Below are 63,278 nucleotides of genomic sequence, written 5' to 3' on the forward strand. Positions count from 1 at the left end.
GTCCAGGTCCTCTGGCAGAAAAACAGCCCCACAACATTAAAGATCCAGCACCACATTTAACCGTGGGCATTGGGTACTTCTTAATTTCTGTGTGCGCCAAACCCATCTCTGGTGTTTGTTGCCAAAAAGCTCTCTTTTTGTTTCATCTGACCATAGAACCCGGTCCCATTTGAAGTTCCAGTAGTGTCTGGCAAACTGAAGACGCTTGAGTTTGTTGTTGGTTGAGAGCAGAGGCTTTTTTCTTGAAACCCTCCCAAACAACTTGTGGTGATGTAGTATGTGTCTGATATTTTTTTTTTTTTTTAGACTTTTTGACCCAAAGACCCAACTAATTATATATAATAATTATCTAAGCAATTCTCCAGCTGTGATCCTTGGAGTTTCTTTGGCCACTTGAACCATCCTCCTCACTGTGCGTGAAGACAATATAGACGCACATCCTCTTCCAGGCCGATTCTTAACATCTTCTGTTGATTGGAACTTCTTATTTATTGCCCTGATGGTGGAAATGGGTATTTTCAATGCTGTAGCTATTTTCTTATAGCCACTTTCCATTTTGTGAAGCTCAACAACCTTTTGCTGCACATCAGAACTATATTCTTTAGTTTAACCCACTGTGATTGATGATTAAGGGAATTTGTCCTGTGTTACCTCATACTTATACCGCTGTGAAACAGGAAGTCATGGCTGAACAATTTCATGTTCCTAGTCTCCCAGGTGTACTAAAAAATGTAAAATATGAATGGGAATGTACTTCAGATACATTTTACTCATATTTGGAATTTGGGAGAAATGTTGTCAGTAGTTTATAGAATAAAACAAAAATGCTCATTTTACTCAAACACATACCTATAAATAGTAAATCCAGAGAAACTGATAATTTTGCAGTGGTCTCTTAATTCTTTCACTGGCGGCCAAAATTTTGGAATAATGTACAGATTTTGCTGTTTCGGAAGGAAAATGGTACTTTAATTCACCAAAGTGGCATTCAGCTGATATAAGTATATTACTGATGTAAAAAAAAAGCACCATCACTGTTTGAAAAAAGTCATTTTCTATCAAATCTAGACAGGCCCCATTTCCAGCAGCCATCACCTCCAACACCTTATCCTTGAGTAATCACGCTAAATTGCTAATTTGGTACTAGAAAATCACTTTCCATTATATCAAACTCAGTTGAAAGCTATTTGGTTTCATGAAGCTTAACATTGTCTTTGTGTTTGTTTTTGAGTTGCCACAGTATGCAATAGACTGGCATGTCTTAAGGTCAATTATTAGGTCAAAAATGGAAAAAAGAAACAGCTTTCTCTAGAAACTCGTCAGTCAGTCATTGTTTTGAGGAATTAAGCCTATATACACTGCTTGAAATTGCCAAAAAACTGAAGATTTCATACAAAGGTGTACACTACAGTCTTCAAAGTCAATGGACAACTGGCTCTAACAAGGACAGAAAGAGATGTGGAAGGCCCAGATGTACAACTAAACAAGAGGATAAATACATCAGAGTCTCTAGTTTGAGAAATAGACGCCTCACATGTCCTCAGCTTACAGCTTCATTGAATTCTACCCGCTCAACACCAGTTTCATGTACAACAGTAAAGAGAAGACTCAGGGGTGCAGGCCTTATGGGAAGAATTGCAAAGAAAAAGCCACTTTTGAAACCGAAAAACAAAAAGAAAAGGTTAGATTGGGCAAAGAAACACAGACATTGGACAACAGATAATTGGAAAAGAGTGTTATGGATCTTAACCCCATTGAGCATTTGTGGGATCAGCTAGACTGTAAGGTGCATGAGAAGTGCCCGACAAGACGTGTGGGGTGAAATGTCACCTGAGTATCTGGACAAACTGACAGCTAGAATGCCAGGGATCTGCAAAGCTGTCATTGCTGCACGTGGAGGATTTTTTGATGAGAACTCTTTGAAGTAGTTTAAGTTTTTTGTTTTTTTTTCCAAATTGTAATAGTAATTTTTCACGTTATTAATGTCCTGACTATACATTGTGATCAGTTGAATGCCACTTTGGTGAATAAAAGTACCAATTTCTTTCCATAAGAGCAAAATCTGTACATTATTCCAAACTTTTGGCCGCCAGTGTATATATACAGTTGAGGTGGTTCGGGAATCTGGTAAGGATGCCCCCTGGGCACCTCCTATTGGATGTGTTCCAGGCACGGCCAACTGGGACGAGACCCCGAGGTCGGCCCACGACCTGCTGGAGAAATTATTTCTCTGGCCTGGGAGCGGCTGGGGATCCCCTGGGTTGAGCTGGAGGAAGTTGCAGGGGACAGGGATGTCTGGGCCTCTCTGCTCTCCCTATTGCCACCACGACCCTAATAGACTAAGCAGTAAAGAAAATGGATGGATATATATACTGTATATATATATATATGTAAAAAAAAACTTAAAACTTTTTTAAAAGATTTTTGTAATCATGTTCTTATATGAAAACCAATGAATTTCCCAGTAAGCATCCAGTTAAATGTTAAGTCCACACACAAACTCAGGTAAATAGACAGTGTCGCTATTGGCCACTGGAAGTCAACACCTGTTCTCACTGCATGGCCGGTTGACGTGGCGACCACACTGGTGACTGCAGAAAGAGAAGCCAGGCAGTACAGTGACACATGCACCATCCGATCCCGTCCACCTCTCCTGTTCCCCAGACGCTAAATTATTCACCCACTATGTGGCTGGCATCCATTACCTCTCTGGCATTTTTTCATTCATTACGGAGATTAACAGAGCATACCTTTTTAAGACTTGGCAAAAATGTAAGTAGTCATGTTGGGCCAACTATGTCATAATATTACCTAGCTTGTTTATAATACCTTTTATGATAAAGTCATATCCCCATCCTTTGAAAGATAAAGTTTCAGCTCATGAATATTTGAAAAGCATAACCTAAAAATGCCCCATTCATTGCTCATCGCTCCATTATAATTTACATGGACACTTACTTTTCCAAACTGTGAGTGTAATCTTGAGTTGTGCTCTGAAATAAAGTGTACATTTTGTTTTTAATCTGTTGTGAGGCCCAATTTTTTTAAATTATTTATTTATTTTTTCAAATTCTGAACTTGAAGATACTATTTTAACCATATTGCTATTTAGGAGAATTTCTGTTTTTCAGTGGTGGAATAATGTGTAGATTTTTTGTTGTTGTTAACTTAAAACAACACGAAGTGTTAACAATGTTTTTTTTTTATTTATTTTTTTTAAGAAGATATATTTATACAATCTCACACAAGTAATCGTGCTGAATAAAAAAAAAAAATTTAAAAAAATTACGACTGTGATTTTGCTTTTATACAAACTTCAACCAAAAAGTAAATAGAATTTAATAACCTGCTTCAGACAAAAAATTGGCCAGCGAAAATTATTCCAAAAGAAGCCATAGCATAAACACAAGACACTTTCTGCACATTTCTCATTCTCTGGGTTTGAACTAGAAGTGTTTCTTTCTTGAATCTTTTTTTTAAAATTATTATAATAATAATTTTTTTTTTTTCACAATCACTTTCCTTCACTTCCATTGTTTCGGTGCAGGAACATTTGATTAGAAAATATCAGAGGCTTAAGGTCTTGGTATGGCCAAAGTCTTTCTAGCAAGTCAATCCACTGGCAACCATCTTTGGAATGCACACAGGAAGCTATCTATTTGAATGGGGGAGATTACCATCAAAGCACATATTTCAAATGGCAGTAAAATCTGACAACACTGGAATCATAAATTGTGCTTCTTTACCTCAGATTACGCTAAAAACGCAATTTTCCAGGCTTGTATGGCTAATGGGCATGTGGTGTTCTCGAGTTGATTGACAGGTTATTTCTGAATCTAAAAGTTGAATGTCTCTTTGGGTGTTCCAATTTCTTCCATCCATTGTAATAGAAGTGGCCCATCTCTGCTAAAAAGTCTCTGGTATGACCATTTAATGTAATCAAACATTAAAAATAATCATGTTATTGTTTTACTGATTCAGACCATGTGGGAGGCGTCCAAATGCTTCTGAGTGAAAAGCAAACTTAGTCAGACCATTTGGAGTCTGAGTCAAACCATTTGAGCAATTCATTGAAAAGAATCGCCTCAAACAAGTGATTCATTTGCGAATCGGCCATCGCTAGTTCTGCTTCTAAACAGGTGACAGAACATATTTTTTTAAAGATTCTAACTAGTCAACAATCCATTTTTGTGAAATAACGACTTACTGAGTAACGATAACAACCATTTAGGTATATTCAATAGCTCCCGCTTCAGTTCTAATCAAAAAAGTTACGAACAAAAAACATTCGGGGCTAGACTAAAATCATTCGTGCAAATATTTTGCCTATAGTGATGCCCCTGTTTCAGTGGTGAACGACTGTGATTTTTAATGGATCAGGTGAGTCAATGATTAAATGACCACTCATAACATTAAAGACACTCTTTTGTCGACACCTACTGGCATTAATCTCCAGAAATGGTCACTGAACAAATCAGGGAAAGAATATAAAATGAACAGTGAATCAAAAATCCTCACCACTATTTGGAAAGCTATGAAAATGGAGAAGTGGAGTAATACAAATTTAGAAGCATTCCAGTGCTGTTGGACTGTATTTCAGCACTCTTAGAATGCCACTCATCCAATCAGATTCTAGGACCAGAACTAACTGTTGTATAAAAACATGATAAGCACTGAGACAGAAAGAGAAATGGGCCAATAATGGGCTACTTATGTTTTCTGGATCTAAAATGTCTGGTTTGGTTATACACTGGATATATATATATACACTGGTGGCCAAAAGTTTGGATTAATGTACAGATTTTGCTGTTTCGGAAGGAAATTGGGTACTTTAATTCACCAAAGTGGCATTCAACTGATCACAAAGTATAATCAGGACATTACTGATGTAAAAAACAGCACCATCACTATTTGAAAAAAGTTTTTATTTTTTTATTTTCTCCCAATTTGGAATGCTTAATTCCCACTACTTAGTAGGTCCTCGTGGTGGTGCGGTTACTGACCTCAATCCGGGTGGCGGAGGACAAAACTCAGTTGTCTCTGCTTCTGAGACAGTCAATCCGCGCATCTGATCACATGGCTCACTGTGCATGACACAGCGGAGACTCACAGCATGTGGAGGCTCATGCTACTCTCCGCAATCCACGCACAATTACCACACGCCCCATTGAGAGCAAGAACCCCTAATCATGACCATGAGGAGGTTACCCCATGTGACTCTACCCTCCCTAGCAACCAGGCCAATTTGGTTGCTTAGGAGACCTGTCTGGAGTCACTCAGCACGCCCTGGATTCGAACTCACGACTCCAGGGGTGGTAGTCAGTGTAAATATTCGCTGAGCTACCCAGTCCCCCTTGAAAAAAGTCATTTTTGATCAAATCTAGACAGGCCCCATTTCCAGCAGCCATCACTCCAACACCTTATCCTGGAGTAATCATGCTAAATTGCTAAGCTTAACATTGTCTTTGTGTTTGTTTTTGAGTTGCCACAGTATGCAATAGACTGGCATGTCTTAAGGTCAATATTAGGTAGAAATTGGCAAAAAAGCAACAGCTTTCTCTAGAAACTCATCAGTCAATTATTGTTTTTGAGAAATGAAGGCTATACAATGCTTGAAATTGCCAAAAAACTGAAGATTTCATACAAAGATGTACACTACTGTTTTCAAAGGCAAAGGACAACTGGCTCTAACAAGGACAGAAAGAGATGTGGAAGGCCAGATGTACAACTAAACAAGAGGATAAGTACATCAGAGTTTCCAGTTTGAGAAATAGATGCCTCACATTTCCTCAGCAGACAGTTTCATTGAATTCTACCCCCTCAACACCAGTAACACCATGTAAAAGTTTGGGCACCCTAAGAGATTTGAGCTCTCAGATAACTTTTACCAAGGTCTCAGACCTTAATTAGCTTGTTAGGGCTATGGCTTGTTCACAATCATTGTTTGGAAAGGCCAGGTGATGCAAATTTCAAAGCTTTATACATACTCTGACTCCTCAAATCTTGTCCCAACAATGAGCAGCCATGGGCTCCTCTAAGCAGCTGCCTAGCACTCTGAAAATTAAAATAACTGATGCCCACAAAGCAGGAGAAGGCTATGAGAAGATAGCAAAGCGTTTTCAGGTAGCCGTTTCCTCAGTTCGTAATGCAATTAAGAAATGGCAGTTAACCGGAACGGTGGAGTTCAAGTTGAGGTCTGGAAGACCAAGAAAACTTTCAGAGAGAACTCCTCGTAGTATTGTTAGGCAAATAAAAACCCCTGTTTGACTGCAAAAGACCTTAAGGAAGATTTAGCAGACTCTGGAGTAGTGTTGCACTGTTCTACTGTGTAGCGACACCTGCACAAAAATGACCTTCATGGAAGAGTAATGAGAAGAAAACCTCTATTGCATCCTCACCACAAATTTCAGCGTCAAAAGTTTGCAAATGAACATCTAAACAAGCCTGATGCATTTTGGAAACAAGTCCTGCAGACTGATGAAGTTAAAATATAACTTTTCGGCCGCAATGAGCAAAGGTATGTTTGGAGAAAAAAGGGTGCAGAATTTCATGAAAAGAACATCTCTCCAACTGTTAAGCATGGAGGTGGATCGATCATGCTTTGGGCTTGTGTTGATGCCAGTGCACATGCCAGTGCACAGGGGAACATTTCACTGGTAGAGGAAAGAATGGATTAAATTAAATACTAGCAAATTCTGGAAGCAAACATCACACCACCTGTAAAAAAGCTGAAGATGAAAAGAGGATTGCTTCTACAATAGAATAATGATCCTAAACACACCTCAAAATCCACAATGGACTACCTCAAGAGGCGCAAGTTGAAGGTTTTGCCATGGCCCTCACAGTCAGCCGACCTAAACACCATCGAAAATCTGTGGATAGACCTCAAAAGAGCAGTGCATGCAAGATGGCCCAAGAATCTCACAGAACTAGAAGCCTTTTGCAAGGAAGAATGGGCGAAAATCCCCCAAACAAAAATTGAAAGCCACTTAGCTGGCTACAAAAAGCTTTTACAAGCTGTGATACTTGCCAGGGGGTGTTACTTACCATGCAGGGTGCCCAAACCTTTGCTTCGGGCCCTTTTCCTTTTTTGTTATTTTGAAACTGTAAAAGATGAATATAAAAAAGTAAAATTGCTTAAATATTAAAGAAATGTGTCATCTTTAAGCCTTTTGGAAATCAGGCCATCTTTTGCTCGCTTAGCTATTCACAGCAACAGAAATTTTGATCAGGGGTGCCCAAACTTTTGCATGCCACTGTATATATATATATATATATATATATATATATATATATATATATATATATATATGTGTGTGAAGTAGCTTATGCATAACTGAAGAAAAAAAAACAAACGTTTGTATGTGTGGAAGTCAGTGTGATATAACACGCAGGAAGCCACTTTGTTGTCATGTGACAAGAAAACCTTAATTCAGGAAATTACATCACAGAGAGGACCCTTGTAGTCCTTCATGACTGTGTCAAGGTCAGTAAGTTTTACTGTATCAGATCATTTGAACTTTTATGACATTTATAGCAGGCTAATGCTGCCTTCACATGCTATCAGAATAATTTAAATAAGAGTTTCATACTTGGAAGTTGCACATGAACACCCTCTCAAGTTGTAATTCAACTGAGATAAGTTTTGATACCTGAGTTTCAGAGTTGGGAGGAGACATAAACTTTCAACATGGCAGAGGAGAGGACATATTTTGTATAATGAATGATTTATTCAATTTTCTAAATGCAGCTACCTTTGTATCACTTGCCGCTTCGATTGTTAAACATTTACGTGTATCAGTAACCATTTGAAGCATAGGCTATTGTACATTTTTTACAGAGAAGATATAATGTATACGGCCAAAATTCCATTATCGTCAGCAAGGTAATTTGACTAACATATACTGCATGCCAGAATAGGGGTTCTCCAAGAAATATGCAAGAATGAAACTGGTGTTCTCCATGTTTCCTTTTCTTTCTAATAACAAAGGGTGTGAATATGACACTCTCATAATAAAGACTTGAGAAGTGGGAAGTACGATAATTCCGATGGGATGTGAAGCAGCATTAGTTTAGGTTGTCAAATGGTATAACCCCAAAACATTATATTCATGAAAAAAAAAAAAAAAACATTTTGGAAAATTGATGGTTACACTTCGACACAGGTTGTCATTGAATCAAAACTTTTAAAAACTCATAAAACCATAATGAATACAAAGATGTTTAAGAAGTTGCCAAATGTGTTTTAATGTAGATTTTTATTTATTTATTCAAAATATGTGCTATTGAAATAACATGAAAATCAAAGTCATGATGAGAGCCAAACCTCACAAACAAACAAACACACATTCAGATGAGAGAAAATGGTGACTAAATGGTGACTATGTGTCATTGGGCCTTGACAGATGGTTCTGTACATCAGGTCTCACACTGCCTGCACGGAAAAATCAACCTCACCGTGACTTCACAAGTCTCTTGCTCTGATAGTTGGGCATCTGTTCACATCATCTCAAAAACATTGCACTATTTAAGGGTTGTGATGGTATTTGCATTTCGCAACAACATGGCACTGATTTCACTTGACATGTTTTAATGATATGGTTTTGGTGAGATGCGACAGGACTGTACTCTTCTCCAGGCATTACAGCTTTGATACAGTGTTCTTGCTCCATCCATTTCCATTTGTATCCAAGCTTCGAGCAAGCTCTGAGTGCTTGTCGCTCCTTCGACAAGGGATGAGAGAATGACGAGTCGGTAAAGCTGGTGGTTGACGTGCTCTCCCATGGGGCAATCAACACTGCTTGCATGAAATCAAATAGACTCTGAGTGTTTTTCACTTGGCTTCCCAAAGTAAGGGATGGCTGTGCATTATTCATGCACATTTGAATATGTCAAAGCCACTGAAGCCAAATTTAAGTTTTACACTGTGTTTTAAGTTTGGATCAGAGGGATGAAACAAAAGCAACACAAATGACTCACTAGATGTCACAAGGTTATGAGTGGCAGCTTCATTTGTTTTTTAATAGTTTCTCAAATATTTTTCATTTTTTGATTGTTTTTTTGTTTGTCTACACTGCAAACAAGTGACGTGACAAACAGTAAGTTGGGAAAATCAGATCAAATGTTATGACTGATTTACACAGAAATCCATTGCAATTCCAAAGGTTCACATACTTTTTCCTGCAAATGCACATGTTCCTGGATCAACATCCTTATTTGTCCTGGAACTGCATTACTATCAACAAATCAGATGTCAGGCTTAGTTTTATGGTTGGGGACAGGGTTAGGACCTGCAGTTAAACACCATTCTCATCAACCAATCATTACCCTCTGATTTTAGGGGAGGTTAATAGTTAGGTCTGGAATAGAGATAGAGTTAAGACTATGTTTGTAGGATAGGAATGTTGTTTCAGGACCAACTAAAGGATTTGGATCACAAGAACACATCCTACTTTGAAAAATCTCTGCCACCATAATGAACAAAGTAGAAAGATCAAGACAAAAGTTTAAGCTTTCTTTTCTCATTCATTGTAATTCCCAGAGAACTTAATACCTAAGATAATTCAGCACCATTCCTCAATCAAAATATTAAGATTTGTAACCAAGAATCTAGTCCTATACTAGATAATAGTGTATTAAAATAGCTCCTGCTTAAAAATATTTAAATAAATGATATAATCATTCTACTGTCTCAATAATTCCAACTTTATGAAAAGTCCAAAACGATAGAAGCCACATTGCCTCATATCTCATTACAATAATACTTTTTCATTGCACTTATTAGAAATTTTATACAATTGATGCATTTATTTCTTTTAGCAAAACATTATGACCATGTTGTTTCTTGATAATTTTTGTTTCATAATTGTTTAGTTGATTCTGAATAATAAAGCATTCTTCTCAAATTAGTGTTTATAAACAGCAGGCTTTCATTGTGACTAACCCCATCTAGTTTGACAGATTAATTTAATTTATTAAATTATTAAAATGAACTAAAGCAACACAATTCCAGAACATTTTGTCTCAACTTGATTTAAATTTGTAAAATGGAAGTTTACCTAATCCATTTGAGTTGGGACTACATGAATACTTTTTGTGGTGTTAACTCTCCTATGGTATTCGTTCATTTTTGACCGAGATACATTTTCCTCATTTAATAAAAATGGTTTCCTTTATCTGAGCAGTACAAGACTTGGTGACTGTTACTCCATTTGCCATCTGAACATATATATATATAACAAATTGGGCTTGATTCAATAAGTCTAAGTGGTCATAGAAAAAAGCAACACCTTTGGTATTTGCGGTCAAAATTGACCAACCACTGAAAATAACTGGGGAAGACCAAAATACAGAGCAATTATTCTTTTTTTATCTGTCAAATACATTCAATAAATCTGCGCAATTTAATTACAGGGTGAGACTCTAAAACTCCTCTGTGCAAAACACACACACACACACACACACACACATAGAACCAGAGAATCAATTGGTGGAACTCTCCAGCCATCTTTTGGTCATTGTTTTTATTACAAATCATCTGTGGTTTTCCAGCTGATGACAGCAATCTGAAGCACTCACTCTCTCACACACACATTAACTCACACATACATGTTTGCAAAATACATTTTTACAATAGAAAGTTTGAAATTGCAAAATGTTTACTCTGATTCTTCTGTTTTATACTCTAATTGAATTTTCAGAATTTTACAGTTCATTTCTGTTTCTTGATGTTCATTTTCTTGACATTATTATGCATTTACTTTGAGTTATTACATTTTTATGTTTGAAATAAATTATTGGTAGAAAATGCTTATTCTGTTTCTTCTCTTTGTAACACCATGGTCAGGTTTGATTGTAAGCATAATGACATTAACTGCAAAAACTGACACTTCAAATCAATTTTAAAATGTTAAACTTTGACAAATAATAGTTTGATAATGTCTAATATATATATCCAAATGCATATCTTTGTGAAAAAATATAAAATTAAGTTACAAAAAGCCATCAGACTACACAGTAGGTAGCTACAGCCATCTACTGGCTGTTACTTGCATAACATGGTTTATAAGTCATGTTATTTATATTTTGTTCATCAGATGGCAGCAATTTGCCTCCAATTTATGTCACATTCTCATTTTTCTTCATGTTTCAACTTATAGAAGTGTAGGTTCTAAATGTTTTAAAAAGAATTCTCCAAAAATGTGCTTATTTTTATATGCAAATTAATGGTAACATTTAGAAATGTATATGTAAATAAGCATCAAAATAGCAATAAATCCCAAAAGAAATGCGTAATTTTATTGTTCTTACTTCAGGGAAGAAGAAATGGTATCATTATCATCACCAAAAAAAGGGTTTCACATTTGATCCTTCCAGTCAAAAATGACCACAAATACCAAAGGGAGGTGCCATTCTTCAGTACCATAGGAGGGTTAGTGTAGTATTGATGAAGCTGAGCAGGGGATTTTCATTTCCCAGCATGCTTTGCATGGGACTCAATAGAGAGAGAAAGTTTTTTAATTAAGTGTTATTTTATGTTTTTGTGCAAGATGAATATGTGTATAATATTTTTTTATGTTGATATTTATAAGAGTTTTTGTTATGTTGGAGTTTTTGGGGTTCCCATTATGGTGAAGAATGGAACTTGAGCTAACGATGAGGACAGGTAGATATCGCACATTAAATTGGTTGCTTACTTCATTAAGCAAATGCTGTACTAATCATAGCATAGTTACTAAACTACACTCTATAATGCTTCCAACTAGCATGTATTTAGCATGCTAAAATTCACTTTAATTAGAGATTTATTTGACTTGCACTGACATATCAAATTTTGTTAGGTTTACTCAATCCAACTAGGTTCTTTCTACACAAAGTTTGTGTTGAGATAACATAGTATTTTTAAGTTGAGAAAGCTAATTTCCAACACATGTAACCACTGTCAGTGATTAAATCAAATTCAGCCAATTAGCCATTTTCTGAGTGTATTCACGACATTATAGTATGTGCCAATACAGAAATTAACTTTCAAAAATAAATCTACTCTGAGAAATATTCACTGGAGTAACAAATGTGACAATTGGCCTTAGTCTCCCCATGTATCATGTTTTGACTTAAACTAATAGTGTCTCTTATACTCTTTAAACCTTATGTGCCACTTCATTAATAAACATATATGGTTACTATTCCTAGTGTATCATTATATTCAGCTAATCACTGTATTAAAAAATGGCAGTGGCTAAATCATTTATCCAGTAAACTACAACAGCATTTTAGTGCCACATTAAAATAATAAAACATTTAGATTTTAAGAACAATGTCATTGGAGATTATAGTAATTTTTTACTCCTATAATCTATATACTATATCTATATATAACTACTACAATAATTTATTATAATGTAATAATAGGCATTTTAAAAGAATAAAGTCATAAAATTACAAGAAAATAACACCGCAAGATTAAAGTAGTAATATTTTAAGAATAAAATTGTAGCATTTTGAGATTAAAGTCATAATATTAGAGGAATAAATTTGTAACATTACGAGATTAAAGTAGCAATGTTTTGAGAATAATCATTTTACACAAATAAATTCGTAATATTGTGAGATTATAGTAATATTTTGAGAATAAAGTAAAATTATGATATTAAAGTCGTAATATTATGAGAACAGTCATATCATTATAAAATTATAGTAGTATTTTTTTTAGATTAATCTTATAATAGGTATTTTATGAGAATAGAGTCCTAACGTTTCAGGAATAAAGTAACATCGTGAGATTATAGTGATATTATGAGAACAGTCATAGCATTATGAAATTAAAGAACTAATGTTTTGAGAATAATCACATAATAGGCATTTTATGAGAATAAAGTTAAAGTTTTAAGAATAAAGTAACATGTCGAGATTAAAGTAGCAGTATTTAAATTTAAGTAGTAAGGTTTTGAGAATAATATAATTATCGGCATTTTACGAGAATAAAGTCAACATTTTGAGAAATTCGTAACATTCCGAGATTAAAGTAGCAATTTTATGAGAACAGTCGTAGCATTATTCTTAAAACATAACTATAATTTCATAATCTCATAATGCTACTTTATTCTAAAAATTTTACTATAATCTTGCAATGTTATGTCTTTATTCTTAAAACTTTCTGACTTTATTCTCATAAAATGCCTATTATTTTATTCTCGAAACATTATTACTTTAATCTCATTATGTGATTATGAAATTACTACTACTACTAGTAAAACGTTACTATAATCTTGCAGTTACATCATTATTCTTATATATTCTTATATATCATTAGTAATGTTTTGAGAATATTATAAAAGGCATTTTACAAGAATAAAGTTTCAAGAATAAAGATGTAACATTGCGAGATTAAAGTAGTAAAATTGTGAGAATAAAGTAGCATTATGAGATTAAAGACATAATATTAAGAGAATAGTCATAACATTTTGAGATGAAAGTAGTAATCTTTTGAGAATAATATAAAAGGCATTATATGAGAATAAAGTGAGGAAGTTTCAAGAATAAAGATGCAACATTGCAAGATTATGGTAATATTTTGAGAATATAGCAGAATTATATATCAGTTTCTGTGAGGATATGTGCATTCCTACTAGGACTTATTTAACGTTCAACAAGACAAACCATGGTTTACAGCAGAGCTCGGGCAGCTTCGTCAGGCCAAAGAGGATGCTTACAGAGTTGGGGATAAAGTCTTGTACAATAAGGCCAGGAACACACTGAATAAGGAAATCAGAGTGGCTAAAAGAAGATACTCTGAGAAGCTGAAAAACAATTTTCAGATAACGACCCTGCATCAGTGTGGAGTGGCATGAAACAACTTACGAATTACAGGACACCTGCCCCCAACCCTGTGGTGGACCAACAACTGGCTGATGACCTGAATGTGTTCTATTGCAGATTTGAATGGCCCAATCTCACACCCCACACCCACTCTAACCTTCAATTCATACAAACACCAACACCTCCTGCAACCCCCTCCTCCCCCCTCCTGCTACTCAACCTGCACTTAAGATCTGTGAAGAGGAGGTGTGTCATGTCTTCCGGAAACAAACGACAAGGAAAGCACAGGGCCCAGATGGTGTTTCACCCACATGTCTTAGATCTTGTGCTAACCAGCTGGCCTCCATCTTCACAATGATTTTCAATAGATCACTGGAGCAGTGTGAAGTCCCATGCTGCTTCAAACGCTCAATCATCATTCCTGTCCCAAAGAAGCCAAAAATCACAGGACTTAATGACTACAGACCTGTTGCCCTGATGTCTGTGGTCATGAAATCCTTTGAGAGACTGGTGTTGGCCCACCTGAAGTACAAAACTGGACCCTTTCTAGATCCCCTTCAATTTGCTTATCGAGCAAACAGGTCTGTGGAGGATGCAGTCAACATGGGATTGCATCATATCCTGTAACATCTGGACAGACCAGGGACATATGCAAGGATCCTTTTTGTGGACTTCAGTTCGGCTTTCAACGCCATCATCCCAGCTATACTCCAGACTAAATTACACCAACTCTCTGTTCCCATGTCTATCTGTCAGTGGATTACCAGCTTTCTGATGGACAGGCTGCAGCTTGTGAGACAGAGGAAATTCACTTTCAGCACCTGTACAGTCAGCACTGGTGCCCCCCAGGGATGTGTACTCTCCCCACTACTCTTCTCCCTCTACACCAGTGACTGCATCACCAAGGGCCCCTCTGTCAAGCTCCTGAAGTTTGCAGACGACACCACTGTCATCAGCCTCATCCGAGATGACAATGACTCTGCATACAGAAGGGAGGTTGAACAGCTGGCTGTCTGGTGCAGTCAAAACAACCTTGAGCTGAACACGCTCAAAACAGTGGAGATCATTGTGAACTTTAGGAGGAACACCCCAACACTGTCCCCCCTCACCATTCTAAACAGCACTGTGGCAGCAGTGGATTTATTCAGGTTCCTGGGCACTACCATCTCACAGGACCTGAAGTGGGAGACACACACTGACTCCATTGTGAAAAAGGCCCATCAGAGGTTGTTCTTCCTTCACCAGTTGAGGGAGTTCAACCTACCACAGGTGCTGCTGATACAGTTCTACTCAGCAGTCATTGAGTCTGTCCTCTGCACTTCAATAACTGTCTGGTTTGGTTCAGCTACAAAATCGGATATCAGAAGACTACAAAGGACATTTCGGACTGCTGAGAGAATTATTGGTTGTCCCCTGTCCTCCCTTCAAGAACTGTACACTTCCAGAATGAAGAAAAAGGCTGGGAAAATCACTCTGGACACCACTCACCCTGCCCACTACATTTTTGAACTGTTGCCTTCTGGCCGATGCTTCAGAGCTCTGAGCACCAGAACTGTCAGGCACAGGAACAGTTTTTTCCCTCAGGCTATCCATCTCATGAACAGTTAAAACTGCCCCTTTGAGCAATAATTATATGCAATACACAGTTTAGTCTTTTTTATATTTATCCAACACATCCAACCTCTTCTGCCATTACATTCCCTTGCACTGTATATAACCGATTTCTATTTAGATTTACACTATGTATGTGTATGTCTGTGTGTATATGTGTATATATGTATGTATGTGTGTATATATATATATATATATTGTCTAATTGTGTATTCTGTAAATACTTAAATTTTTTTTATTTTTTTTTATAGAAAATAGTCATTTTTTAAATTATTTTTTATTATTATCTATGTCTTGTTGCTGTTCTGTATTGTTGTGTACTGGAAGCTCCTGTCACCCAAGACAAAGTCCTTGTATGTGTAAGCATACTTGGCAATAGAGCTGATTCTGAGATTAAAGACTATATTCAGAGAATAGTCGTAATATGAGATTAAAATAATAATGTTTCAAGAATAATAATAATAGGCATTTTACATAAAGTCAGAGAGGTTAAGAAATAAAGACATAACATCGCAAGATTATAGTAACATTTTTAGAATATAGTAGCATTACGAGATAAAAGACATAATATTAAGAGAATAGTTGTAACATTATGAGATGAAAGTAGTAATGTTTTGAGAGTATAAAAGGCATTTTACGAGAATAAAGTTTCAAGAATATAGGCATAACATTGCAAGACTATAGTACAATTCTGAGAATATAGTAGCACTGTGAGATTAAAGACATTAAGAGAAAATTCACATTATGAGATTAATGTAATAATGTTTCAAGGATAATATAATAGGCATTTTACGAGAATAAAGTCAGAAAATTTCAAGAATAAAGACGTAACATTGTGAGATTATAGTAAAATTTTGAGAATATAGTAACATGATGAGATTGAAGGCATAATATTAAGAGAATAGTCATAACATTATGAGATTTAATTAGTAATGTTTTTTGAGAATAATATAATAGGCATTTTACAAGAATAAATTTAGTACGTTTCAAGAATAAAGGTGTAACATTGCAAGATTAAAGTAAAAAAATTTTGAGAATAGCATAATGATATTTAAGATATAATATTAAGAGAATAGTTGGAATATTATGAGATTAAAGTAATAATGTTTTGAGAATAATATAATAGGCATTTTATGAGAATAAAGTCAGAAAGTTTCAAGAATAAAGATGCAACAGCACAAGATTCAAGTAATAAAATTTGGAAAAAATAGTACCATTATGAGAATAAAGTCACAACATTGAGAACAGCCGTAGCACTATATGATTAAAGACATAATATTAGGAAAATAGTTGTAACATTACCAGATTAGTGTTTCGAGAAAAATCTCATAATAGGCATTTTACTAGAATGAAGTTAGATTCAAGAACAAATTCATACATCATGAGATTATAGTAGTAATATTTTGAAAATAAAGTAGCTTTGTGAAATTAAAGTAGTAATGTTTCACGAATAAACACACATACACACTCACACAGAAAAACACAATGACAACCGTTTCTAGAGGGAATAATTCTTGGAATGGATCATGGAAATGTCTTTTTTTTTTCCTCTCAGCTGAGATTTTCTTTTCTTTTCTGCTTGAAGTTTTTCTTTACTTCAGGCCAATTGAGCTTTAATCTTTTTTTCTCATTATTCCTTTTGCTCACCCCCATTCCATTATCTTTATTGATTAGCAAACATGCGACTGTTAGAAATCCATTTTACAGAGAACTAAAAAAAATACATCCATAAATTTTTTTAATTTATAAACGGTAACAAAGTCAAAATCTATTTACGCTAAACGTATGACATTATACTAATGCGTTGTAAAAGGATTGTACAAATGAATGAAATCCATTCTTCAAATACACACAGTCCTGAGTCTTTCTACGAGACTCTTTCATGTACATAACCAACATTAAGACCTGTCACATCTAATGATTTGAGAAACAGAAATTGAACTATCTTGGGAGAGTCTGAAGAACCCATTATCCTTTGGGAAGAGTGGGGTGTATGTCACTGAATGTTTGGATTCAAACAGCATAGTAACATGCTATTAAATGTCACATTGACATTACATATGGGAAGGTTTCTACATTTTACACTGGTCCTTCATTAAAGGAACTATAAACATATATTTTAATTATTTTGAGCAAAGTATGCAAATATGAGAATTTAAGAACATATATGCAAACCTACTTAATATATTTTCTTTTTTTTTTTCCTCGAGTGAACATTCATTCAGGTGCCAGCATGCCATAGGTAATATATGTTATAGAAACGGATACATTTTTCGACCCATTTCTGCGGGACCAGGTGTTTGGAGTGGCAAAAAATAGATGAGGCAATAAAACATTACAGTAAGGAATCAAAATATAAACAGAAGTACAATTCTTCAAAAAAATGGTGTAATTATGTTAGCTTGCAAGTCAACAAAAAAACATGACGTTGGGTTTTAGTCATAAAGTCACTCAGATAAGCCTCATGTAACAATGGATTCAATCATTCTAATGGCTAAAATAATAAAGTGAACAGTTGTTACTACTGCAACCATTTACAAAATTTACACACACACACACACACACACACACACACACACACACACACACACACACAAAAAAGTTACGAATCTCTTAAAAAGTCAGCTGTACACGACAATGTAAGGCGTAAATGAAGTGTAAATCCATTTCGAATACATTCAAAACACCTCCATTCATATTTTACCTCAATTAACAATAAGATCATTTTCTCTATCCCTCATCCAAAGCTTTTTGGTTCTGGAACATCCTCTAAATGTGAGAAATAAATATGAACAGTCCGACACACTGACCAAAGTGAAGCGTGCCACATTTATATTCTCTAGAGTTCATATTTACAGACAGTGGCACATTAATCTTGATAAGAAGAAAAATAATAATCCACTCAGGGATTGCCTAAAGTTTAGAGGGCAGATACAAAAAGTGTTTTGAAAGGGTTTGACTTGTGTTTTGAATGGAAACGATGTCAAACATGCGTGTCCATTGAGAAACTGAGAAATGAGGGTGTAGGCCAAAGTGGCACAAAGTGCAGATGAATTTTCACATTAAACCATATGTTGGACATCTAACACACTGGGTGAGGGAAAAAAACATAAGGTATTTCAAAAACAAAATTCACAGTAGTCACAAATGTTGCGAGTTACTGATATCTGGTCATGCACAGTGAAAAACAAAATGTTTCCTAGTTGAAACATTTTGATTTCGATCTCAGCAAAAGTGAGAGTTTGAGATATATATATATATGTCTCACATTCTCATATTTTTCCTTAAAAGGAAAATGCTGTTGCTCAGACCGTAAGCCTTTGAAATACTGAAAACAGTCTTGAAAAACAAAGGCCTATTTGTACTAAAATTAGCCTTTTCAAAAACTAAAAATGAGAGTCCCTTCTCAAAAGAACAGAAGAGTGACGTTGTTTCCCCTTCCTCATCGCCTCCAAGAGCGACTCTCATATTCATCCTCTTCGTCATCATCTTCTTCCTCTTCCTCTGGAAGCAGGAAGGGGCTGACTGGCTCCTGGAAATGTAGGAACAAAGATCCATGTGACTTCTAGTGGAATTAGGAACTGTGCATCTCAGAACTGCTGATTTTGTCAAAAATAAAAATCACAGCAAAGCTCGCCAAAAGAGCTCTGCAGCACATTTCCATGATGCACTGTGAATGACTCAATCGAGTTGGTCTCCTTTCACTCTCAAACTACTTGGTATATATTTGAATATTTTGCAATAAACTTAAAATATATTGTTTTTATACTTAAAAACAACAACTTTAAACCATAATTCTTAATTCGATTCCGTCATTCCCAATGCTTCATGGGATTGTAGTCCATGCCCTTGTGAAAGATGTTAAGTACACACTGTCTTTTTGTCTAATTTTCAAATACTTTTTTACTTCAAAGCAAAGTTTGTAATGTTTTGATTCAACTCAGAGCTAAAGGATTTTATGATATCTCTATGGATAAAATGAATGGGAAAATACTTCTGGAAACAAAACAGCTGGAAAAGTGGGCGGGCACTGTTGTGCACTTTAGTAATACCGATTTTTGCTTTAGCATACTACATAACTGTGTAATGGTGCTGTGTAATTACTGCCATTACATGTAATCCTGCAGCGTTGACCTCTTCCTTTGACTCCTCTACTGGTTCAGTGGATACGGATGGAGTTTTAGGATTGTACCATGAGATCTGTAGAGTTCGACCTTTGAACTTCGCTCCTTGGTTTGCGGCCTGAAAAAGGAGATATTTCATTTTTTTGGTAAAGTTTATTAACCTCTCTACAAAAACCATTAGCTCAAGTTGAAAATGAATGTAACAAACAAAACAAAGAACTAAGAAGTCACAGTACGTTCTCAGCTTCACCGCGGGTTTTGAAGGTCATCACGACACTGGTTGCATCATGGTCACGAAGCTCCTCAATCTCGCCAAATTTCTATAAATCAAAAGAATGTGTGTTGTGGACTGATCATAAACTAGGTGAAATATACTAAGGTATAAGACTGCACTAATTAAATTACTAATTTTACCATGAAATGTGGCATGAGCTCTTCCTTCTCTTCTTGTGTAAAGCCAATAATGGTGAGGGCTCGTGTCCGGTGGTCCACCACCATGTGATTGGCTCCTCCACGCCCTCTGAGGCTACGCCCTCGGCCCCTCCCTCTGCCTCGGGTTGGGGCTGTCGGCGGCTTGCCACGCCCAGCTGATATGAGTCCCAGCCGTGTTGCCTAGTAAAAATTTTTTTACAAATGTGATGAGTCGTTTTTCAACTTCAGGCAATTTTTGTTCTTTGAACTTCTAGAAAGTAGTTTTGTTTAAACATTTTTCACTCTCACTGGTTGAATACATTTTTCTGCTAACAATGTCTAAGAGTGTCTGTATATGCATCACATGATATTTGACATTTTTGTTGTTTTTTTCTGAAAGTCATGAAAATTTCCAAAACAGTGTCATTTCCAGCACATTTCAAATTCTGTATTGTGTTTAAAAGAATTTAGTGGTGGAAATGATGCTGATGGAAATGGCATTGTTTTGAGATAAAATGGCAGGCTCAGTCTTGCAAAGGCTAATTTCATAGCTAACATTTTGTATATCATAAATACACAATTAAATAATATGTTCACACTATTTGCTTCATTCGGCCAAATTACAGCTTGACTGGAAATGCCGCTCAAAATATTTTGCTCTCAAATGATATTTAACTTGATTTTTCAGTTTTCTTCAAACATTACTTGTCTCGTATTTCATCACAAGCATGATCTTCACTGACACTTTTGTTGACTTGATAAACAAATATACTACCTTTTGATAAAACTTTATTAGTGGCAAAATTGCTTAATGTGGTGGAAATGATGGCACAACTGTAGGACAATCATAATTTTTGAAAAATGTAAAGAAATAATTTTCACACTTAAAATATTTAAATGGTTAATCTCACTCAAACATATTTGTATGATGGCTTTTCATAGTTTAATATTGAAAGTCTGGGTCTGGGATAAGGCTAAAACAATGATATTAATATATGAGGCATTTGAAAAGTAAAAAAAATAAAAATAAAAATGAGGGTCTTGTAATGTGACATTCACATAGCAAAAAAATAAGTTATTTAAAAGTAATAATGTCAGTCGATAATTTTTTTTTAATTGCATAATTTAGTTTATTGCGATTAATTGCAGATTTTGAAATTAGTGAAATTTGACTATATATACAAAACTATATATAAGAAAACAAAATATGTAACAATAATATGCAATATAATGCTTTAACATTTTCCAAACAAAGCCTTCTGCAGTATAGAGATAGAAATGCACTAAAATAGCACCAAATCATGTAACATTAAACGTTTCCCAAAGTCTAAGTGGGAGTTTGACTAATTAGAATCTTTCCCCCATAGGTTGCATATTCATTGCAATGGGCATTAAATTTCTTAAGCTCTCATCCTCCACAGACTGTGGCTATCCGCTTTGCTACAGCAATCGTGAAGCCACGTTCATAATTCTCGCCAGGGCCACACGGCGCTTTGAACTCCACATGAAAAGTGCTAGGACAAAATTTTTGTGAGAGAGAGTACTTGACATACATCTTTGGTTATTAAACTGCACATAACAGCGGCTGTAAAGTTTGATTTCTGACACTCCCCAGTCCCAACTGGGCTTGTTTTGTACAACAAATAGTGTTAAGAGCTCCTTTTTCCATCACTTGATCATTGACAAGGAATCTCTGTTGTGTGTATGTTGTGATGTATGCGTAAGTGTAATTATTCCGGGCAAACACATCAACACAGTCAGGGCTTGACATTAAGGATTGTCATGTGCTTGTCCTTCAGACAATTAAACTGGTCATCCACCTGTCCAAGTAAAACAGATACTTGTCCAGAGAGAAAAAAATAAAAAATTTTCAACTGTGGTGTAAATTTAATTTTTTCAGAAGCAATATTCTCGTCAATATTCTTATTCAGCCACTTGTTTCCCAGCAAGACGTGACACTATCATGTACCAGCTTACATTTACATTGTTGTTCTTGGCAAATCAAATACTTAAACAGGTATTTAAAAGGATAGTTCACCCAGAAATTAAAATTCTGTCATGATTACTTGACATATTGTTCCAATCCCACAGAAGAAAGAAATTTAAAAGAAATATAAAAGGTAGAATGTTAGTCTCAGTCACCATTTCATTTCATTCATATTTTCTTCCATACAAAGTGAATGGTGACTGAGACTAACATTCTGCCTAACACATTTTGTGGTCCATGGATGAAAGAATGAATATCATATGGGTTTGCAATACATTAGGTAAGTTATGACAGTATTTTAATTTGTGGGTCAACTATCCCTTTAAGAGTTCAAGTCAATGCTCACCAGACTAAATGACAAAATGCACAGAAAATTAACAGAGGAAATCCTGAAAGAGTGGGCCTTGCTGCTAAACCAGTTATGTTTACGGAAATTTATATATATATATATATATATATATATATATACATATACAGGTGCATCTCAATAAATTAGAATGTCGTGGAAAAGTTAATTTATTTCAGTAATTCAACTCAAATTGTGAAACTTGTGTATTAAATAAATTCAATGCACACAGACTGAAGTAGTTTAAGTCTTTGGTTCTTTTAATTGTGATGATTTTAGCTCACATTTAACAAAAACCCACCAATTCACTATCTCAACAAATTAGAATATGGTGACATGCCAATCAGCTAATCAACTCAAAACACCTGCAAAGGTTTCCTGAGCCTTCAAAATGGTCTCTCAGTTTGGTTCACAAGGCTACACAATCATGGGGAAGACTGCTGATCTGACAGTTGTCCAGAAGACAATCATTGACACCCTTCACAAGGAGGGTAAGCCACAAACATTCATTGCCAAAGAAGCTGGCTGTTCACAGAGTGCTGTATCCAAGCATGTTAACAGAAAGTTGAGTGGAAGGAAGAAGTGTGGAAGAAAAAAGATGCACAACCAACCGAGAAAACCGCAGCCTTATGATTGTCAAGCAAAATCGATTCAAGAATTTGGGTGAACTTCACAAGGAATGGACTGAGGCTGGGGTCAAGGCATCAAGAGCCACCACACACAGACGTGTCAAGGAATTTGGCTACAGTTGTCGTATTCCTCTTGTTAAGCCACTCCTGAACCACAGACAACGTCAGAGGCGTCTTACCTGGGCTAAGGAGAAGAAGAACTGGACTGTTGCCCAGTGGTCCAAAGTCCTCTTTTCAGATGAGAGCAAGTTTTGTATTTCATTTGGAAACCAAGGTCCTAGAGTCTGGAGGAAGGGTGGAGAAGCTCATAGCCCAAGTTGCTTGAAGTCCAGTGTTAAGTTTCCACAGTCTGTGATGATTTGGTGTGCAATGTCATCTGCTGGTGTTGGTCCATTGTGTTTTTTGAAAACCAAAGTCACTGCACCCATTTACCAAGAAATTTTGGAGCACTTCATGCTTCCTTCTGCTGACCAGCTTTTTAAAGAGGCTGATTTCATTTTCCAGCAGGATTTGGCACCTGCCCACACTGCCAAAAGCACCAAAAGTTGGTTAAATGACCATGGTGTTGGTGTGCTTGACTGGCCAGCAAACTCACCAGACCTGAACCCCATAGAGAATCTATGGGGTATTGTCAAGAGGAAAATGAGAAACAAGAGACCAAAAAATGCAGATGAGCTGAAGGCCACTGTCAAAGAAACCTGGGCTTCCATACCACCTCAGCAGTGCCACAAACTGATCACCTCCATGCCACGCCGAATTGAGGCAGTAATTAAAGCAAAAGGAGCCCCTACCAAGTATTGAGTACATATACAGTAAATGAACATACTTTCCAGAAGGCCAACAATTCACTAAAAATGTTTTTTTTATTGGTCTTATGATATATTCTAATTTGTTGAGATAGTGAATTGGTGGGTTTTTGTTAAACGTGAGCCAAAATCATCACAATTAAAAGAACCAAAGACTTAAACTACTTCAGTCTGTGTGCATTGAATTTATTTAATACACGAGTTTCACAATTTGAGTTGAATTACTGAAATAAATGAACTTTTCCACGACATTCTAATTTATTGAGATGCACCTGTATATATATATACACACACACACACACACACACACACACACACACACACACACAGGTGTAGAATTAGAGACGACAGGGGGCACACATTTTTTAACCACTCCACAGATTTAATATTAGCAAACTATAGTTTTGGCAAGTAATTTAGGACATCTACTTTGTGCATGACATAAGTAATTATTTACAGACAGATTGTTTCACTTTTAATTGACTGTATCACAATTCCAGTAGGTCAGAAATGTACATACACTAAGTTAACTGTGCATTTAAGCAGCTTGGAAAATTCCAGAAAATGATGTCATGCCTTTAGGCATTTAGATAATTATCGTCTGATAGGTTAATTGGAGTCAATTGGAGGTGTACCTGTGGATGTATTTTAAGGCCTATCTTCAAACTCAGTGCCTCTTTGCTTGACATAATGGGAAAATCAAAAGAAATCAGCCAAAACCTCAGAGAAAGAATTGTGGACCTCCACAAGTCATGTTCATTCTTGGGAGCATTTTCCAAATGCCTGAAGGTACCACGTTCATCTGTACAAACAATAGTATGCAAGTATAAACACCATGGGACCACGCAGCCATCATACAGCTCAGAAAGGAGACGCATTCGGTCTCCTAGAGATGAATGTAGTTTGGTGCGAAAAGTGCAAATCAATCCCAGAACAACAGCAAAGGACATTGTGAAGATGCTGGAGGAAACAGGTAGACAAGGATCTATATCCACAGTAAAATGAGTCCTATATTGACATACACTTTATTGCCAAAAGTATTCGCTCACCCATCCAAATAATTGAATTCAGGTGTTCCAATCACTTCCATGGCCACAGGTGTATAAAATGAAGCACCTAGGCATGCAGACTGCTTCTACAAACATTTGTGAAAGAATGGGCCGCTCTCAGGAGCTCAGTGAATTCCAGCGTGGTACTGTGATAGGATGCCACCTGTGCAACAAGTCCAGTCGTGAAATTTCCTCACTATTAAATATTCCACAGTCAACTGTCAGTGGTATTATAACAAAGTGGAAGTGATTGGGAATGACAGCAACTCAGCCACGAAGTGGTAGGCCACGTAAAATGACAGAGCGGGGTCAGCGGATGCTGAGGCGCATAGTGCGCAGAGGTCGCCAACTTTCTGCAGAGTCAATCGCTACAGACCTCCAAAGTTCATGTGGCCTTCAGATCAGCTCAAGAACAGTGCGTAGAGAGCTTCATGGAATGGGTTTCCATGGCCGAGCAGCTGCATCCAAGCCATACATCACCAAGTGCAATGCAAAGCGTCGGATGCAGTGGTGTAAAGCACGCCGCCACTGGACTCTAGAGCAGTGGAGACGCGTTCTCTGGAGTGACGAATCACGCTTCTCCATCTGGCAATCTGATGGACGAGTCTGGGTTTGGCGGTTGTCAGGAGAACGGTACTTGTCTGACTGCATTGTGCCAACTGTGAAGTTTGGTGGAGGGGGATTATGGTGTGGGGTTGTTTTTCAGGAGCTGGGCTTGGCCCCTTAGTTCCAGTAAAAGGAACTCTGAATGCTTCAGCATACCAAGAGATTTTGGACAATTCCATGCTCCCAACTTTGTGGGAACAGTTTGGGGATGGCCCCTTCCTGTTCCAACATGACTGCGCACCAGTGCACAAAGCAAGGTCCATAAAGACATGGATGAGCGAGTTTGGTGTGGAAGAACTTGACTGGCCTGCACAGAGTCCTGACCTCAACCCGATAGAGCACCTTTGGAATGAATTAGAGCGACGACTGCGAGCCAGGCCTTCTCGTCCAACATACGAATACTTTTGGCAATATAGTGTACCTGAAAGGCTGCTCAGCAAGGAAGAAGCCACTGCTCCAAAACCACCACAAAAAAGCCAGACTCCAGTTTGCAAGTGCACATGGGGACAAAGGTCTTACTTTTTGGAGAAATGTCCTCTGGTCTGTTTAAACAAAAATTGAACTTTTTGGCCATAATGACCATCGTTATGTTTGAAGGAAAAAGGGTGAGGCTTGCAAGCCGAAGAACAACATCCCAACCGTGAAGCATGGGGGTGGCAGCATCATGTTGTGGGGGTGCTTTGCTGCAGGAGGGACTGGTGCACTTCACAAAACAGATGGCATCATGAGGAAGGAAAATTATGTGGATATATTGAAGCAACGTCTCAAGACATCCAGGAAGTTAAAGCTCGGTTGCAAATGGGTCTTCCAAATGGACAATGACTCCATGCATACCTCCAAATTTGTGGCAAAATGGCTTAAGGACAACAAAGTCAGAGTGGCCATCACAAAGCCCTGACCTCAATCTGAAAAAAGCATGTGTGAAAAAGGAGGCCTACAAACCTAACTCAGTTACACCAGTTCTGTCTGGAGGAATGGGCCAAAATTCCAGCAACTTATTTTGAGAAGCTTGTGAAAGGCTACCCAAAACGTTCATTTACGTTTGACCCATGTTAAACAATTTAAAGGCAATGCTACCAAATACTAACAAAGTGTATGTAATCTTCTGACCCACTGGGAATGTGATGAAAGGTATAAAAGCTGAAATAAATCATTCTCTCTACTGTTATTCTGATGTTTCACATACTTAAAATAAAATAGTGATCGTAACTGACCTAAGACAGGGAATGTTTTCTACAATTAAATGTCAGGAATTGTGAGTTTAAATGTATTTGGCTAAGGTGTATGCAAACTTCTGACTTCAACTGTATATATATATATATACACACACACACACACACACACACACACACACTCTCTACTGGTCAAAAGTTTTGAAACACTTACTCATTCTTTATTATAATTTTTTTTTCTTCACATTTTAGAATAATAGTAAAGTCACCAAAACTATGGAATAACATAAATGGAACTATGGGAATTATGTTGTGACTAAACAAAATCCATAATAAATCAAAACTGTGTTATATTTTAGCATCTTCAAATTAGTCACCCTTTGCCTAGAATTTGCAGAAATGACATTTTCTCAACCAACTTCTTGATGTTTCACCCTGGGATGCTTTTTAAACAGTACTGAAGGAGTTCCCATCTATGTTGGGCTGGGCACATATTGGCTTCTTTTCTTTATTATTTGGTCTAAGTCATCAATTTCAAAAATGTTTTTTTTTTTATTAAATTTTAGTTAATTATAATTTCAAACATTTAAGCATACGCCTTCAGATCAAAAGTTTTTTAAGATCATGTCAGTCACATTTCAGTCAAGTGTTTCAAAACTTTTGACCGGTAGTGTATATATTAAAGATAGATAATAGGATGATGTTTTAAAGATGTATGTATATTATAAATATATTATATTATGTAAATCTGTACATAGGCCTACTTATATTATTCAAAAGGAAGAAAAAAAAACCTGTATATGTAAGATGGTGCTCTAGAGAGACGGAGATGAGAGATGTAACAGGTGTTTAAGGATGAAGTTGTCTGTTTTCAGTGTTTATCTTCACCCAGCAACTGAGTAGTTCAGTGGTTCAAAAAGCATTTTTAAATGATTTCTGCCTCTAGTGAAAGGTGCTGTAATATAAGCAGCATGATGTGATGAGGCAAAATCAGATCACTCCAATATCACGCATAGCACTATAGTCTGCTCAGTTGTTCAAAAACAGGAGCGAAAGCTTAATCGCATCGCTTGTTTGCAGAGATTGCTCTTTTTACATAGGTGTAACGACATTACAAATGAACAGGTTGAAGTTCAGCAAAAATGCTCACTGCGTGCTCACTAAACTACACGTGTCCATTGAGCCGTGGAATGCTGCGAGAGAAGCTGTAGCACTGATCAGTCGCACCGATTCTAATTATATAACGATAGAAATCAGGAAAAAAATTATCCGCAATCCCCTGCCAAATTTATGCTAATTTTGTATTAAATGACACAGGCCTTTGCTATATCACAAATATAGCCAGCTATTTTTTACATTATTGACGTTTTAATCAGGCTGCTTGTCCGTTTGGACAAGGAAAATTCTCTTTCACTTGCCCCTTTAAAAATCCACTTGTCCCGGACAAGCGTTAATGTCGAGCCCTCACATCACTAAGGTTCCACCCTGGTCCGACCAGTGTTTATGCTTTAACGGTAAATGCGTTTATCGTGCTTAATCACATGCTTTAACGCATTAATTTTGACAGCTCTAGTTAAATGAAATCTGTTAGTTTGAATAAAAATCAACCCACTAGGACTAGAAACCAAGTAAACGACAAAATATCCTTTCACTTATCACAGCTGGTTAGGACAAAAACTGGTGAACATGAAAGATATTACTTTTCTTGCTTGTTGTGTCTGGTCAGAATAAATGCTAAAGGACGCTTCGGTTTGCAGCGTGCCAATATGTGTCGCGCACAGTGCGCATGGTGTTAATTTTGTTATCAGTGCAGTCTGTCGGCATTCAGCCAGTTTCTGTAACCTTGTGCACCTGAACACATTGTCTGTGCAAAAAGCAACCGGAAAAATTAAATCTACTCCTGTATTAAAGGTCCCCTTGTGGGATTAGCTTCTGAACTTCCAAGCATTACTATACTTTGAAATCTGCCTGACCTAAAACCTGACTACAGATTAAAAAATGATGAATCACAGGATGAAAAAAAAAAGCCATACCAAAGACTGGTCATTTCTCTTTCATGTCCTAACTGAACATGGTCTTTCATTCAGTTAACTTTCTTCCTTTCACTCTCTTCCATTAATTGTCTTCCCTCAATCTCCCTCTCTCCTTTCTTACATGGAAGCTGATCAGACTTTAATGCAGTGAAATGCATGAGTGTGAGGAGAGGGGTGTGTCCTTTGGGTTCTGTAAGTGCTTACAGTTTAATGTGCAGGAGATGGTAATGAAATGCATATTTCACACCGGCTAATTTAATTTAAGCCCAGCTCCAGCTGTGATGTTGGTGTTGTTGCTCTTGATTTAGGGACACTTATGTTGGGACTGAATGTTAGATAGTGTGTCTCTTTGTGTGAGATGGATTATTCAAGAACTTCAGGGAGGGCTTTTTCTTGCCTTTTTAAAAATGGCATGCTGGCGACTAACAATTCTATGACATTTAAAGCTGCTTTAAACGATTCATGAGAAATAATGACCAACATGTATACAAACAAGATTGTCCCACCCCAAACTCATGCCATTGGCAATGAGTCGCCTCAAATTGTTCTGATTTGCTAAAATGCATGGCCCGCGATCAGATACTGATAAAACAACAACATCTAACTATAATAATACTTAAAGAGTCTTTATATTCCTTATGCAACATATCTTATTTTTCTAAAATATTTATTGTTTTATGTCTTGATTTTGGGGTGAAATATGAACTCGACAAGTTTTTGACAGGCCTTGTGAGATTCACCCACGCACACAGTAGCCACGTTTCCACTATCGAGCCAAATGAGGGCGTGCCAGTGTGTGACAGGGCCAATTGCGTTCCCACTGTCTCTTCTGGGGCTTCATCATGCCTCCTCTGGGCTTTCTCAGGGTCAACGCCATGCCAGGTGCTCCCGCATTCATTTTCCTCCCCATCCGCCACGGACGGTAAAGAAAAACAGGGATCCCCATTAATCACTGCCGCAACCTGCACCCTCCTCTCCAAAATGCATAACATGAATCGAGAGCAGTGCGGGCAACACACAGGATTAGCGAGTGCGACTTGCACGTTTCTGACCCCCAGACAGGTGGTGCACAGCGGGTGAAAATCCTGTTAAGAAAAAATCTATCCACATGGGCGGGAGGGATCCTTCCCCTTCGCTCCACTGCTTGAAGAGCTCGCAGTAGCCATAACAGAGACTTGAACACGTCAGGTATTACAGAAGTCAGTTCATTCTAGATCTTCAGATTAAGTTTCATCACATGCTTTCTGCAGCACTTCCCAAAGATTTAACTGGCGTATCATGGATTTTCAAACCAAGCTTTTCTAACAACAGCTCAACACCTCAAAATTTGTTTCATCCAGCAATAACACTCATTTCTAATCATTGATCACTCAATCTTTTAAGTTCTTTTGCACATTCTACCCTTTACTTAATATTTGTACATTGCAGAAGCCCTTTCTTTGAAAGTCTGTCTAAAATGCCCACATCCTAGAGTCTTCTCTTCACTGTTGCAGATGAAACTGGTTTGACATGTACTGGTCATTGAAACTGCCAGTTTAGGATCTGTGGGGAGTCTGAATGCCAAACTAGAGCCTTCCTCTCTCAAAAGAACAATAGACTGATGAATTTCTAGAGAGATTTGTTTCTTTTTGCTCATTTTTTAATTGACTTGTAAGGGTTAAGTGACTTGAAATGCAAGTGTACTCAATACATCAGAAACTGAAAAATGCCATTGTATTGCGATGTCCATACTTCATTAAGTAGCATAACCTCTTTTTTTTTTTTTTAAACTGTTCTAATAGTAAGAAAAAGTTTCTTGAGTAACAAATTAGCACATTAGAATAATTTCTTATAACGTGACACATTTTCTTAGTAGGCTGGAGTAATGGCTGCTGAATATGTGGCTTTGACATCAAGTGTATAAATTTAATTTTAGAATAAAAATATAAAACCGCTATTTCAAACAGTAACAATATTTTTCAGTATTACTAATGTTTAAGGTAGTCTTTTAGATCAATGCATTTGAAGTGAAGTTGATTTTTTTTCAAGAACAAAAATGTTTTGGTGTTTCCAAACTTTTGAAGGGTAGTGTATATTCACTGTAGAAATCTTTTGATATTTGATTAATTTCAATGACTTTTCCAAGCCTAGCAAAAAAAAAAAAGAAAACCTTTATAAAATTCTCTGATATTTCAAGGTTTCCAATGACCGTGGTAAACCTGCTCTGAAACAAAATCCATATCGGTCAAGCAGTGGTTGAAATACTAGTCAAATGTCAAAATGTGTGTGATTACCTCCATCTGCAGCTGACCCAGCCTCCTTTTCAGGTCTGTGGGGTCCTCTCCTGACGTGAGCTTCTTGTGAAAGTCCAACTCTGCATCCAGCAACTCTTTCTGTGCCTACATTTGAAATAAAGACAGCAAAAAATTCATTTCATTAAGAACTTACAAACCATGGTGGCAATCTAAGTGAGACAACTTACACCAGCTCTCGATGAGTCATTACAAATAAAATCCCAATACAAAATCTTATAGAAAACACATTTCACACCAAGATGTCTTACAGGTCGCCCGCCACGGTGGCGGGCAGATGACCAAAATGACCCGCCACCGCACAAAAAGTTTTCAGGTAAAATTTCATACCCTGCTTACATCTGTTTTGGATTTTGTTTGTGTTGTGTTGACAGGAGCTTGTGAAGCTGGGCTCATCTCATTCTTCAGTTGAGAGATCCGTTCAGTCAGTTCTTTCAAAGTCTTCATGATGTTTGCTCTCTCTTCTGGTTTCATCCCTCTGTTCTTCTCCAGTCGGTTTATCAGTGCCTACAAACAGCTCAGATTTAGTGACCAACAAAAAAAAGATTTAAAAAGTAAAAAAGTTCTAGTGCTGGTTTATGTTAAACTCCTGTTTCTACAGTCTTATATCTTCAAGCATCCTTTCATTTCATCGTACCTTCTGACATTCGATCTGTTTTTCCAGCATTTCTTGTTTCTTTTTCCTCATGTCCTGCTGCAGTTTCAATGCCTCCTGAAGGCCAGAGGTCATGTTAGCTCACTCATAAGTACATTCTAGACAGTGCAACTGAAGCAGGATGAACTGCTGCTATCAGCTTACAGAGGTGAGAATAAGAAAGGAAATACTCACATGCTTCTTTTTCAGCACCTCCTGGGCTTCCAGCGCTTTGGCAGTCTTTCCCAATGACTTTGATGCGGTTTTCAACACCGTGCGTGAGAATGGACCCTTCTGTAGATTTGAAGGTGGCATCAAGCCCTGGTTTAATAGATAAATTGAAACTAATAAACTAATTGATCACTGTTGATTATGTACATATATTTCGAGTGTGCTGAAAAGAGCAGGGTTTCTCAACTGTTTCTCAAAAAGTCAGTTGAAAAGTGATCATACCCCTGGATTTAATACTTTGTAGAGCTACCTTCTGACCTAATGACAGCCATCAGTCTGTTTGGATAGATCTCTTCTAGCTTCACGCACTTAGATTGGGGAATATTTGCCCATTCCTCCTTGCAGAATTGTTCGAGTTCAGACAAATTGCAAATTGAGTGGCGATGGACTGCTCTTTTAAAGTCCATCTAGAGGTTTTCAATTAGACTTAGGTCAGGGCTCTGACTTGGCCACTCAAGTTCTTTGACCTTTCTATCCTTAAGCCACTGCATTGATTTTTGGCGGTATGTTTAGGGTCATTGTTGGGTTGAAAGGTGAACCACCTGCCCATTTTTAGTCGTCAAGCAGAAGGCCACAGATTTTCCTCAAGAATGTGGGTGTACATGGCAGCATCCACTTTCCCTTCAATCCTGACAAACTGTCCAGAGAAACACCCCACAACATAATGTTGCCACCACCATGCTTCACAGCAGATATGGTGTGTTCTGGGTGGTGTGTGGTTTTCTCCAAATACAGCACTTGGAGTTCAGACCAAAAAGTTCAATTTTTGTCTCATCTGACCATAGAACCTTTTGCCACAGGGCATCAGAATCCTCCAAGTCCTCCAAGTGTTTTTTTGCAAAGTGCAAACAAAACTTAGTGTGGCATTTTTTCAGAAGAGGCTTCTTCCTTGCCACCCTGCCATACAGGCCAGCTTTGTGTAAAGCTTAAGAGATTGTTGTCAAATGCACAGACCGATCAGCCATAAGGGCTTGTAAATCCTTCAAAGTTGCCTTTGGCCTCCTGATCAATATCCTCCTGGCAAGGGACGGCCCGATCTAGGTAAGGTTTTGGTGGTTCCATGCGCATTCCACTTCTTAATAATGCCCTGAATGGTACTCAGAGGGACAGTTAAAGCCTTTGAAATCTTTTTGTACCCTTCTCCTAACCTGTGCCTTTCCAAAATTTGATCCCGGAGCCCTTTTTGAAAGCCCCTTTCCAAACATGGTGAATTCTTGAATTCATTACTATGCAGCACTTCTAGTAATGGAATCCTCATGGAACAGCCCGTTTTATTCTAAAGTAATCAAAACCACTACAACTGATGTCAGGTGTGGGGCCAATTAGCCAGGCATGCGATCTGAAAGGTGACTGGTTGCACCTGAGCAAGTTTGTAATGGTTACTCTTAGGGGGCTGATCACTTATCCAAACCAGGTATTTTAAGGTTATATATAATGTGTAAATACAGCTGGAAAAGGTTAGATCGAATTTATTAAAATTTCCAAGATGTAATGTGACAAATGATTAGGATTTTGACAAGGTATGACTTTCTATATGCACTGTAGTTAAGATAGCAAAATAAACAGGCTTATCAACTTTTAAAAGGGGGAACAAAACGCTTCCCATTTCTTTTGTTGTTGACCTTAAAGGCCATGCAACCAATTCAACTCTAGAGTATTTTGCCGCAAATTCATCTGTCTCTTTGTAGAAGCTACACAATTTAGGCAGGTGGCAACATCCTCGAAAACCATATACAAAACTAAGCTAGGTAAAAGAAAATATTACCCAGACTACATTAAATATATAAACATGGTTTGTGCCAACCATAATGTGTTTTGTGAGGTGAATTATTGGCGGCTGAGAGCATGAAACCATCCAAATTCAAGTGATATTTAGCAACCAAACATTCAAACTAGTCTAAAGGTTTTTCTATTCAGCCTATGTTATGTTCATAATTTGGCATATTTTGGGGGATTTGCAGTTCATGTTAATATGAATAAATTTCAATGTCTGCTTTTTGTTGTGTCATATGATGCCCTAAAACAAAACCAGCTGAAAAGCACCACTTTACATCACTAGATTGGGCTCTTGTTACAGTATATCTCTTTGGTGTGTGCAGACATGTTTTCTTTACCACTGAGGGCTCTTGGCTGGGGCTGACAGGTTCAGCACTGGCCACAGTTCCTGTGGTTGTCTGGTGTTTAGTAAAGGTTTTGTTTAGCACGTAAGATCCAGCACTGTGCTGCTGCTTATTAATAACCTGCAGACAAAACAGAATATGATTACCATATGTAGAAAGTAGGGTTGTCAAGATATCAAAATTGAAGTAGTTGATACCAATACTAGAGAACTTTCAATACTAATTTAAATCCCAAATTCAAAAGCTAAAATGTTATTGAAAACTCTCCTTTAAATAAAAAAATAAATAAACAGGTTTATCCAATTAATTCATAGTAAACAGTCATTAATAAAATGAAAATTAAATAACTAAATACATAAATCAGGCACAGTGAATGATTTTCTCTTTTTATTAATACTGTTCACAATATTGCATCAGCAACACAGACATCTTACCTTGTGTGTAGTAGGGTGTTGTTGGACAGGGTTTGTGGTCTGACTGGGTCCCTGCTCCCGTGTGTTGGTTGTGGCCTCTCTGTGCCAGTACACTCTGATAAAGCGGTTGTTCAGAACGGCTTCGGTGCTGGAGATGGCCCTCCGTGCCTCCTCATTGGCTGTATACTGGATCAATGCTGCCTCTGGGTCGCCCCCAAACACCACCTGTAAAAATTCAGAGAGAAAAAGTTTCACATTACACCCAAATCACAAGAAAATGATTAAAAAAAACACACACACACAAAAAAAAAAAAACACATTCCGACTCACTCTGAGGTACCAAATGTATTGCAATTTATTACTACAACTACATAGGTTTCCTGCATAACAAGTCGCATGATCAAAATTACATGATTAAACAGCCTTTAAACTGTTCAAAATGTTTTCAAAATGGCAGATCCTTTATCTCAACTACGCATTTTATATCCGTTTCTGTAGAAGTGTAGATATCTCTGCTGAAGTTAATATTATGAGAGTGAATTGATGCAAATGAAACTTTGAACACAGAAAAATCTCACATTAAAAGATCTTTGGAGAAAGTGTACCTGAATGTTGACTATTGTTCCAAACTTGCTGAAGTGCTCATTGAGTTTGGTGATGTTGTTGAGCTCTCTGGGGATTTTTCGGACCTCTAGTTTGGTGTTTACATAATAGTTCTTCTTCGGGAAGATGGGTTTATGCTGGTTATTGAAATTTTGCCTGTGAAACAGAGTCAAGTCATTTTTATTTGTATAGCACTTTTCACAACACGCATTGTTTCAAAGCAGCTTTACAGAAAATCATGCATTAACAGAAAATGAAGCTGTAATATCTGTAATGTCAGAGTCATCATTCTTCAATCTGAATTGAAAACTTGATTAAAAACTGTCTTAAGGAAAAAAAAAGACTATCAGAGAAGACTACCAGATCACAACATCAGGAATCTCAGAATGTCGCTGTATAGGCTTACAGCAATAAGCCAAGTGCAAATTATTCAAAATAAAAAACGACTACTGAAAACTTAAATGATAGAAATGAACAAAAACTTTTCAAGTTTTAAACATCAAGAAATGTATTTTGCAATAGAGGAATATTCCAGGTTCAATACAAATTGACAATTGACAGCATTTGTGGCATAATGTTGATGACCACAAAAATGTATTTTGACTCGTCCCTCATTTTCTTTAAGAAAAGCATTCATCTGGGTTACAGTGAAGAACTTACAATGGAAGTGAATGGGGCCAACTGACCTGATTGAAATACAGATATAATACTATTTTGTCGTGGAACGTGGAGTTTTGGCTATTCAGGGCAAGACAGTCATACTTTGAGTCAGGGGACAAAGCAGGGAAGCTTTTGGCTAGATATATAAAACAGAGAGAGTCTTTTGCTACCATTCCCGCAGTGAAATTTGCTGGTGGTGAAATATTTATCTCGGCCATTGATATTAATAATGCTTTTAAAGAATTCTATCTTGATCTCTATAGTTCCACATCTACGTCTACTGAAGATATTAAAAACTTTGGTGGAACCATTAGAACTTCCTAAACTGACAACTGAGCAAAAAAATTATCTTGATTCTGAGATAACCTTGGAGGAGCTTGGCGAGGTAATTAAGGCCTTGCCTACAGGCAAGTCACCGAGGCCAGATGGCTTTGCCGCTGACTTTTTTAGATCTTATGCTACAGAACTGGCTCCACTTTTGCTAGAAGTTTATACGGAATCATTAAAGAATGGAAAGCTTCCGCCAACCACGACACAAGCCCAGATCAGTCTGATTCTTAAAAAGGACAAAGATCCAAGCGAGTGTAAGAGTTAAAGTCCAATTTCCCTGATCCAGCTAGACCTTAAAATAATAAAACATTTTGGCTAACTGATTAAGTTATGACATCTCTTATACATATAGATCAGGTGAGGTTTATTCGGGGCCGTAGCTCTTCTGATAACATTAGGCGTTTCATCAATATCATGTGGTCAGTGGCGAATGATCAGACTCTGGCCGCTTCCATCTCACTTGACGCTGACAAGGCGTTTGATATGGTAGAATGGGATTGTGGTGAGCAGGGCGGAGCCGAGCGGCATCTGGGCAGAGCGAGGCCGGGAAGATAAGTGGATAAGTCTTATTGCAGATTGCTGAAAAGTCTTCGACAATAAAAGTCTGTGTACTTTGTCAACCCAGTCCCAGCTTCCTCCTTAATTGTTACACTGGTGCCAAAACCCGGGAAGGAGGAAGAACGCACCGTCCAAGCAGTCCTCATCACTGACTGGGGGTCACGACGCCGAGGGAGTGTTCGATCTGGTGGCGCTGGAGCCCCGCGTCAACCGGCAAATGGAAGGAACAGCTAAGGGGTCCAGTGCAGTCACCCTGCGTCGTGGACGGAAGCAGGACAGTGGACCGAGGACCACTCGACAGCATATCTGGGGACGGCGAGCTCCTCTCTCTCCTCTCTCTCCCTCTCTCTGCTTTCTCTCTCCCTTTTGTTATTCCCCCCCTCCTCCCTTCCCTTTCTCCTCTCTTTCGTACAAACAAATGGATTAATTTCTGATTATTTTACTCTGGATAGGGGCACCCGGCAGGGTTGCCCTCTTTCCCCATTATTGTTCTGTCTTGCCCTGGAACCATTAGCAGCCGCGATAAGAAAGGAGGATGATTTTCCAGGGGTGATGGCGGGAGGAATGGCGCATAAGCTTTTGCTTTACGCAGATTATATTTTTTTTATTCGTCTCCGACCCTACAAGATCTATACCTTGCCTCCACAGAATTATTAATTCCTTTTCTAAGTTCTCAGGATACAGAGTCAATTGGTCTAAATCCGAAGCTTTGGCTCTGACAGCGTACTGCCCAGTAATGGCTTTTCAGCCAGGAACCTTCCAGTGGCCTAAACAGGGCATTAAGTATTTGGGCATTTTTTTCCCAGCAAATTTGTGTGATTTAGTTAGAGTTAATGTTGGCCCTTTATTAAAAAGGCTTTCGAGCGATGTCGGCAGGTGGGCTTCATTACATTTATCTATGATTGGGAAGGTGAATGTTATTAAAATGAATTGTATTCCAAAATTCAACTACCTGCTACAATCTCTCCCTGTAGATGTCCCCCTCTCTTATTTCAAGCAATTTGATAGCATAGCGAAGCCCTTCATTTGGAATGGTAAACGTCCCAGATTACATTTCAGTAAGTTGCATAGGCCAATTGACAAAGGTGGGCTAGGCCTACCCAAGATTTTGTTTTATTATTATGCATTCGGTCTCAGACATTTGGCTCATTGGTCGCTTCCACCTGAGAGAGCCCCTCTCTGGTTTTGTATTGAACAGGAAGTTCTTGCCCCTATTTCACCATTGCAAAGCCTTTCTATCAAACTAACCGGAGAAGTTACACCCCGTTATCTCGCATTTGCACGCAGTATGGACAAAAGTGTCCAGAGTGTTTAATTCGGACATTTATTTATATGTTGCTTTGAGCATATGGCTGAACCCAAAGTTATGTATTAATAAGTCCCATTTCTGTTGGACAGAGTGGATTGTGATGGACGTTAATATGCTTGGTGACCTATATGAGAGTGGAGTGTTGAGATCCTTTGAAAAAATGGTTCAATATTTTGGGATTCCCAGGTCTCAATTCTTTAGGTATTTACAGCTGCGCCACCTGCTTTGTACTATTTTTGGGAGTTGCATACACCCCCCCCTAAAGTGGCAGATTCTCTGGGAGTGGTTATTACTGCTTTTGGAAAAGGTCGTGAGGCATTACTCCCTGTTAATTCAGAGTCTGGGGGACGGAGCTTCAACTTCTCTCAAGAGATTATGGGAGAAAGATTTAAACCTGGTATTGGAAGAGGTGGTGTGGGCTAGGATTCTAAAAAACATCAAGTCTACATCTAGAGATGCAAGGGTGCACGTTATGCAATTTAAGATTTTACATCGATTCTATTGGACACCCTCTAGATTGTATAGGCTTGGTCTTAAAGACACACTCACCAGCTGGCGATGCCAATCGGAATATGGGGACACAACCCATGTTTTTTGGTGGTGTATTAAGATCAAAGAATTTTGGTTGAGGGTTCAGAGTTTTATGTGTGACGTATTGGGCACTCAAATTTCATTTTGCCCCAGACTCTGTATTTTAGGCGATGGAGCGGTCATTAATATAGGAGATAAACACATAAAAAATTAGGTCCTAGTCAGTGTTATGATTGGCAGACAGGTCATCCTTAGGGGATAGAAGTTGGCTGGTGCACCCCAATTTCAGGAGTGGTGCACAGAGATGGGCAGGGTGGCGGCATTCGAGAAGGTGTCGCATAGAATGCTAGGCAACCGGGAGTTGTTTGAAAAAAAGTGAGGCAGTTACTTGGTATTTTTGGAGGGCTCTTGGGGAGGGGCTGTGGAGAGGGACTTATAGTTTTAAATATGTGTATTTATTATTATTTTGTTTTTATTATTTTTCTATATACATGTAATTATTTGTTTAATTTAATTTTTTTTTAATCTGCATGTGTACTCGGGCTTGGCTACAGGGATGTTTGTTGGGGATTGGGGATTGGGAGGCGGAAGGGAAATAATGGGGTTTAAGGGGGATAAAGGTTGACTCTGTACATTAATGTTTTGTGTTATGTGTCATGCTGAAGGAGCAACCAATAAAATGTTTAATCTGAAAACAATTAAATGCAGAGTGTTCAAAGATTTTAACCAAAGATTAAAAAAAATGTATACAATAAATTAGTTATAAATATTCACATATCAAAACATACTTAAATTATAAATTTAGAATATCTTTAATTTATTTTATTAAAAATAGCATATTTATTAAAAATTTATTGAAGTGTGTTAAAATCTTGGAACGTTCTGCATTTATATGCTCATTTTTAATTAAGAATATTAATTTCTTGATGTTGAAAACTTTAAACTTCATTATTAAAAATAAATAAATCATTTTTATTTTTAATGTAATAAATTGATTGTCACGATTAATAATTAATAGATTGATTTCATACCTACAAATTAAATAAATCAATTATGAATCATTAAAAATACATTTATAAAAATACATTTTAAACTAATCTAAATTACAACCAATAATATATTATATTCACAATTACATAAACACCTTTTTGAAATCAAAAAGTTCAACTGATAGGGAAAAATGAGCATGTTTCTAATATGGTATGTCACTTAAAGTCTTTTGTCTCCAGACACTGATCTCAGATCAGTTGATTCCAGCACTCACTTGTCCATCCAGGGTTTTTTGGCCTGTGGTCCGGCATCTGGAATCGGCAGACTTCTCTTCCTGTTCTCCTGCTCAGAGTTGTATCTCACCTCACTGCTCAAAACACTCGTGATGGCAGGCTCTGTCTGGATCACGATATTAGCTGCTAAAAAATACAAATAAACCAGAGTTCAACTAGATATAGCCCTTATGGAGGACTGTCAGTTTGAAACTCTATTTCCAAACTTGTATATTAACCAGAATGCAAAACAGCGTGGATCTGATTATTTTACACATCTGATACCTCGGGATGTCTGTCCATCACCAGAGGTGAGGCCGATGAGGTTGGGTCTCTGTGTCTGGATGCGAGGGATAAAATGGCGGTACTGAGCTCTGCCTGGCCCGGTCAGCCCTGGAGATTCTGGGTTATACGCCTCAGGGTCATAGCTGTCTGTATAAGCAAAATGAAAATAATTTTTTTTTAAACCATATGAACAAAAATAAACATTACAAGCACTCAGCATGTGTATTCTTTCTGTTCACATCTGACAAAAGAGAGCACATTCTCAAAAGTGACTGAAAAGTAGATACAACTGTCACTTCTACAATTAAAAATATAGCAACAGCGCTACTCCATGGTCAGAGTCTGTCATTGCAGCCTTCACTAAAGTGAATAAATTCACTGATTTACACACAAGCTCATGAGTTTATTAATCACTTTCTTTAAAGGGGTCATATTCTACAATTGTGTAGTCTTTTTTTCATTGTAAATGTTAAAGAATATCTACAGAGTATATTAAACATTTGTTTTCAAAAGAGTAATGATCAGAGGGTCTGATCAGAAGGTCGGGGTTCAAGCCCCAGCACCGCCAAGATGCCACTGTTGGGCCCTTGAGCAAGGCCCTTGACCCTATCTGCTCCAGGGGTGCTGTATCATGGCTGTCCCTGCACTCTGACCCCAGCTTAGCTGGGATATGTGAAAAAAAGAATTTCACTGTATATGTGCAAATGTATAATGTGTGATAAATAAATATAATTATTAATTACTATTATTAATGAAATTCCTTTTTTAATGATATGACCCCTTTAAAACACAGTCAGTTGTAGAGAAAACACTGCTCATGACAAACATGAAAGCACAGTGGCAGTCTTACATTCAGAGAGAGTGTACTGAGGGTGAAGAGAGGCAGAAGAGGAAGAAGAGGAAGGAGGTGGTGGTGGTGGAGGAGGAGGAGGAGGAGGAGGAGGGGGTCCCGCTCCAGGCAGGGCCAAAGGAGAGGAGGTGCTGGTTCTGGAGTGAGGAGTGTCTATCCCAGTGGCTGGGATCAGAGGAGGTCCTAAAACAAGACACAACAGCAAACTGAAGCACGCTAGACGCTACAGTACTCATATGCTGTTTATTTTAGCACTGGAGGACAGACGTTCTCTCATCAAAGTTAAACATTATTAATGGTTTAATAGCAAATATTACCTACTAATAAAATACTTAGACAGTAACGAATAATAAAACACTTAACATACAGTCTTGAACTGCATAACGTGTCTGGTTATTACATGTAGCGAAAAACTCAAACGCGTGTTTTGAGACTAATTTTATACAAATAATGTGGCCACAACACTTCCAGCCGTATTCATGTAATGGAAAATATCGATGAGTTAAAATATTATTCTGCTCCCAAGAAGAATAATTCTGTTCACTTTTTCTTTTGTTTTTATTGCCAGGAGAATATAACATAATATGACACAATGGTATACACATAAATTAATTAATTCACATTTGATAATCCTGTTTAAAAATTGAAAATACAGGCTAGCCTATCAGCACATTAAAAGAAAGCACAGGTTAAGAGTCTTGTCAGTTTTTGGAAGTTACAGTTGTCCGATTATGCTGCCTGATGATGCTCGCTCATAACGTCAGTGAACATGTTGGTTGTAGCGCCCCTTAGTGGTTAAGAGCTGCTGATGACTCATTCACACAGTGGTTGCAGCAGTAGAAAGCCTAATCTGGTTGAATACCAAGTGTATATAAATAAAAACTTATTTGTATTGTCAATTACCATTTTTGTGGCCAATGGCGGAACTTGCAACCTAAAGGGCCTCGCACACCAGACGCGTCTGGCGGACGACACGGCGCTAGCAAAACAATTGTTTTCTATGAATGTTCGCACAAAGAAAGAAACCGCGTAATAAACGGCTCCATTTTTAACCGTTAAGTTTGCGCAGTCGTACCGGTTTCATACACCAACCTGCAAACTCATCAACGTCACTTTGTTCATTTTTGCAGAAGTGCAAATACCTTCTTAAATTTTGTCTGTACGGTGTCGAGATTCAAAATTTTGGATTGCAAAAACACATCCTGTGTGTGATACCCGTGTCTTGTCCTACCCGCAATGCTTCTCGTCTGGTGTGCGACCGGCTTCATATTGCAAACCTATTTTATTTTTTAAAAAATGCACTTCTTAAAGTTGTAAAAATGTTATTGCTATATACTGTAGCATAATAGCATTTCCCTTCTGTTGTGTATTTGCTGCAAATATTTTCTCTGGAAGGAGTGAATAATTTAGCAAAAACAAGTTCTTTTTTCAGGATAAACCTGGTCTTAGATTAACATGCTGAAAATTAAAACCCCACTCACCTGGCATGGGGTAGATGCCCGGAGGTGGAGGCTGCCCGTGAGGGGGCGGGGGCATGCGCATGCGCGGAGGAGGTTCAGTCATGGGCGGCATGGGCATCCGTGGCAAGCTGGGTGGGGGTGGAAATGGTATCATAGTAGGAAGGGTGACGTCATCCACGATCAGAGGGTCATTACCGTGGTCGAAGGGACACAGGTCACCTCGAATACAAAATCCTTTCTCTGCTCAGACAGTGCACAACAAAAAAAGACAACATTTTTCAAAGTTACATTAAAGCTAACACAAAGTCATTCAGGTCATTCTCTTTGATTGCATCTTTTTTTTTTTTTCATCTAGTAAAAGTGAATGGTGACTGAGGTGGTCATTCTGCCTGAAAAACATCTGCACAGAAGAAAGGGGTGAGTAAATGATGGCAGAATTTACATTTTGGGGGAACTATTCCTTTAATATACAGTAAGTATTGTATTTACATATTACATTATTCAATTGGCATAGTTAATTATGTATCAGTCTTACATACTGCTGAGTAACTCAACGTGACATATCAAAGCTTCTTTAGTGCGATCATTACACAATCAAGCTAATCATCCATCGTCCCTGTGGATGTTTCCTCAAACTCCCACTAGTGTGAAAAATACCCCTGCTCCACAGAGACGGGGTGGAAAATATAAACACTGCCACTTTAATATAGCTCCCAGGAGGCCAAGCGGAGACACTTCTATGCCAAAGTCATTAGTGAAAATGACTTGACTTATTTAACCATTTAATTATTTATTTTTATACACAATGATCACTCGATGACTTTATAGATGTTACAGCTTCATTTTCTGTTAATGCATGATTTCCTGTAAAGCTGCTTTGAAATGATGTGTGTTGTGAAAAGCGCTCTACAAATAAAAACGACTTGACTAGTGATGCGCTAGAAACAGACAACATGATGGGTAAAATGTGACACTTCAGTGTTACGAGGTGTGGATGTTCAAGGAATCTGCTTCCAAGAGGCTTTGACTTGTATGAAGTTTTTCGTTTGTCACTTAATATACATTAGTTTTCGACTGTTGTGCCAATGATATGTTCAGACAGGGTCATAGACAGCAGGAAAAACAAAACTAAACTCAAATAATAAATTAGAACTAACCAAATAATCGTGCATATTAAGGATAGTAAAATAAATAGGCTTAGCAACATTAAAAAGGGATAAAAAATGCAGATTTCTTTTGTTGTTGATGTCAATATCAGACAATTCATGCTCCAAAAAGTATTTGGACATGTAAGCGTCACTTCATTTATGAATGTCATTGCATTATTAGTAGATAGACAAAATATCAAACCAAATGGCATTTATTTTAAAGAAAGAGCACAAGTACACTTTTCAATAAAAAAAATAAAAAAAACATTCCAAAACGAAGAATCTTCGGTTTGAAAGAATAAAACAACAAGTTACACTTTTAGGTAGTCAAACGTTAGTGAAACATGTCCATAGTTAATGTGATGAACTACACCTGAGCGGAGTCAGAAATTAAATTGGGCAAAAGTGACAAAAATGCCAGAGATTTCAAATGTGGGGGCAAAAAGTGCCACTGTAATGAGTTCCTGTGTTTTTTTATTTGTAGCTTCTGATATAGTTCTTAATATTCTGTCCAAGACCTAATTAGTTATGCATATTATTGCACAGAATACAAGTTAATGTTGATTTTATTTTATTGGTAACAGCCTAAATATTCAAATTAAGAATGTATTTTAACGGGGGTATGGGTAGCTCAGCGAGTATTGCCGCTGACTACCACCCCTGGAGTCGCGAGTTCGAATCCAGGGTGTGCTGAGTGACTCCAGCCAGGTCTCCTAAGCAACCAAATTGGCCCGGTTGCTAGGGAGGGTAGAGTCACATGGGGTAACCTCCTCGTGGTTGCAGATTAGTTGTTCTCGCTCTCAATGGGGTGCGTGGTAAGTTGTGCGTGGATCACAGAGAGTAGCATGAGCCTCCACATGCTGCGAGTCTCCACGGTGTCATGCACAATGAGCCACGTGATAAGATGCACAGATTGACTGTCTCAGAAGCGGAGGCAACTGAGACTTGTCCTCCGCCACCCGGATTGAGGTGAGTAACCGTGCCACCACGAGGACCTACTAAGTAGTGGGAACTGGGCATTCCAAATTGGGGAGAAAATGTGATAAAAAATTTACAAAAAAGAATATATTTGAACAAATTAAATTGAAATGAATTTGAAGCATTTGGCATGAAAGGATCTTGCAGAGTGATTTCACGTTTAGAAAAAATATGCCCTCATAAAGGTAAAAAAAAAAAAACCCTGTATGAAGACTTCATTCATCCACTCAAAAATCAGTCATTGCAAAAATGGCTCCAAAAAGTAAAGGTAGTTCTGAGAAAAACTTTAGCATCATTTGTTTGCAGATGCAACTTGCTTAGATCTTTTGTATCCAATGCAATGACATTCATACATTTCATACAAGTGTTAAATATTTTTCAGGGCCACTGGATATCTGTAAACTCTCATTCTAAATCAAATGTAACACATCTGGAACTCTCTACAATTAGTTGAATAACTAGAACCATGGAAGACTTTAGAAGTTCTACAAAACCTCTCATAAAATGCAAAAACCAAATAGATAAGCTTCCCTGTTATATACACACATATATACACATATATACATATATATATATAAATATATATTAAGGATATAATTGTACTGTTATAATTCTTACCGTCGTAGTCTCTGCAGCGATGTTTGGGTACACTCTTCTTGTTGAACGTCTTGCCGTCTGTGCGGTTGCTGAAGTATGTGGACCAGCTCTCTGAGGTGCTGTCGGGCAGGTGAGCCGGTGCTACCACGGTTACGGCATTGGGGACGGCGGGGCTCCCAGAGGAGGGGAACTGATGCTGGGGTAAAGGCAGAGGGAGCAGGGGGGGTGGATGAGACTGCTGGTGGTGTTGGTTACCCATGTGGGCAGAGGAAGGGTTGTAAGGTTCCGCATCCTTCCGCTCCTGCTCGAATTTGGTTCTGTGCTCTGTTGAAATGAAGCACATTTCAAGGTGCACCAAGTCTTTTTTTTTCCTCAAAAAAAGTTTTACAAACAAAGAAATGAATTGAACCTAGTTATATAATTTGAGTTGCATATAGTTTGAATTATGCACACTCGCATAAGATGAAGAATCCAGTCATATCAGTAGCCTAATAAAAACAGTTTAGCATTTTACTTTTTTTATTCTTATTTTTTTCTGAATTATTCCAGGTTTAAAACAAGTCAAGCTCAATCGATAGCATTTGTGGCATAATGTTAATAAGCCAACCAAAAAAAAAAAAAAAAATGGACTCGTTCCTCCTTTAATAAAAAAAACAAAAAAGTGAGGCTTAAATAAACATACAGTAAAATGATGGGACACATCTTGTAAAGATAATGTGCTGTAAGTAGGGCTAGGTATATTAATAATAATTTTAAAAAAAAACAATTCTACCCCAATAAAAAAATTTTTGTATTTATCGTGATCTTCATTTGAACGATTCCCATACTGATTCTTAAAATCACAAGATCAATCTTTTATGCAAGGGGTGCTCATTACCTCGATCGCGATTGACCAGTCGAACACAAGACAACTGGTTGATCCCATTAAAGGTGCCGTAAGCGATTTCTTCATGGAAAACTATGCAAAAATTTGTTCCACCTCCCTGTGAGATATTAATTAAATAAGTATGCTGAGATATCTCAGTGACAGCTGTACACTTTGTAAACAGCAAACAAAAATGTGAGACAATGACGCTTTTCACCTGTCAATCATTTTGCTCATTCTCATAGTGTTGTATTTGAAGCGGATCATTGAGGCTATGATTCATAATGTTTGACAGTTGAGGGCGCTATTGTGCCACTGTTGAATTTGACAGCCACAGGAACAAACAATGCTGCTCTTTTGCTCAGTTTTGGTCTCAAAATTATCTTTGGAGGGCAGGGTTTTGGAATGAGGGGGCGTGGCTAATTCAACGCTCAGTCACGTGAAAGCTTCAGAACGCTAAATCGCTTGCAGGCACTTTTAACATGACAAAAGGAAAAGAGAATAGACAGAGAAACTACATAAATAGCGAGAATCTTAACCTCTTCAACTTTGGAGCATTTTAGGGCTGCCACCAGCAATTTATCAAACTCAAATTTAAAAGCTCACCATTTATACATACTGTGGACTAACTGGCAAAAATGTATCCATTTTTTTTTCTTCAGAACCCCCATAAAAATAATTGTATAAGATTACAATATTATGATAAATAGAATAATTTTTTTTATTTTAATTTGTAAGCATGTAATTCTGGTTCTGTTCACCTGATTCTGTGTCTTATGTTATTCCACTAGATGGCAGCAAGTACTAGAAAAAAATCATTTTTGCTTTATCACCTTCCTTCACAAAACGCCGATCTGAAATGTAGGTGGCGCTATAATGCATTTTAGCCCTCGCAGATGTGCTCGTTCATAGACATAGGGTCTAATATTTTGTTCATGGACCATGAATTGAAAGTTTCAAAGAATATCTCAGCCTCTGAGTGGACTAGAAGCTCATTATAAAACAAAGCTGAGATCCTCCCCTTCGCAATGATGTATAGCATTTTATCATCAATAGTCGATAACGTATATTTCTGATCATTTGTTTAGCATGCTTTTCCTGCAGGATTGCATATTTTATTCTGGACATTGAAGATATAACACTGGATTATTCACACAAGCAAGCTCACAGACAAGAAAACAATGGCTCATTTTTTAGAGAACTGCCTAAGGTAAAAGCAGATTGTGCGAGCAGGGTGGGGCTGAGTGGCGTCTGGGCAGAGCGAGGCCGGGAATATAAGTGGTGAATGAGTTCCACATGTGTGCCACACCGGTCTCGCATTCCAGTGAGGGTCCCAGCTACCTCCTTGCCCATCTTGTGAACCTCGTTACATAGATATAAAGTTTTTAGCTATCTGGAGCTTACAGCAGCAGTTATTGGTGCATAAAAGAGACGTTTGTATTTGATGTCTTTCAAATATCATATTTCACTTTTTGATTGTTTTGAAAATCTTTTCAACTGTGGTATTAGTTTGAGTTTATTGTTCAGCCATGGCTGAAAATACATCTTTGTTCTTCTCACACACACAAAACATTGCGCATTTGTGTCCTATAATTTCGTCCTGATGGAAGGAGCTGGAATGTACCATTGAGAGGGTGTGTTGTGTCATTTGTAATTAACAAGGCCTTCCTGTATACTGCCCTTTAAATATCATCTAGTGATCTTTGTTTGACACCCACAATTATCCCTGCTGTTTTTACAATTCCTAAATAGGAATTCCAGAGTTCCTATTTAAAAGTGCAACTAGTGCCATATCATCTGCGTATTTAAATAATTTAAAATCCCTGCTATTCAAATTAATTTCATTTGTGTAGATAAAAAAAAAGTTCACTCATTTAGACAAACTCACTGTGGGCGATCAATTAAAAAATTCTTAATCCAAAGAACTATTGCTCTACTTACACCCAAATCTAGAAGACGCTTTAAAAGAAGATGTATCTGTATTGTATTAAAAGCGTAACTGTAATCAATAAATACAATTCGGGCATAGGCTTTTGGCTGTTCTAAATGACTAGTGATTGTACAGTTGAAGTCAGAAATTTACATGCACCTTAGCCAAATACATTTAAACTGAGTTTTTCACAATTCCTGACATATAACAGTAGAAAACATTCCCTGTCTTAGGTCAGTTAGGATCACTATTTTATTTTAAGAATGTGAAATATAAGAATAATAGTAGAGAGAATTATTTATTTCTGCTTTTATTTCTTTCATCACATTCCCAGTGGGTTAGAAGTTAACATACACTTTGTTAGTATTTGGTAGCATTGCATTTATATTGTTTAACCTGGGTCAAATGTTTTGTGAGAAGCTTGTGGAAGGCTACCCAATAAGTTGCTGGAATTTTGGCCCATTCCTCCAGACAGAACTGGTGTAACTGAGTCAGGTTTGTAGGCCTCCTTGCTCGCACATGCTTTTTTCAGTTCTGCCCAGAAATGTTCTATCGGACTGAGGTCAGAGCTTTGTGATGGTGACTCCAATAGCTTGACTTTGTTGTCCTTAAGCCATTTTGCCACAGCTTTAGAGGTATGCATGGGGTCATTGTCCATTTGGAAGACCCATTTGCAACCGAGCTTCAACTTCTTGGCTGATGTCTTGAGATGTTGCTTCAATATATCCACATAATTTTCCTTCCTCATGATGCCATCTATTTTGTGAAGTGCCCCAGTCCCTCCTGCAGCAAAGCACCCCCACAACATGATGCTGCCACCCCCATGCTTCACGGTTGGGATGGTGTTCTTCGGCTTGCAAGCCTCACCCTTTTTCCTCCAAACATAACGATGGTCATTATGGCCAACAATTTTTGTTTCATCAGACCAGAGGGCATTTCTCCAAAAATAAGACCTTTGTCCCCATGTGCACTTGCAAACTGTAGTCAGGCTTTTTATGGTGGTTTTGGAACAGTGGCTTCTTCCTTGCTGAGCAGCCTTTCAGGTTATGTCGATATAGGACTCATTTTACTGTGGATATAGATCCTTGTCTTCGTGTTTCCTCCAGCATCCTCACAAGGTCCTTTGCTGTTGTTCTGGGATTGATTTGCACTTTTCGCACCAAACTACGTTCATCTATAGGAGACAGAATGCGTCTCCTTCCTGAGCGGTATGATGGCTGCATGGTCCCATGGTGTTTATACTTGCGTACTATTGTTTGTACAGATGAACGTGGTACCTTCAGGCGTTTGGAAATTGCTCCCAAGGATGAACATTTTTCTGAGGTCTTGGCTGATTTCTTTTGATTTTCCCATGATGTCAAGCAAAGAGGCACTGAGTTTGAAGGTAGGCCTTAAAATATATCCACAGGTACACCTCCAATTGACTCCAATTAGCCTATCAGAAGCAAATTAACTAATTGCCTAAAGGCTTGACACCATTTTCTGGAATTTTCCAAGCTGCTTAAAGGCACAGTTAACTTAGAGTATGTAAACTTCTGACCCACTGGAACTGTGATATAGTCAATTAAAAGTGAAACAATCTGTCTGTAAAAAATTGTTGGAAAAATTACTCGTGTCATGCACAAAGTAGATGTCTTAAAAGACTTGCCAAAACTATAGTTTGCTAATATCAAATCTGTGGAGTGGTTAAAAAAATTAGTTTTAATGACTTCAACCTAAGTGTATGTAAACTTCTGACTTCAACTGTATCTACCATGGTAAGTGAAGCGTCCTCTGTCCCTCTATGAGGGCAACAAAATAAACTGTACAGTCAAATTCCAGAGAATGAGAGCTTTCATTTGATATATGATGTCTATTTAAGCGCTATTTTAAAGACATTTATATTTATATTAATATTTCTACCTCAATCACTAGGTGGCACTTATTTGCGACTGGGATGTTTTAAGGCCTTACTTTGTTATTTTATGTAACAAACGCAGAAGTAATGGTTATCTATGAAACGTTTTTCTAATTTGAAGCTTTCTAAACAGATTCTAAGCTTTCAAACAATATCACATATGCCTGACTAATGTAAATGGCTACTTGAGCATTTTAAGCGTAAACTTGTTTTGCGATATAGCGCCCCCTTTTAGAGCTGAACAGGTTAAAGATCACTTTTTTATTTCTGCATTTCTGTAACCGCGCACTGTTAGACTTTTTATTTTATTTTCGAATGTTTACTTAAAAACTTGATCCTGCTTTTAAAAACTTTAATCACTGTTTTCTTAATTGAAATCTTTGTTATATTGTTTTTATTTGTTCTATTGCATGGAATTTGTTTCTCTGTTCTTTATTAACCGTTTACTTGTCATGAATAATTACTTGAGAACTTGAGACAATATTTACTCAGATTAGTTATTATTTTGTTGTGGTATCGAAATTGGTATTGAGAATCGTCAAATTGCTTTCATATGCAAGCAAAATGGACAAAATAACTGAAATACCTAAATTAATTGGAATTGAATCAAATCTATCAAATCTGGATTAGTAGTCACCTCTCCTCTGATTGTGTTCTTTCTCTCGACTCTTTCCACGGCTGCTGCTGCGACTGCGACTCCTGCTGCGACTGTAGCTCCTCCCCCGTAAGCTCCCGCAACGCCGCTCGTGTCGCTCCCGATACAATTCTCCGCTCTTCCCATGACGGTCCAATTCCCGCCACTTACGATCATCTCTCCTGCGGTCATCTCTAACCCTGAGGTGATACACATTGAGGGTCTCAGGACAGAAGTTTTCATATTAGGCAGCTTTGCTACTGCCAATACAAGACCTATAATTTCTATTTATTTTGCTTTATTCAGAGTTAACTTTGTTATCTGCTGCTACATGTTGAACATTAGTAGTGTACATTACCTACAAAGGTCAACAGAAAGAAAAGGTCAACACAAAAAAAAGAAGTAAAACTAGAGAAAAGAGAATAGCAAACACCCACACAAAACAATAATAATAATAATAAAAAATAAAAAAACCTTCTATGAGTGGAAAGATTCACACTCTGCAAGGTGTAGAATACATATGACCTAACTCTAGGGATGCACCGATCCGATACCTGGATCGGTATCGGCTCCAATACTGAAGCTTTTAGACGGATCGGGTATCGGTCCGACGAGCCCTATCCAAATCCGATACTGTGTTATCTGTGCTATATTAGTCATGTTCGTTACTGTCAAGCTCCAAAAATGACATAAAAGAACCATAAAAACACCATTAAAGCAGTTCATATGACTCGTGCATTTTATTCAAAGCCACTTGAAGACATGTGATTGCTCTGTGAATCACAGAAGGCTGTGTTTAATAAGTAAATATATAGCATGCGCAGCGCCAGCGCGTTAGTGAATGGTGCTGCTCTGTTGACACAAACTCACGCACAGGCTGGGGATGCACTCGCTGCTATTTTTAGCCTTCACAGCGGTGCACAATATTTGAGCGCTACTCAAGAACAGCATCTCAGATGTAGATGCTCAATAGTTCGGTTCACTTATAATATGCATTTAGAACGGACATTTTTCCAGAATTTGAATAAGAAGTGAATTAAACTACTGTGAACTTGCCTACAAACTGGCACATACAGGACTTCCTGGAGAGTTCAGAATGTCAAAATAAAAGCGTGAGGGTTTAAAAAGTGCACGATTGAAATATATTACTGCTGTACTTAAAATTAAATTAAAAGTCAATAATATTAATATTAATAACAATTTATTATTATTATTGTCATCATAAGTATTTGTTTACAATTTATAACAATATTTAAGTTGAATGGGTTCCAAAAAATAACTGTGTGAATGAAAAGTGGACTGATGTCTTACAACTAAATTGAACAAAAAAGAGATCTGAATGCAAGTTGAAACATTTATATAAAAAAAAAGAAAACACTGGTTTCTTTTGTACTGAAGACTTGAAGACTGGAATTACTGTTGATTTTGCTGCTACATTATCCATTATACTAGTTCATAATAAAGCGTTTCTTAATAAGCTATATATTTATATTGAAATAATGTGTAGGTAGAGGTTTGTGTTTCTTTACATATTAAAGGGTACTCCCAATTAGTTCCACACAATAATGTAAAGATATTCTAAACTGATTATGCGAAAAAACAACACTGGTATTGGCTTGGGATCGGTATCGGCCGATACTGAGATTTTCGAAATCGGAAGAGAAAAAGTGGTATCGGTGCATCCCTCCCTAACTCATATGAAAATCTATTAATACAGAAACAGTATAAGGAAGCAGCTGTCGGAGACCAACCTTGATTCGTTGAAGTCTGAACGATTCCTTAATGGGCTTCTTCTTCTTCTGTTATCTCGATCATCTGCAATAGGACTAGCCTGAAAAACATAAATGCTACTTTTCAGAGGCCCCAAAAAGTACTTGGACGGTGAAACTAACCTGTGCATAGCAAATTATTCAATGTAAAATTGTCAAATAATGGTATTACTTTGGTCTAGGAACATGGCGAATGAAGGAAGGCACTGGGTTCAATAAAAATGACATTTCTTACACTAGTTTAACTCTTAATGATTTTTATGTTGAGTATATAAAATTGACTTATCAACTAAATGTGATATGGCTAAATCCTTGTTGAAAAAGATGTATTGCTGTTACGCCTGTACACCTGCTCTCTGTTTAATAGTATATAATAAGCAGTTTTCTTCTTTTAAGCAAATTATTTCTAGTACGCTGTAGTTTTAAAATTATAAAAGCATAGTTCTGCTTAAGCAATATAATCAAAATAATATCTAATTTTATTCATACATGCAACAATTCAAAAAAACACACTAAACTACAAACACGCTTATTCTGTGCAATTTGACATTTTTTGTGTCAATTATATTCACGATGTCCATCAAAACTGAGTGTGAGCAGTGAAGCAAAATAGACTCGGCTCCGATGTGAAAACGCTAACCTGTTAACATTGGGTGGTGAAAAAAATATGCACTGCTTCTGCGTAAGGTGTGCAAGAGGCATAACACTACAGAGATAAGAGTTGCGCACATACAGTAAGTGCAGCGTGCAGCTCGTGCAGTCTATTTATGTAACTAATTAAATTGCAGCCTTTGCAGCTTGATAATTGCACTATGCAATATTGCGATTTTTATTTTATTCTGATTAATCGTTCAGCCCTAAAAAAGCCATATGATTTTACCTCTTCCTTCACCTCGATCTTCTGCACTAAAAGGGTTTTGCTCTCCTCTTTAGCAGGTGGATTTCCCAAAAAATGTTTGGTGGTCAGACATTCAAAGAGTTTATCCACAAACCCTGTAGTCTCTGTGAAAGTGAAAAGCGTAAAACAATTAATATTTTCAGCAAACATCGTGAAATGCATGAAAATCAATCTTCTACACAGTTAATAAAGTCATTTATTTAATGTTTTGCTGTTCAATACTTTACATTGTTCTTAAACGTTACACTGCAACCTTTCGCCAAGAAGCTAAAGTTTTACGGTTACCAATGCCATTATAAAAATACACTATTTGTAGAAGCATTTGTCACCCCAGGTTAATTTATTCCATAAATGAAAGTGTTAGACAATAGGTGGGTCACTGAGAAAATCGAGTAGTATTTGTTCTTGCTCATCTGATCCTAATATGGCGGCCATATTGTAAGGAGATACCACCCTTGTGTAGAATAAAACAGCTTTTTCTAGGCTACTGAAAGTGTAAATAAAGTGTAAATTACATATCCAAAAACGTGTCAAAAGTATGATTAATTTCTTCAAGGTTAAAATATATTAGTGCACCTTTTATAACATAAGGCTCATACATCCATTTATACTTGACAATAGCCTAAAAATGTTTAAATGTTTAAAAGGGTTATGAAATGGAGAATCAAATTTCACTTGATATTTAGACATATAAGAGGTAACTGTATTATTAAAACATCCTGTAAATTTCAGAACTCAAAACTTCCTCCCCAGTCTAAAAAGAACATTTATAGTTACCACCCTGCTGAAACATCTCGCTTTGAAATCTGTGTTCGTGACATCACGAGACATTGCTCATTTGTATTTACACTTCCCACAACATGCATCATTACACCCTTGGCCCCGCCCACTGGTGCTCAGTTCGAGAGAGCAGTACAGACAGGCCTAGTGTGGCTAACTATTCCTGAACACCAAAGAGGACCCATCTGAACTATTTTGAATTATTTTGTATATAAACATGAACTACACAGACTCTTTGGCCGCTGCCATGTATCTTGCTGCTTTTAAAAGACACGGTGTCAATTTAAAACGCTGAAAGGGAGATGCCATTCTCTTTCATTCAGCTGCTGCCTCTCGTCATGGACGCATTCTTTCGCACATTTGCACTATTTTTAATTGTTGGTGTATGTAAACATGAACTAGATGGACGTCTTTGACCGTTTGTATGTGTTTCCGGCGATGTGTGACTCAGTGGGCTTTCAGTATGTGTGCGTCATTTCACCGTGCTTTGGACTATGTTTGTGCATTGTTTCTGGCTCATATCAGTGTGGATTGTTTGTGAAACGGTCATAATACTGCTTTGCAAAGGAACTGTTATTGAATGATGGGGCAGTTTAAAACACTTGGACCCCATCAAAAACATAAGTAAATCGTTTCATTCATGAATATTTCAACTGTCATGACTGTTTGATAGATAATGGTGCTGATGTGCTTGAGTGAACAGTTTAATATTTTCGGATGCAATGTGTTGGATGTGCATTGCGTAAACCCTGTCTTTTAGTTTTATAATGTTGAGGGGCTTGTGTTCATTCTCTTCCGATTGAGTTTGCAGAATTTGAGGGGCTGCATGATGTTCGCCAATCAGAACAGTGGCCATTTACGTTGAAGTTTTAAAGAGGCCATGAGGTCAAAACAGAGCGTTTCAGACAGAGGGCCAAAAACAGGGTGGAAAATGATCATATACTACTAAATTATGACTGTTTTGGTGCATAGAAATGTATAACATTATCAGTGGATCTCAGGGAAGATAATAACATATATAAAATTAGTGCCCAACCGATATATCGGCCAGCCAATATTAGCCTTTCACCGATATATCGGTATCAGCGTATATTTTACCGATATGAAAACTTTTTTTCAAAACATATAATGCAGAAAACAACGCTTTAGAATTGTTGTCATAGCGTAGTTTGTCCAGCAGAGTGCGCTCTGACTCCATTGTTTACAGAGCTGACTCTGAGCTGATGGTGGCTCTGCAGACAGGGCGGAGTTGAGCGGTGTCTCGGTAAGTTAACTAGTTTGTGAAATACATACTGGAAACTTAAACAATGACCCCATCATTTTCCCTTTTCAATATAACTAAAATAACATTAACCTTGTCCCTGACAACCATGTCACTCATGTCTGTTTGCTGTTAGCCAGCTACAGTTTGTCAGTGCAGTCAGTAATGTAGCAGATTGAAAGGTAAACATCAGAGCATCTTTTTGCAGCTCAGCAGACAACGGTGTGGTGGTGGATTGTGTCTGATGAGAGTTGATTTCATGCTATGTTGTTACCTAGTTGGTGAGACACAATGCTGGAAAGTAAAATAAACAACGTCCGTCTTTTACTCTCTGTGACAACGAGCTTATAGCTAACTAGCTAATCATGTAGCTACGTTTCCATCCAGTTTTAGCGCGTCAAAATAAAGCTGATGGAAATGCAAATTATCGCTAAAATTTCACAAGTGTCGACATAACATTTTTCCGCTTAACTCAAGCGCATAAACTCTATGTCGATACATCAAATGTCACAAAAAACTGGTTTGGAAACACTTTTTGTCGAGAAAAATGGAATTAACGCAAAAATGAAGTGTCACATGACAGAATTTACCCCAATCATTAGCCTGTGTTAATCATGACGACAAGGTATACATCCTTGAAAGCCAATTTATTGTACGTGATTATGGATTGATCTGAACGGCATAAAGATCCGATCACCGAAAACATGACGCTTCCAGGATTGCCAACAAAAATATCTCGTATCAAGACATGCACATTGACAAGTGCACGGAGAACAAATGAGAGGCCACTCTTTGCGATTAATTTAATCATGGTAGACATCCGTTTATTTATTGAAGTTGCTTTTCCACACCATTCAAAATAATAGACAGCAGTCATAGAATTAGCCCACAATACAAAAAAACATATTTCTGTGCACAAAGATGTTTTAAATTAAAAATAAATACACAATACTAGAAGAAAAGCTTCAGTGTGCTTTTTTGGAACACTAACATATAGCCCAATTCTATACAATTATTGTTCAGCTTACTTTTGAAAAAATGCTGGCAAAATTCCCTGTATTAAATCAAATAAATTACCAAACGAAAAACGCATTAAATTAAAAAAATTAATTACCAAACGAAAAATATATATATTTTTAGACCTATATATGCCTTTTCTTTACACAAACTTAAATTAGCCGTACCCTGTTCTGTAGACGAATAAAGTCGGCTGAATGACATTTTCTACACTTCAAGACTATAAACTATCAGAACTATTTGACCAATGCTGAGTTCACTTTCAGAAAACCAGCTTTTGAACATTTTAAAACTTTAAAATATTTTAAATCTAACCCTCTTTACCTCGGATCGCATTTGCTGAGCTTCTTCAGAAAATGTAAATTGCATTATGACGCTAAAATTAATTTTAGAAGTTCAGTTGGTTGTTAAAAGTTGTGGGACAAATATGCGGGACATAATGCAGTTGTGATGGCGATGCTTTAGCTTAGATGATTGTTCAAAATAGCCTATTGAATATCAGGAATTCATCATATGTAAACCCTGATATTACACCGCATCAATTTTTCTTTAGTAGCTGTGCACACATCATATACACATCAATGGATGGTCCTTATACTAAGACAGTAAGCTGGCTAATTTCAATGAATTATCTCAATACTCTCCCTATTTTACCAAAACTTCGGAGGAAAAAAAATTAGGGACATCTGGGAGGCGAATTAGTGATAAACACATATTTCTGTATGGAAACGGCTTAAGGGCAGATTTCTTTTGCGATAAACCAAAACTTATGTGACAAAGTGTTTTTTTTAGGCATGACGTCATCACGCACACCATTTTTATCGATAAAAGGCCATTTGAATGGAAACAGGCAGAAGACGGCAAATTTCGCCAAACGTTTTTTACGCATTTTCACTTTGTCGATAACAAAATAGCGCAAAAAGTGGATGGAAACTAGGCTATTGTTGTCAGCTGAATGGAAGCTAATGTGTAAACATGTATCCACCAAACTGTTTTGTTCAAGATTCACAGTTTGGTACCCCCATCAACTGAACAATTCCAGTCATTGCATTAATAAAATGTAATATTTAAAAGTCTGATTTTCCACCATTGAAAGTTTCCCCTGAACTTCTAAGCAGAATACGGTGTAACACCACTGCTTATCTGTTTATCTTGACTCAGCAGTATCAATATAGTCAGCATTTGACTGATACTACACAGTACTGATGTTTATTTAGCTATTTATTTGATTTTTATTTATTCTTTATTTTAATGGTCAGCAATAGACTGATACTAAACAGTACTGATGTTTATTTAGCTATTTATTTTATTTTTATTTATTCTTTATTTTAATGGTCAGCATTCGACCGATACTAAACAGTACTGATGTTTATTTAGCTATTTATTTTATTTTTATTTATTCTTTATTTTAATGGTCAGCATTTGACTGATACTAGACAGTACTGATGTTTATTTAGCTATTTATTTTATTTTTATTTATTCTTTATTTTAATGGTCAGCATTCGACCGATACTAAACAGTACTGATGTTTATTTAGCTATTTATTTTATTTTTAATTCTTTATTTTAATGGTCAGCATTTGACTGATACTAAACAGTACTGATGTTTATTTAGCTATTTGTTTTATTTTTATTCTTTATTTTAATGGTCAGCATTTGACTGATACTAAACAGTACTGATGTTTATTTAGCTATTTGTTTTATTTTTATTCTTTATTGTAATGGGCAGCATTTGACTGATACTAAACATACAGTACTGATGTTTTTTAAGCTATATATTTTATTTTTATTTATTCTTTATTTTCTCAGTGTTCATTTTTAGAATTTGTTGACAATGTATAATAATAATGTAAAATATTCTTTGATAAAAATATTTGTTTAAGAAAGCAGTCTTCTGAGTACCTTTGCATATTCATATCAGTGCAAAATCCACATAGAAAAGATCTTTTTCATTCCAGCTCAAACATTAAATATATTGGCCACCATATCGGTAATCGGTGAATTTTCCCTCTCTAAAATCGGTATCGGTCTCAAAAATAAAAAATAGCACTTCATGACCCCTTTAAAATAATCACACATGCAAATTTCAGAAACTTCAAGGGGAATTTTTTTTTTTTGTTCATTATTTTTCTGAAGAAAGACAAACATTAATGATAATGAAAGCCAAAATATTAAACACCATGGATCAACATTTACTGAGTAACCCATTATTTTGCAAAGGGGGGTCAAAATTACAATTCACGTCTATGTCCTACAGGTCAAAAACATTACCTTAGAAAGGAAGCAGCATCATTATTTTATTTTACACAGAGATATGCAAATCTATAACTAAAAGCAGTTGACTACAGCACCAAATGTTGCATTATATGCCTGTATATTATGTACCTATAACTCCAGAAGTATTGAAGATATCTTGATATCCTTTTAGATTCTGGTTCTAAACTAACTTTCCTTTTAGTATATTCATCCCAGACACATGGGCTCACAATGTGGCTCCATCTAAAAATTGTTACATTTTACAAATTTTCAATGGTCGAAAATTAAATGTGGGTCACATGGTATGAAGCTTGCCTTGTAACTAAAATGCACCTTTAGTAATGACAAAATCCCCAAAATACACTATTATTAAAAGGAATAGTTCACTCAAAAATAATAATTCTCATCATTTACTCACCCTTATGCCTTATATCTCACTCACTCACTTTCCTTCTTCCACGAAACACAAAGATATATTCATTGAGATATGATGTCTGTTTGTCCATTGCAAAACAGTTTAAGTGAATGGTGAACAAACTTTGAAGCTCCAAAACAAAAAAAAGCACATAAGGGCAGCACAAAAGTAATCCATAAGACTCCAGTGGTTTAATCCGTCTTCTGAAGCAATCCAATTGGTTTTGGGTGAGAACAGACTAAAATATAACTAAATTTTCACAATAAATCTTGATATCAGCAGTCTCCTTGGCGATCATGATTTCAAGCTCGATTACACTTCCTAGTGTCATCTAGCGCTCTGCATGCGTCAAGCACTAGGACGTGTAATCAAGCTTGAAAACATGATTGTGTCTATTGAGACTGCAAAGGCAAGATGTACAGTGAAAAGGAGTCACATTTTTGTCTGTTCTCACCCAAACCCACACAGATCGTACACAGATGTATTAAACCACTGGAGTCTTATGGATTACTTTTATGCTGCATTTATGTGCTTTTTGGAGATTCAAAGTTTGGTCATCACTCACTTGCACTGTATGTACAAACAGACATCTCCATTTAAATATCTTCGCATTCCACGGACGAAAAAAATCATACGAGTTTGAGATGGCATAAGGGTGAGTAAATGATTAGAGAATGAGCATTTTTGGATGAACTGTTCCTTTAAGAATAAGTGACATGTGGCTCTTCAGTAAACCTCCAGTTGCCACATAGTGACCATTTAAGGACATAAAAGGTCTCAAGTGTGAACTGCATGCCAATACCTTTCTGGAGGAAAACATCCAACTGATCTGCGCACAATGCTCTCAGTTCTTTCTCTGGTTTGTCCTTCTTTACTAAAGCCACAACATAGTTTGCCAGTGCAGATGGGTCAGCATCACATCTGCAAAAGATCACATTTTAATGAATATGTATAATGTGTATGGAGCCACAGACATGCAAAAGACATGAAAGATGGGTGCAGATTAATCCAGAGGTCCTGTTAAAACAAAAATACACAGCCTAATGTCTCTGTAATGTTTAGTAGCAGCTTTACAATGATGCACTGTGGAAGATGCATGAAAAGTTATAGCTAGTGCAACAAACACATTCTGATTTCAAAAATAAAGTGTCTCTCTCTTGATCCCACTCCGAAAACTTTGTGGTTACATGCCAAGACGCTAAATCTAAAAACGTGTGTCCTGACCCTGTCTGGCCCAGTCTGTGAAAACTATCAGGCTGTTTTGATGGCCAACCACTCAAACCCCCTTAGCTTAGCTTCCTGTTACATGGCATCTAACTGGGTGTTTTGTTGATTTATTGAACAAACAGACCTATAGATTAATACAACACATTTTAACTCATAATCAAAGTTAACCTGATCTAATGTCGTTGTATGTAAATGGTTTGAACCCCAGCTAACGTGTTAGCAGGTTAGCAGCGCTGGTTTTAATGTCACTCAGTTCAACACTTACATGGGCTCAAGAAGTTTAGCCAGCCAGGATTTCAAAGCGTCAACATTTTCTATAATCATCCTGACGCGAAAGTGATTAATACTGATAAACGGCTGGGTGTTTATGCAAGATTTCTACTCGCATCGTTTACTGGGCCTGTTGTAGTCACTGGCACGTCGGACGGGTTGCTTGCTTGGAGGTTCATGGCAACGTCACGCGGCAACGTCACAGGACAACTGCGGCGACCAATCACAGAGCTGCTTGAATCTGAAATTTGCATACCATGTAATCCCCCTTTTTTCATATTTTACACTGAATTAAGTGTGAAAGCTTTGAAGTGGTTTACTTTGGGCAGAGCTTTTTTTTTTTTTTTTTTTTTTTAATAATACACTGCTATAAGGGACAAAACCTTGTTTGGCGATTAGAAAAATGTTTTCAATATTACAAAAAAGACGTTTACATTCATCTGTTATATCTGTCGGTTTTTATATTTTATTTGCAGTACCGCATCTGTTTCGAGAGTAAACCAAGCTAGCAAACACAGAACGTTCTAACGTTTTAGGAACGTTCTCTTTAGGTTATATTTTTATAACAATAAACTAACGTTCCATGGAGGTTTTTGCATGACAACCTAATAAGAGTTTAGAACGTCCTCTAATGTTTGTTTTTGGGTTTTATTTTTTATTTTAATTTTTATTATTATTTCATGATCATATGTTTGATTATTTTTCATAATAATCTTCATGCTGGTAGAATTTTACAATGTTTATAGATATCCTCAGCAAGTAATTACTTTTAAGGGGGGGAGGTAACCCGCCAAATAATCAAAACAAGCAAGTACCCCCCCAAAGTTCAAGCCAAATCTACGCCCTTGCTTTTAAACTGTAGGCTACACTTCAGTGGTAGGAAATTAATTTAATGTTAGCCTAGTTAAGGCTAATAGAATGTTAATTCCATTTTTAATGTCTGTCAATAAGCTACATTTCTCATTTTAACAACCCTAGATTGTGTTGACGCAGTAAAAAAGCTGGTTCAGCAATGTGACTGTAGAAAAGTTTCAGAAATGCAAGTAGCTAATGAATGCAGCCTTGTTTCACAGGAACTCAGAGGATGCATGAGGTGTATCCATCGTTGGCACTCACAACCCACAATCCTTTGCTTCAACAGAAACGTACATAATTTCTTTGAAAAACAATTACGCATTTACCCGAAAAATTAATATTCTAATGCAAGTAATGTTAATTCCTAAGTTGAAGTACCTCAGTAGACAAGAGTAAGACATATAATATGTAAAATTATAATAATATATAACGTAAAATAAAGCATTATGTAGTAAATATAAAATTACAGCCACAAAATCAATTTTCTTTTCTCTCTACATCATAGAGAGTCACCCTTTTTCTCCCAATTTGGAATGCCCAATTCCCAATGTGCTTTTAAGTCCTTGTGGTCGTGTAGTGATTTGCCTCAGTCCGGGTGATGGAGGACGAATCCCAGTTGCCTCCGTGTCTGAGACAGTCAACCCACGCATCTTATCACGTGGCTTGTAGAGTGCGTTGCCACGGAGACATAGCGTGTGTGGAGGCTTCACGCCACCCACCGCGGCAACCACGCTCAACTCGCCCCACTGAGAACAAACCACATTATAGCAATCACGAGGAGGTTACCCCATGTGACTCTACCCTCCCTAGCAACCGGGCCAATTTGATTGCTTAGGAGACCTGGCTGGAGTCACTCAGCACGCCCTGGGTTTCGAACTAGTGAACTAGCAAACTCCAGGGTGGTAGCCAGCATCTTTACCACTGAACTACCCAGGCCCCTTACAAAACAATTGTAAAAAAATTTAGAAAACTTATAGCGAAACTTCTGTGAAGACAGCACCTTACAAATGTGAGTTGAATGCTTTACCATTACCCCACCTTGTGTGAATATGTACGTTGTTTGTGTTACAAGTGTTGAACTGAGGTTGGCTAACGTGCTAAATCTAGTGGCAACGTTTGAAACGTCACTTCCGTCAGCTGTTAAAGAGACAGTTCACCCCAAAATTAAAATTCTCTCGTTATTTACTCACCAGCATCATGCCATCCCAGAAATGTATGACTTTTTGTTTAAGAGTTTTAGAAGAATATTTCAGCTCTGTAGGTCCTTACAATGCAAGTGAATGGTGATCAAACTGTTGTAGCTCCAAAAATCACATAAAGAAAACAAGTAATCACAGTACAGGAACAAGACTGAAGGACAGTTTAACACCACCAACTCTAGAAGCATGTGGCAGGGAATTAATATCATCACGGACTTTAAAGGGAATAAAAACTCCGCCGTAAACACCGCTGCCTCTGTCCTGGATGAGCTAAATACTTTTTATGCTCGTTTCGAGGGAAATAACACCGCCCTCGTGGACAGAGCTCTCACGGCCGAAGCTACAGAGGTTAGTTCACTCTCCATCTCTGTACTGGATGTAACCCAATCCTTCCGACGGATGAATATCCGTAAAGCCGCGGGTCCAGACGGCATTCCGAGCTGCGTCATCAGATTGTGCACGAACCAACTGGCTGGTGTTTTTACAGACATTTTCAACCTTTCCCTCTCTTTGTCTGTGGCCCTCACATGCATTAAAACATCCACCATTGTGCCTGTACCAAAGCAATCCAAAATCACTTGCTTAAATGACTGGCGTCCTGTTGCTCTGACCCCCATCATCAGCAAATGCTTTGAAAGACTAATCAGAGATTACATATGCTCTGTGCTGCCTCCATCACTGGACCCATTGCAGTTTGCTTACCGCAACAACTGCTCCACTGATGATGCCATTGCATCTACAATACACACTGCTCTCTCCCACCTGGAAAAAAGGAACACATATGTGAGATGCTGTTTGTAGACTACAGCTCAGCATTCAACACCATAGTGCCCTCCAAGCTTGATGTGAAACTCCGGGCTCTGGGCTTAAACAGCTCGCTGTGCAGTTGGATCCTGGACTTCCTGTCAAGCAGACACCAGGTGGTTAGAATGGGCAGCAACATCTCATCACTGACACTCAACACTGGAGCCCCACAGAGCTGTGTTCTCAGCCCACTCCTGTATTCCCTGTACACACGTGACTGTGTGGCAACACACAGCTCCAATGCCATCATTAAGTTTGCTGATGATACGACGGTGGTAGGTCTGATCACTGACAATGATGAAACAGCCTACAGAGAGGAGGTGCACACTCTGACACACTGGTGTCAGGAG

The 63,278-nt window shown here is 37.4% G+C and overlaps 1 protein-coding gene across 3 annotated transcripts; it reads right to left on the reverse strand.

Moving 5' to 3' along the window:
* Positions 1-18,239: 18,239 nt before the first annotated feature.
* Positions 18,240-60,249, reverse strand: LOC127429336 (RNA-binding protein 27-like). Of its 3 annotated transcripts, none has more exons than XM_051678308.1 (21): positions 60,066-60,249; positions 59,376-59,494; positions 52,828-52,949; positions 51,930-52,009; positions 50,182-50,378; positions 44,874-45,176; positions 42,151-42,369; positions 40,670-40,852; positions 39,820-39,966; positions 39,537-39,678; positions 34,887-35,040; positions 34,303-34,506; positions 33,863-33,988; positions 31,713-31,838; positions 31,521-31,595; positions 31,214-31,390; positions 30,866-30,970; positions 19,968-20,165; positions 19,790-19,873; positions 19,543-19,671; positions 18,240-18,961 (listed from the first exon to the last, which is right to left on the reverse strand). In XM_051678308.1, exons 1-21 carry the CDS (start codon positions 60,122-60,124, stop codon positions 18,872-18,874), a joined length of 3,039 nt encoding a protein of 1,012 aa, XP_051534268.1. In that variant the 5' UTR covers positions 60,125-60,249; the 3' UTR covers positions 18,240-18,871. The 3 variants fall into 3 exon arrangements, with proteins under 3 accessions (XP_051534268.1, XP_051534269.1, XP_051534267.1); XM_051678309.1 differs by having other exon boundaries at positions 31,223-31,390; positions 39,537-39,681; XM_051678307.1 differs by having other exon boundaries at positions 39,537-39,681.
* Positions 60,250-63,278: the final 3,029 nt, after the last annotated feature.

The sequence above is a fragment of the Myxocyprinus asiaticus genome, chromosome 38 (genome assembly GCF_019703515.2).
Source record: "Myxocyprinus asiaticus isolate MX2 ecotype Aquarium Trade chromosome 38, UBuf_Myxa_2, whole genome shotgun sequence".
In the NCBI taxonomy this organism is placed as follows: Eukaryota; Metazoa; Chordata; class Actinopteri; order Cypriniformes; family Catostomidae; genus Myxocyprinus; species Myxocyprinus asiaticus.

What these genes read in the sequence shown, in the direction of transcription:
- LOC127429336 (XM_051678307.1), bottom strand. Translation starts at nt 60,124, where the DNA reads ATGATTATAGAAAATGTTGACGCTTTGAAATCCTGGCTGGCTAAACTT. An exon ending in GGATGTTTTCCTCCAGAAAG is followed by an intron (nt 52,950 to 59,375) that starts GTATTGGCATGC and finishes TCACTTTCACAG; the next exon opens with AGACTACAGGGTTTGTGGAT. An exon ending in GAACAATAGTCAACATTCAG is followed by an intron (nt 34,507 to 34,886) that starts GTACACTTTCTC and finishes GAATTTTTACAG; the next exon opens with GTGGTGTTTGGGGGCGACCC.